We start from the raw sequence: 70659 nt of genomic DNA, 5'->3' as shown, positions 1-70659 counted from the left end.
GTAAACTTGTGCAGCAGTTCTTCCTCTTCAGAGCAATGAAAGAATCTTCAAGAATGAATAAAAGAAACACAATGGGGCAAAATATATGGTGGATGCATCTGCACATCAACTCTCCTAAAACAATAAATACAATGCAACCACAAGTTATTTGCACAGAGGGGCTCTACTGTAAACTTTAAGCAAAGGAAACTGTCAAAATAAAGCTTCGGTTTAGCTTCAGGTTTATTAAAAATAATTTCCTATAGACTAGTACCTTTTCTCTTGTCGAGTATCGCAAGACTACTTCAAAAGAGGGGGTCAGTTTAATGCTGGTAAACATAATCTACCCCCCCCCCAAAAGAATTCAATACTTTTCTCTTTCTTTCTGTGTAGTAATTCAAGATCAAGGAGTTTCTTCCATGTCCTTGTGAAGTTGTTCAAGTTGTTGACTTTGGGAGGAACCAGAGAGCTCCTTCACATCACGTGCAGCTCCTCCTTGGTCTTATAGGAGACACCAGTCAGTCGGCAGAGTCTGTTGGACGAGGTGGAGGTGTTTGAGAGTAGCGCCACAAGCATCAGGCCTGGCCTCGGTCTCTCACGCCCGACTTGTACTTTGTTGTGCCACTAGTGTCACGTACTGAAGACGGCAATCTACAAGCTCACTCGTGGCATTTAGTGAGCTCGTAGACTGGCATTTCCAACAGGTGATACAACGTATGACAGTGAATAAACGACCCTCCAGTGTCCATGGGTACACAGGGCAGTTTCCGGAGCTGCCGACTCTTTTCCCCTCACCTCCCCGACGTCCTCGCTCGCTTGCTCACTCCTTCTCGTCGTCGGGGAGAGGGAGGTGCAGGGGCGGCCATGTCGGTACCCGTCCAGCCACTTCACCATCTGAGTGACCAGGGGGTGGTTTATGTCGGTACCCACTTCTCCACCATCTGAGTGACCAGAGGGTGGTTTATGTCGGTACCCGTCCAGCAACTTCTCCACCATCTGAGTGACCAGGGGGTGGTTGCGGCGGCGCAAGCTCTTGTGCATGGCGGCCAGCATGCCTCCGTCCATCACGCAGCAGTCCAGCCATTCCCTGAAATATTAGAACACAGCATAAAAAAAAAAAACTTTAATTTAAGATTCTCAAAACAGTACTTTTAGGTTCTGGACTACGTATACAAAGTGAACACCAACCTAAAAGAATGGCTGACCTTAAAATACAACTGAGCATACTTAGTTTAACACCATGATGGTAGAATCCTCTGCCCTCCCAGGCCCTCCTTTCTCTCTAAATATACCATATGATGCTACTGAGTTTGATTCAAGTGACCTTTCTTTGTGCATGTCTACAAAGTCTACAAACTTGAAAATACGCTACTTTTGTCAAGCAATGTACTGTAGCACTCTTTACTCGACATTGGTTGTTTTATAGACATTATAGTAGGATGTTCTGCATGACATGTAGAACCTGCAATGAGATTTCAGATCTGTTCTAGAGCAAATATGGAAATGGTCTGTGTGCGTGTGTGTATGTGCCGTGTGATAGTTGGTATTGGTAACAATAAAGTTGAACCTTGGGACTCAAACAAGACAGGGTACTATTGACACTAACTAGACAACGTTGTTTTTGTTCATGTGGTGTTGGTCACATTTCGAGTAAACAATCATACGGATTCTGAGAAATAGCCAACTTAAAGAGTTGAAAAACAGCAGCAGGGAAAGTTAAGAACATTAGAGTGAAGCATCGCATTGCATTGTGAGCTTGTAGATTTTCATACCATAATTAGTGTGTCCATGAGCGTGGTATATTATATTCTAACATGTATAATAGCCAGTCAGGATCCTAGTGGGCCTCGCTCTTGCCGTTTATCCAAAAGATTAGCGCTGCTGACTGTGATATGAGAGACCCGAGTTCAAAATACACATCTGTGGGTGGATTTGAACCAGGGACAATCGTTTTAAATCACTGCCATATCTTCCGCACCACACAGACACGTGGAAAATATATGTGACAATTATAAGTACTCAGAATTGAGATGCAGAGTTAAAATGGCACAAAAAGTTTATTTGAGCTATGAACTCAGTCTCCAGTCCTGTATCTTACCACTGTGACACAACAATTCTCTTGCACTCTTCAGTGAAACAATAGAGCCAGGTACAAATTGGGGGGAAAAAACCCTGCACATTTAATCTGTGCATTTGTGACAACTAATCGCATTTAGATACAGAGTGAAAATGTTCCAGGGACCTTCTGCTTATAAAACACTGCCATTATTTCCTGGACCACACAGGAATAAGTATACAGGTGTGTATATCGATAGTATTATCACTGTACATTTATATGCTTTGACAATTTCTTCAATGAATCAATAAAGGTTATCCTATCTTATATTTTGCCAAGATTCAAGGTTTTTATTTATGCCATGAACACCTGCTGTTATTTCCTCTTTCACTCAATGCAAAGTATCTCTTGCTTCAGTGCAACCATCACTGCCATCTTCCTGCTTTAATCAGAACAAAGCAACTCAAGCGTATGCTGATATTTCCTAGTTGATTCAGTATAACCATATTCGGCAATAGCTTTTACTTTAACCAATAAGATAGACATGACAGATAATTTCCCTACACCGCTCATGATAAAAGCAGTGAAAACAACTGAGCCATGGATGGGGGTTCCAATTTTTGCCCTAAAACAGTTGCATAGACGTGCACGTGTGACTTCCCATTACACCTTTTGGGGAGCTTAAATATTTTTAATACAAGGAAGTAGTTTGTAAACTCTGCTCTGCTTTATCACTACTGAATAAATTCAAATTCAAAATTTGAACAAATTGACAAATTTTCTCATGAAAAACGGCGTGCCATAGTATTTTTCAAAATTTCTATAGTATGCCGTACGGTATGGGCTATAGCTCACGGTCCAAAATGATGAGAAACGAGGCTAACTTTTTTTTTCAAAATTTCAAAAAACATGGGCTATAACCATCGTTTTTTTATTTTTTCAATTTTGTCAAATCATCAAAAATGATGAAAAACGGCGTGCCATAGTATGCCGTACGGTATGGGCTATAGCCCATGGTCCAAAATGATGAGAAACGAGGATAACCTTTTTTTTCAAAATTTCAAAAAACATGGGCTATAACCCATCGTTTTTTCATTTTGTCACTTTTTTCAAATCCTCAAAAATGATGAAAAACGGCATGCCATAGTATGCCGTACGGTATGGGCTATAGCCCATGGTCCAAAATGATGAGAAACGAGGATAACTTTTTTTTTCAAAATTTCAAAAAACATGGGCTATAACCCATCGTTTTTTCATTTTGTCACTTTTTTCAAATCCTCAAAAATGATGATAAACGGCGTGCCATAGTATGCCGTACGATATGGGCTATAGCCCACGGTCTAAAATGATGAGAAATGAGGCTAACTTTTTTTTTCAAAATTTCAAAAAACATGGACTATAACCCATCGTTTTTTTATTTTTTCAATTTTGTCAAATCATCAAAAATGATTAAAAACGGCGTGCCATAGTATGCCGTACGGTATGGGCTATAGCCCATGGTCCAAAATGATGAGAAACGAGGATAACTTTTTTTTTCAAAATTTCAAAAAACATGGGCTATAACCCATCGTTTTTTCATTTTGTCACTTTTTTCAAATCCTCAAAAATGATGAAAAACGGCGTGCCATAGTATGCCGTACGATATGGGCTATAGCCCACGGTCCAAAATGATGAGAAACGAGGCTAACTTTTTTTTTCAAAATTTCAAAAAACATGGGCTATAACCCATCGTTTTTTTCATATTTTCATTTTTTTCAAATCCTCAAAAATGATGATAAACGGCGTGCCATAGTATGCCGTACGATATGGGCTATAGCCCACGGTCCAAAATGATGAGAAATGAGGCTAACTTTTTTTTTCAAAATTTCAAAAAACATGGGCTATAACCCATCGGTTTTTTATTTTTTCAATTTTGTCAAATCATCAAAAATGATGAAAAACGGCGTGCCATAGTATGCCGTACGGTATGGGCTATAGCCCATGGTCCAAAATGATGAGAAACGAGGATAACTTTTTTTTTCAAAATTTCAAAAAACATGGGCTATAACCCATCGTTTTTTCATTTTGTCACTTTTTTCAAATCCTCAAAAATGATGATAAACGGCGTGCCATAGTATGCCGTACGATATGGGCTATAGCCCACGGTCCAAAATGATGAGAAATGAGGCTAACTTTTTTTTTCAAAATTTCAAGTTTCAGTTTTTTTTATTTATTTATTTTTTCACATGCCTCCACAAACATCACACAACGGTGATGTGGACTGGCATTATACACACACAAATTAAGTGAAACTATACATGGCGCGAAAGACAACCTACGGTATGGTAGCATGTAGCCCACTTAAACAAGCAGCAGGAATCAGACGGTTAACTAACCTTCACTGTACTGCTAACAGCACCCAGCAGTGGCAACAGCATAGAGTTCACCCAGCAGTGGCAACAGCATAGAGTTCACCCACCAGTGGCACCAACATAGAGTTCATTCACACCTCCAGTCAGCATCACTTTCTGAAATGGCAGGGGAAAAGAAAATTAGTTGTCGGCCTACAGGATGACATTTTGGAAGTCATAACAGTCATTGACAGAGCTGTGTCACCATTATTACACACATTCTAGGGCTATAATCTGCCTTGTGCAACCATTTTTTATGAAGCCTAAAAGCAAAAAAGAAATTAAAACTTCGTATTCATATGTTCAACAGCAAACACAATTACAAGTGTTAATCGCAATCCTTTGTATGACAATGAATGGTCAACTTAACATGTTGTAATGGTGACACAGCCCTAGTTTCTACTACAGCCACATACCGTGGGGGGGCTTCCGTCGCTCGGTTGAAGATAGCCGGGTAGGTTGTATGGCACAATACGTCCCGAGCACCATACGCCTCGTAATCTCAGGGAGCGTTCGTTGACACCGTTATAAGTTTCAGCCCAGCCGAGTAGACACTCTATTACCAATACCAGCTATCTCCTGATGACTGCAGCCAAGGTCACTGCATGACACCAAGGTCACATGATCAACCTGTAAGACACAAACATACGCCAACATTACTCTTTATCCAGACTTTATACATTGTAGAAAAAACATCTTTTAGGAAATTCTTGCATTTTTTTTTTGCAACCAGCAACATGTTTGGGAGACAAAAAAACACTTTCCTGGGGTTTTTATGCATTTAGATATTTTAGTATTTCAAAGAGTCCATGATGTCATGAACACTGGGCTCACTTCCTTCCTGGACTAAATGTTGTCTCAGTAAGACAGCCCTCCCCCTATCCACAAGGAGGAGCAGTGCACCAAAGCATTGTGGGAATTGTAGTCCAGGAAGGAAGTTAGCCCGGTGTCCATGACATCATGGAGTCCATGGACACTTTGAAATACAAAAATATCTAAAAACACAAAAACCCCAGGAAAGTGTTTCTCAAAAATCATTAAAATAAGATCTGGTTGCAAAAGGGGTGAAGTGGCCCTTTAAAGTTGAAATAAAGTTGCTCTGTATGCTCTGTATGGGCATGTAGATCTGCTACTTTTGTATGCATGTACGTTTGTACATTTGAGTTTTCCATCCAGCAGAGAGACATTTAGTTTAGCTTAATCTTATGAATGTGTCTGAGCCACAGTTACAACTTATGTTACCTTTATGTACTAAAGTAAAAGGGTATGGCATCAAAATGCACTTAAAAAATGACCAAATGTACTCATTACGCAGAAATGTCCCATTTCAAATGTTTGAAAGAAAAATAAATCTGAAAATAGCAGATCTACAATCTCACAATGCATTGCATCACAATGCATTGAGAGATTGTAGATCAGCTACTAATGGCCAAAATGTGTTTGTAGCCCAGTGGCAAATTGCAATGTAGCCAAAAGGATACATTTAAAATAATCCAAATCTACAAAACTAGTAAAGTGTCCAAATAATAGAATATTAAAGTACAATATATTGTCCACAGTACTTCAGTAGATGTAATTATTTACTTTCCACCTGTTTTAGTTTATTTGTTTGTGTCTCAAAAAGTACCAACACATTCCTCATATTGTTGTCCTTTTAATAGAGTCACAATAAACAACCAACAGTCCTTCTAACAACACTAATGTTTAAACAATAACACAGAGTTAATGTTGGCTAACAACCATGCGGTTCTCAAACAAACCTTACCTTATTGCAGCTACGCCCCAAACACTGCTATGCACCACGTGTAAGCAACCCCGGCTGATAAAAGGATGAGCTCTCGAACTGATGATTTAGAAAGTTTAATTCCAGAAACACCGTAAGAACTATAGGTGGAAAAACACACAAAAAGTACACAAAGTTACAAAAACGAAAACAATTGACAAACCAAGGTAGCAAAGCTGAATACTGTAATTATACGAAAATCATAAAAGCATTAAACTGTTTTTATATCAAAAAGACAATCCTTTGAGTGCAACACATGAATTACTGAATCATGAATTATCTTAATGACAAAACCATTTTATCCTTTTGAACCATAATGTAATGTTTGTTACTGTATCTGTACTGTATCATTATAACAATAACAAGCAAGGCTAATATTATTTGTATAACACATTTCCTTTGGCAAACATGAAATGTACCTTAAGGCTAATATTATTTGTATAACACATTTTCCTTTGGCAAACATGAAATGTACCTTTTAAACTATCAACTGTAAATATGAATTACGTGTCTAAACCAAAGTATCCTGCTACCCTAATAGACAGGGGTACATAAGCACAGTGGCCGTTTATCCAACAGCTTTCTCCGACCGAACCACACTTTCACCACACATCTCTATATGCAAATTAAATTCGGCACACTCCCAGAATACATATAGGCTACATTTAATTGAAAGAAATGTCTTAATTACTCTATAAATATTGTTTTACATCAACACACGATCCCATGGGACAACTTTCTGTGACGTCAAAATCGTCATGTTTGCCACACTCTCCACCAGCACAGAGCCTCCTCCCCCTTTCACTGCTCTGGTGTGCTGTGTGTGACCTACTCTCTGACTGCACTGTACTACTAAACGGACTCGCGGCACGCCACTCGCCCACTCTACAAACAAAGTGAACAACAAACAAGACTCATGCTTGCCACCGCCAACAACTGGAGTACATCATGCCACGAAGAAAACGCTCCGCACTTTCTCAATACACGCCAAACGCCAAACGTTTGCGAGCCAGTCACGCAAAAGAAACCAAAACAGGTAATCACAGCACATTGTGGTGTGTGTGTGTGTGTGTGTGTGTGTGTGTGTGTGTGTGGCGCGCGTCGGCCTCCAGCTTCAACCCAAACTCACGCACTATCCATGCACATTATTATTACTCGCCTCTATTTATTAATTACTACATCGCCCTGTGTGTGTGTGTCGCCATCCAGCCGCAATTATTATTCGCCTATATTTACTACACACACGTGCACTTTATTAATCGCCTATATTTATTATTTACTACATCGCCCTGTGTGTGTGTGTCGCGTCGCCATCCAGCCGCAATTATTAGGAACGGAAGGCATACATTCTCCCTTCTCCAGTAAAACATTTTTCTTAAATGAGCAATCCTACCACACAGCCTTATCAAAACGAGGCACGGATGCAGTGTTAATTCTGCTGCATTATTATTATCTGTGGACTGTGGGTCTGCTGCCGAGTGCCGACGTTATGAAACTTTTTAGCTGGCTAGCGCCTGCGCTCCGCTGTTATGCTCAAATTAGTGACCCTAAAGAATTCTGAGGCAACATGGCTGGAGACGAGGCAGCCAATCAGAACTGCGCTGCGCTGCGCTGTATAGTCTGTGTTTAGGAAATGTGCGATTTATTCTTCAATGTATGCCGTTGTCGGCGTGTCGCGTGGCAAATATAACTAATCTACAAGCTCACAAGTCACAACGCTTACCCATGGCACCGAAAACTAATAATAATAATAAATAAAAAAATATTTTTTATTATTATTTTTAATTCGAACCTTAATTTTATATATTCGGTTATTAATTATTTCTTTTGATTCGAATCTATATTCGGATATAGAATATTCGTTGGCAGCACTACAGCCCATTGCATTGCTCGGTGTGTGCGTGTGACACACACAGTGACACCTCCCCCCTGCTGTGTGTGTGTGTGTGTGTGTGTGTGTGTGTGTGCCCCTCCCCACCCCCCCACCCATGGCGCTGGGTGCCAGTGGAATGTAAAAAGAAACAGTCCTCTTTGAACCTCATGACGCCCATTTACACAAAGCACGCCTGTTCAGTTACTCAATTAACACATCTGTTCTCAACTTTTTTAACATTCACCTCAATTCACCTCAACTACACTCTATGAAATAATTGGTGCAGCCTACACAGATCTATTCAGGCCCATTCAATTAATCCATCACTATATTAGTTGCCAATCACTCGGCAACTCCATTACGACTAATCAATTAATTGGAGCAGATAAACACTCCAGATTACCTTCAGCTTTCTCAATGTATGCTTTCTCATTCCTATACAGCCCATTGCATTGCTCGGTGTGTGCGTGTGACACACACAGTGACACCTCCCCCCTGCTGTGTGTGTGTGTGTGTGTGTGTGTGTGTGTGTGTGTGTGTGTGTGTGTGTGTGTGTGTGTGTGTGTGTGTGTGTGTGTGTGTGTGTGTGTGTGTGTGCGCGCTAGAGAGTGAGTGCATGCGCAAACACACATCTATATTACATTATGTATGTACTACCGACATTCTGCTGTTATAGTAAACCACACAACCCAGACCACTAACACAGCCTTCTCACTTCTCAGCTGTGCAGAGCCGCCGTGCCCAAGATCGCCAGAGGCACACTCAGACCAGGTCCATGGAGCAGCCTCTGGACACAGGTACCTACAGTATGCATGTTATCTGATAATCACCCCTACAGCATTGTGTCCATGACACAGACTGGACTTCCATGCCTCAATACAAATTTCACTTTGCCACACAAACAACTACCCACACTCAAACACATTGTACACCACTATCTGCACACAATACAATGCCTACCATAAACCTAAATCACACCAATCTCCACTTCTCAGCTGCACGCCTGGAGGACATGCGGCACAGAATGAGAATAACCCGGTCAACGCTCACTTCTCCAGCCACATGTAACTACTCTTCTTCTACCAGTCATATTGTATCTACTACAATACAGCAATAACAGCAATAACACATTAACTTTGGACCACATATGCAACAACTGGATGCATTTCTGACAAACAGTACAGTTTATCATTACTTCTCATAACCCAATATCAAAATTTTGACTCTACCATCTCAGCACAGCAGCATGACGACAGGCACCAAACACGGACACATACCTGTTCATTGGAAACGCCTCTGGCCACAGGTAACCACACACTAATATCATTACCCACATGGTAGTACCAACTTCACAAATATTTCAATTGACTGCATTAATGCAACGGCAGCATTATTACATAACTATTGCACCACAGCTGTTAACATTAGCTCTCATAACAACATACAATTTACGTTTCTCCCCTACCATTTCAGCTCCCAGCCATGAGGACAGGACAACTACCACATCACCCCCAGAAACACACATCAGACCACGAAGAAAACGCACATCGCTTTCAGCAGATACACGCGACGCCACACGGAAGCGTTCCACTCGCGCAACAGCACCAGAAACAGGTAATCACACGTTCATAACATGTTGCATGTGTGTGCTTCTGACAACTTCTGTCTGTGTTTAATAGTTTTCATGCCAGTGCATTGTTGTCTTTCTGTGCTTGCATGCACTTTCCTATTCTCCATTTTATCAACATACGTGTGTGTGTGTGTGTGTGTGTGTGTGTGTGTGTGTGTGTGTGTGTGTGTGTGTGTGTGTGTGTGTGCGTGTGTGTGTGTGTGTGTCACTTGCACTTTAATGCAACACCATCATTAAATAACACTTCTTCCATTGATGACCTACACTTGCAGTTTATCATTACTTCTAACAACACAATATTTACATTTCACCACTACCTTCACAGCACAGCACCATGAGGCCAGCCACCACACAAGGACACACACCCGCTCATTGGAAACGCCTCTGGCCACAGGTAACTAACTACTCATCTTCTCCCATTATCCCTGTACTGCACTTTTGCTGTTAACCATTCACTCCATGACCACACACATGTCCTAACATGCACACATTTCACAACTCCCGTCACTTCTAATAACTCAATAATGCTCTCCTATCTACCTTCACAGAACCACAATCACGCATGACCAGACAAAAGACAACACACTTCAGAAAAGCCTGGACATCTCCTCAACTACTTACACACAGCAATCCATTACAGACACCTAGGATGGACTCGGTCTGCATTTCATGCCATGCTCTCATGTTCCCCTGGGAGACGTCAAAAGGTCCTGTTGGGAAAAAAACCTTCAGTGCCTGTTGCCGTTATGGCCAAATTCAACTAAAACCATTCATGGACCCACCTCCTGCACTAACATCTCTGTTTGCCAGAACATCACCACAGTCAAGGGAGTTCTTTGACAACATCAGACAGTACAATGGCTTGGTTTCTATGGCTTCTAAGTCTGTGTCTGGCACGAAAATGAACTTCAGAGGACGTGGCCCACAACCATTCAAGATGAGTGGCCAGATGTACCACCTCACTCCCTCAGCAGTCTTTCCTGACAACACACACAAACCCAAATACTCACAAATCTTTGTCTATGACCAAGACAATGAAATTAAGAACCGCCTTCATCACGCAAGGGGAGATGGAGTTAGGGAAGACACTTTGACCTTGATTCAGGATGCCCTGAAAACAGTTAATCCTTTAGTCAAGTCCTTTAAGAGCGGAGCGGAAATGTTCAACCTCAACCCAAGTGAGGACTTCACTATTGTGTTCAAGGCCAAAAGCTCACAGGGAGCACACAAACGTCATCTTAATCCAGATGTGACTAATGTGGTTATTCTGGCACCGGGGGAACAAACAAAGCCGAGGGATGTTGTACTCTACAGAACTGCAGCTAATGCACCTCATCAGAGACAAACAACACAAATCAATGCACTCCATCCTATGTATGATCCAACCGCCTATCCCATAATCTTGCCACATGGAGATGCCGGCTACAGCATTGATAATCACATTATGAAAGTTCATGCAACTTCAACCACACAAAAAGTCAGCCTTCAAGAATTCTTCAGATTCCACATACATCCCAGAACTACCTCCTTCAACACTCTACTGAGGTCGGGGAGACTTGGCCAAGAGTACTTTTGCGATCAGTACAGCAAGATAGAAAGCTGCAGGATGATCTTCTACAGGAGGAAGGAACTGCAAGACAAATACAGGGTACATCAGTATTCAGGTCTGTCTGACATCCTGGCTACTCAGCAAACCCAGCCAGGACAGACTGAGGCTGCCCACATTGGTCAACGCATCATTCTTCCAGCTAGCCACACTGGGAGCCCCAGATACCTGTACAAGCACTATCTTGATGCCCTTGCAATAGCAGCCAGATACAAGAATTTTGACTTATTCATCACCATGACTGCAAACCCACGGAGTGACGGTGTTCTGCAAAACCTCTTTCCAGGACAGCAGCCCAATGACAGACCAGACATTGTTAACAAAGTTTTCAAATGGTTCTTGGATAACCTCCTCAAAGACATTAAGTTGGGTGTCTTTGGGAACATGAAGGCTAGAGTACACACCATTGAGGGACAGTTGAGAGGACTGAAACACGCTCACATCCTCCTACTACTACATGAGACCTTGAGTGTTGATGACATCGATCACATCATTAGGGCAGACATACCCAACCCACAGACAGAGCCACAGCTGTATGAGCTGGTGTCTCAAACAATGCTGCATGGACCCTGTGGAACAGTCAACCCCAACAGCCCCTGCATGGTCAATGGCATCTGTACCAAGAAATTCCCTAAAGCATACTGTGATGAAACTCGCCTACCTCACAATGGCCATGGCTACCCAGAGTACAGAAGACCCATCAACGGTCACACTGCTAGCAAGCACGGCTTTACCTTCGACAGCAGATGGGTCGTGCCTTACAACCCCTGGGTCCTTCTGAAGTACAAGTGCCACATTAATGTTGAATTTGTCGGCTCCTTTCACACCATCAAGTACCTCTACAAGTACATCCATAAGGGAGTTGATGTTGGCACTGTCACCATTGAAGATAAGGATGAGATTTCCAGATTCATCAATGCCAGGACAATTGATGCTCATGACGCACACTGGAGAACAATGGAGTACAAAATCCAGGACAGAGTCCCTGCTGTCTTCAGTCTCGCTATCCACACAGAAGGCCAGCAAAATGTCATCTTCACAGAAGGCCATGCACAGGAGGCCCTGACAGCAGCCAAACCCACTACATTACTGGCCTTCTTCCAGCTAAATGTCAGTGACCATCACGCAAGGCAACATCTGTACATGGACATCCCAGAACACTACACTTGGAATTCAAACAGCCACATGTGGAAGGAAAGATCTCCAACATCCACGCACACGCACACTCCAACGACAATAGGAAGGATGTCCAATGTATCAGTACTCCAGGGAGAAAGATTCTACTTAAAAATGCTCCTGGCTCATATCAGGGGACCAACAAGCTATGACGACCTTAAAGTGTATGAGGGCAACCACTACACAACTTTCAAAGACACAGCACGAGCCATGGGCTTGCTGGAGGACGATGGAGAATGGATCACTGCCATGCATGAAGTCTCAAGTTATGCATCCTCAAGAAAACTCAGAGAAACCTTTGCTATCATCCTCCAATACTGTCACCCATCACAGCCCAAACACCTCTTTGAAGAATTCTTCGAAAAGCTCAGTGATGACTTCCTCCATGCAGAAGCCACTGCACAGATGTGCCCTACAGATGCAGTAGACAAGGCATTTATCCACAACCAGGTACTACTTGCACTGGATGATGAGCTCTCACAAATGGGAAATCGTCTATCCAACTACACGGACATGCCACAGCCAACACCACTAACTGAGCAGGAAAAGCTGACACAAATTTTCACATCAGAAAGATTCAACAACACAGAACAAGAACAAATTGTACAGCTGCTTAGTCCTCTACTGAATGTGGAACAGATGGCACTCTGCCAGGCGGTTTATCAGGCAGTGAATGCACCAAAAGAGGACACCATCACAAGACAATTCATTCTCAACTCCCCAGCAGGCTATGGCAAAACCTTTACATTTAAGGTCATTGCAGCCAACATTAGAGCACAGAATGGCATTGTGCTGTGTGTTGGCAGCACAGGCTTAGCTGCTCAGAACCTTGAGGGTGGCAGGACAGCTCATTCAAGATTTAAAATACCAATCCCTATCTTTGAAGACTCCGTCTGTGCCATAAAAGCTGAGTCCTCCCTGGCTAAGCTAATCAAAGAAAGCAGCATAATCATTTGGGACGAGATCTTCAGTGTTAACCGCTTCAATGTAGAGTGCGTGGAAAGAACACTGAGGGACCTGATGCATTCTGACCAACCTTGGGGTGGCAAAACTGTCCTGTTAGGTGGAGACCCTAGGCAGACACTCCCCGTTATCAAGAGAGCAAGCAGAGCCCAAATTGTTAGAGCTTGCATCCAAATGTCTCCACTCTATCCTCTCATGAAAGAACACAAACTACACTTCAACATGAGGACTGACATAGCTGAGAGGGAGTTTGCCAACTACCTCCTGGACTTGGGGGAAGACAAAATCACACATGGAGATACTGCCATTCAAGTCCACATTCCACCACAGCACTTGGTAAAGGATATGGATACTCTCATTTCAAACACCTTTCCTGACCTGCACAATGGCTGTGTCCACAAAGACAACCTTCTTAAAGGCACTGTATACACTCCATTAAACAAGGACATACGCGAAATCAACAACAGGTGCTTAGCTGAGTTCCCTGGACAAGAGAAAATCTACTTTTCAGCTGACTCAGTTAAAGAGGACAACTACAAGGATTCTCTGCCTATAGAATTCCTCAACTCACTAACACCCTCTGGAATCCCTGACCATAACCTGAAGCTCAAACTAGGAGCTCCTGTCATGCTGCTAAGAAACTTGCAATCAGGTCGCGACCGCACTCTCAAGAACGGCACCAGAATGGTGCTGGTGCAGATGATGGACAAAGTACTTGAGTGTGAAATTGCACTAGGGACAAACAGAGGTGAAAGAATCTTCCTTCCAAGGATCCCGCACTATGACAGAGGTGAGGAGTTTCCCTTTACCTTCATCAGACGACAATTCCCTGTCAGGTTAGCTTTCGCCGTTACCATCAATAAAGGTCAGGGCCAGGAAAATGACAGAGTTGGCATCTACTTGCCTCAGCCTGTGTTCGCACATGGCCAACTGTACACAGCCTTCTCTAGGGGAAAGAAAGCCAGTGCTGTCAAAGTTTTAATAGACAATAATGATGAGGGCAAAACTGACAACATTGTTTACACTGAACTCCTTTAATTGTCTATAAATCACACTTCAGACTCTGCAATGGCACCAAACTGTTTTTCCTGAGAACCCTCAACAACAAACTGCTGCTGTGCAAAATTGCAGCCACACAAAAGGAAGTCCTGATCCCTAGAATCAAGTTCATTTCTGATACTCAACATTCCTACTTTGAGTGGGCCAGACGGCAGTTTCCAGTCCGCACCGCTTTTGCCACCACCATCAACAAATCCCAAGGACAGACACTTACAAGAGTGGGGGTCTGGCTTTCGTCCCCTGTCTTCACTCACGGACAGCTTTATGTTGCCAGCTCAAGGACGGGTAACCCAGAAGCTCTCACCTATGCCATAAAGCAAAAAGAAGGACAGCCAGAACATCATACTACCAATGTGGTTTTTCAAGCCTTGCTTCGCGCTGTGCTTCCTGGCCCTACAATCCCCATTGAGGTAAGGCTGTTGCATTGCTACATATGTCATTTCTACACATAATATAAAACTGCTGCTAACCTGAAGATCATTATGATCAAACAAATCACTATCCTTTGTTTCACGTCTGCCCTGGTGGACATGTTTCTCCCATTATGCAGGCTCTACTGACCAAAACTTTTCTGTGTCTCCTTTTCTACAGGCTCAACCATGACAATCTCTGGAACCAGAAACACCCCTTCCACATCACCCCACTCCTCCACGCCCTCCTCTGGATCAGCTGCCCAATATAATTGTTCCTTTACTAAGTTGGCCTTTCCACAACAACTGTGTTCACTGTTGTGAGGGGAGGAGGGTCCAGGTGTTGCAAGGCCAGGGCTCTAAGGGTGTTTTACACTTTGAACTATTGTAGTAGTGTATCTAACATGTTAAAAATGACATAGTGCACTTGATTGTCAAATGTAAAATATTTTGGTTAGTAGAACAGTTTCGTTAATTAACCTCAGGTATACATTTGATGAATATAGTGCACTTAATTGTACAATTTAACATGTTGATTACAAACTGCTGCTATGCAAAATTGCAGCCACACAAAAGGAAGTCCTGATCCCTAGAATCAAGTTCATTGCTGATCCTCAACATTAACATTCCTACTTTGTGTGGGCCAGACGGCAGTTTCCAGTCCGCACCGCTTTTGCCACCACCATCAACAAATCCCAAGGACACACACTTACAAGAGTGGGGGTCTGGCTTTCGTCCCCTGTCTTCACTCACGGACAGCTTTATGTTGCCAGCTCAAGGACGGGTAACCCAGAAACTCTCACGTATGCCATAAAGCAGAAAGAAGGACAGCCAGAACATCATACTACCAATGTGGTTTTTCAAGCCTTGCTTCGCGCTGTGCTTCCTGGCCCTACAATCCCCATTGAGGTAAGGCTGTTGCATTGCTACATATGTCATTTCTACACATGTCATTTCTGAATAATATAAAACTGCTGCTAACCTGAAGATCATTAGGATCAAACAAATCACTATCCTTTGTTTCACGTCTGCCCTGGTGGACATGTTTCTCCCATTATGCAGGCTCTACTGACCAAAACTGCAGCTTCTTTTACTATTCACTGTTAACATTAACACTCACATTTTGTGCTTGAGTCATCCCTTAACTGTGTCTCCTTTTCTACAGGCTCAACCATGACAATCTCTGGAACCAGAAACACCCCTTCCACATCACCCCACTCCTCCACGCCCTCCTCTGGATCAGCTGGCCAATATAAGTGCTCCTTTACTAAGTTGGCCTTTCCACAACAACTGCGTTCACTGTTAACATTAACATTCTTTCCTACAAATACACTCAGACTCCATTAAAAATACACTGAGACCAACATTTTACATGTTTTGACTTTGTCAACCTTTGCTCCCACAGAAGCTCTCACCTATGCCATAAAGCAGAAAGAAAGACAGCCGGAACATCATACTACCAATGTGGTTTTTCAAGCCTTGCTTCGCGCTGTGCTTCCTGGCCCTACAATCCCCATTCACGTAAGACTGTTGCATTGCTACATATGTCATTTCTACACGTCATTTCTGAATAATATAAAACTGATGCTAACCTGAACATGATTATGATCAAACAAATCACTATCCTTTGTTTCACGTCTGCCCTGGTGGACATGTTTCTCCCATTATGCAGGCTCTACTGACAAACTTTTCTGTCTCCTTTTCTACAAGCTCAACCATGACAATCTCTGGAACCAGAAACACCCCTTCCACATCACCCCACTCCTCCACGCCCTCCTCTGGATCAGCTGCCCAATATAATTGTTCCTTTACTAAGTTGGCCTTTCCACAACAACTGTGTTCACTGTTGGGGGGGGAGGAGGGTCCAGGTGTTGCAAGGCCAAGGCTCTAAGGGTGTTTTACACTTTGAAGTATTGTAGTAGTGTATCTAACATGTTAAAAATGATATAGTGCACTTCATTGTAAAATGTAAAATCTTTTGATTAGTGGGACATTTTCGTTAATTAACCTTAGGTATACATTTGATGAATATAGTGCACTTAATTGTAAAATGTAACATGTTAATTAATTTGATGTATAGTAAATGTATGTAGGATAAATGGACAGTCATGGTTCCTATTGGGACCACGACTTTAAGGGGGGGGGGGGGGGGTGTGATACCCCACACACATACTGAGTAGTGGATGTGCCTGCCTATTGCCTAACTTTCATCCTGTAGGTGAGCCTGGGTAGGGCATTGGCCCCATGGCTGATGGGAGAGCACCTGGGCCCGGTGTCTCCCAGAGGCCATAAATACCACACTCATCCCAGTTGAGAAGAGAGATCCAGAGGAGCCAGACCTGCTGCCTCCACTCCCTTCATTAGCCTCCATGCCTCCATTCCTTTGTTTGATTGTTCTTTCCATCCACACATGCACCACACCATGTATCACACATCCATACACTACACCTACACCACTCACTCACTGACTACACATTCCATATAATTTGTTATGTTAAGTACTGCAGTTCATTTTAGTTCCTTATATAGGCCTATTATTTAATAAATCATATATTGTTCATCTTTCGCACGTCTCCTGCTCCGCATGTTTGTCAACGCAAGAACCAGCCATGACAATTATTTCCTACAAATACACTCAGACTCCATAAAAAATACACTGAGACCAACATTTTAAATGTTGTGACTTTGTCTACCTCCCACAATTTCCTTCCTCCAATTTGCGCTGCGCGCCGCTAGGATGAGCGGGCCGAAGGCCCGCGAAATTCTAGTTTATATAATTATTTATCAACGTTACTGAGGCATCACACAAGCGGTCCAAAATAGAGTGGCAGAATCACGTCTTCAAAGTTACTATTAACATAACACAAATGTACAGAAGCAACGTAAAAGAGATTGCATACAAAACAACAAAATAATAACAGTACCTTGTTGCCCTCAGCCAGGTGCTTAAACTAAATGAACCTTTCGTTCTGAACACTGAAGTGTTCTCTTGCTGTTGTTTACATTCATGACTTTGTTGTAAAGAATGACCGCGCTAAACTCTACCTACTTCCTTCCTGTTTCTCACAGTTTCAAAGTAAAAGCTATACAAACAGACTATAATAAAACGAACTCAAATAGACTTCTTTCAAGCAAAACACACTGAAGAAGTTGGTAGAGACATAAAAAATAATACACTATATAACCATGAAAACCGTTTATATGATTCAAATAAAGAGAAACTATATAAACATACAGTAGGCAGCCAAAGTCCAGTCTGAAGTAACTTTGAAAGTCCCCTGTTCAACTCGTTTTGTGGGCAACAGCGCCGCCGTCTGGACAGGGGGAGAATCTCTTTAGCCTTTAGGGGAAACAATACTTCTTGCTCAAAGTAGTGATTAAATGGTTCGTTACACCACGTGCGGCTCCATTTTATATCATAAGCCCCGCCTACCTTATCCGGGTCTAGACCGTCCGTCATTGGTCCGTCAGATTGAATGGATTACAGCTGTGTGGATTTACAAATTGCACGCATGCGCGCGCGCACACGCCCGCACGCACGCACGCACACACGACAGACAGACAGACAGACAGTTGATGGACAGTTCAACATAATGAATCGGTTCACATTGCTGTCGGTCGGAGGAGGAGGAGGTGGGGGTGGGGGTGGGGGTGGTGGAGGTGGGAGTGGGGCTGAGATATGTGCTCATATTCTAGTCTCAGCCCTAACAACAGAGGAGAGAGAGAGAGAGAGAGAGAGAAAGAGAGAGAGAGAGAGAGAGAGAGAGAGAGAGAGAGAGAGAGAGAGAGAGAGAGAGAGGGGGAGGGGGTCCCCGTTAGCAACAAGCTAACAGCATACCGGTACGTTCTTCTATGATCCATAAAACGACAGATCCACAACGCGATCTGCCGTTTAAGGAACCAACGTTCGTTGCATGAAGGGCAGATCTGCGGGCGCGCAATGCTGTGTGTGTGTTCGTCTTTTTTCTGTAGAAAGCTCTGCATTGCAGCTGTAGAAAGCCCTGTGTTGCAGCTGTAGAAAGCCTTGCGTTGCAGCTGTAGAAAGCCCTGCGTTGCAGCTGTAGAAAGCCCTGCGTTGCAGGCAGCTGTAGAAAGCCCTGTGTTGCAGCTGTAGAAAGCCCTGCGTTGCAGCTGTAGAAAGCCCTGCGTTGCAGGCAGCTGTAGAAAGCCCTGTGTTGCAGGCAGCTGTAGAAAGCCCTGCGTTGCAGGCAGCTGTAGAAAGCCCTGTGTTGCAGCTGTAGAAAGCCCTGTGTTGCAGCTGTAGAAAGCCCTGCGTTGCAGCTGTAGAAAGCCCTGCGTTGCAGCTGTAGAAAGCCCTGCGTTGCAGGCAGCTGTAGAAAGCCCTGCGTTGCAGGCAGCTGTAGAAAGCCCTGCGTTGCAGGCAGCTGTAGAAAGCCCTGTGTTGCAGCTGTAGAAAGCCCTGCGTTGCAGGCAGCTGTAGAAAGCCCTGTGTTGCAGCTGTAGAAAGCCTTGCGTTGCAGCTGTAGAAAGCCCTGCGTTGCAGGCAGCTGTAGAAAGCCCTGTGTTGCAACTGTAGAAAACCCTGCGTGCTGCGTTGTGTTGCAGCTGTGGAAAGCCTAGCCCTGAAACATGACTGTCATGATTAGTACGAGCGTCATGTGAACCATATGGCTATAGAAAGCCCTGCGTTGCAGCTGTAGAAAGCCCTCTTCAAGGCAAGATACCATTCTGCACCAGCAACGCTGTGGGCAGTGGGCTGCTATTTACAATCAGTAGCCAGAAATCGTATCCAGAAATCTCAATATGCTGGGAAACAAATTGCATCTGCACAACTGTGAGTTTCCTTCAAAATGGTTCCAAAATAAATCAAGGGGATACAAAAAATATATAGCCTAGGCTATTTATTATTTTAATTGGCATTTTTTTACGCAGTCCTTTGACAGACTTGTGTGAATGTTACAGTATTACAAAGGCGGGCAAGGTAGAATTGCCTGCATGTATGCAAATATAATTTGTTTCGTTTGTGTAATTGACAGAAATTTAATTTAGATAGCATATTGACTGGCCGGGACCGCCGGTTCCATTTGTAGACCTGATATCCTGGGCTAGTGTGTGTTTAATGTAGAGATGATCGATGTTTTGATATTATATACTTACTAGATGTTTTGATACTGTTTAGTGTTTAGATAGATGTAGTTTGACCATAGAGTTTGACAACTTTCTTCAGTGACGTTACACCTCCAGCAGATGGCAGAAGAAGCCAACAGTCGTCCACCAAACGAGCCCTGGGTTCTTCTTTATTGCCCATGCGCGAAACACGTTGACCCGGAACTGTGTCGTGGTGTTGTCATTCTGCTGGAGGATCACTTCTCCAGTGTCAAACACAAATGTCTCATAAACGAGTTAAAATGTGTCAAATCGAGTCCGTCAGGTTCAGGGTAAACGAGCAATTGACTTCGGTGGGAGAGCAGATCTTAGAGCAGATATTGTGCGTGTTGGAAAAACAAAGCTGCGATTATAATGTTGTCAGAGTGTTTGTGTTGGAGCGCCTCACTGCGGTCGCTGAGCGCATCTGCGGCCTGTTCCAGAGAGAGATGGAAGAACTACACACACACCTGAACAAACTACACACTGCAGGTTTGGTTCAACACACACTATAGAAGAACCCCCCCCCACACACACACACACACACACACACACACACACACACACACACACACACACACACACACACACACACACACACACACAGCACAAGTACAGTACAAGTACAGTACAGCACCACTCACAGGTCTTTTTTTATCACATTCACTGTCACTCAGAGCTGGTATGTATCTGTGCAAGGTTACATGACAATTTAATAGGTTTTAAATTGTCATTAACATTTGATTATCTCCATCTACTGTCCTAGAAATAACGGCATAAAAGCCCAACCATTTTTGATTATCTCTTAGGGCACCTTATTGCTGACCATTCTCTGTACGTTTCATAAAAACAAACTGACCAGCAAGCACTTCATGTGTTGTTTTGTCAGCAGTTTCAATGTACAAAGAGATGATGTATGAATAAAATAAAGTAGGAGTATCAATCTTTTTTGAACTGGAGAACACTTTTAGTTGGTCTGTGCTGATGTTAACTCCTCTTGCAGATGATGTCCCTCTGCTCCCTGTGTGTAAGGAGCAGGTTTCCCCTGAACATCAGGAGAGGAGCCCCAGTCTAATGGTCCAGGAGGAACAGCAGGATGGAAGATATCAAGGTACAGTATAAGGCAATAGGTTTGGCAGGTTCAGGTGGCAGGTTCAGCCCTGATGAAGACCGTATAGGTCGAAACATGTCGGTTCAATATCTCCGCTTTGTTCTATATAGATGTGTTATCCCGTTTTGTTATTACATTTTTTATACCTGCACACCTCCTGAGCACCTGCTTGCTTCCTTGCCTCAGGTTTGGCAGGTTGTCGACTTGATTTCTCTAAGCATTAGATTTATTAGATTTCTATTAGGAAGAAAACCTGGAGTGGATCCGTGGATCAGGATCCAGATTTTCAAATAGTAAAAACAAAAACAAACAAAAAAACTAACAAAGTACTGGGTTTAGTGAAGCTCTATATTGTCTGAATCAACTTTGTTTGTTCATTTATGTGCTAAAAGAGTGACTTTGAGAGCTGTCTCAGCGTACAATTAAGTCAACGAAGAGCATATTTTTAATTGTCAATTTCCAATCACTGGAGCAATTATTTTTTATTTATTGTCCACATTTAGAGTTACATAATGGCAAGGTAACTATACAATTCAAACGTCAAAAAAGTGGTCTTGCCTTTTAAAAGGGAGCTGTTGTTAAATGTATCATTTTAATATTTCACCTTTATCATTGGATAAAACCAGGGGGACAGATATTTTGGGAAGCCACTAAGGAAATCGGGACTTCCTGAAAGTTCATATAATGTTCTGTTGTGGCGCTGCTCCATAGAGCTCCATGTATTTGGGCCCAACTTCACATAGACTGTATTACCTTAATAAACATGGTCATGAATACTTTCTGCTTCCAGTCACTAGTTTAAAGTCTCATTTCTCACGTCACAATATTCTTTTTGGAAAATGATGGTCCCATTTATTTAAAAAATGACCATAAAGTCGCGTATGTTCTGAGGGGCGTGGCTACCGTTAAAGTCTATGATCTGGAGCCAACCCCCGTTCGAGTCAAAATAAAAACCAACGAAGAAGAAGGGGGAAGTCCCGCCTCGTTGTCTGGGCCAGCCAATGGCCAGCTGGGCCCAAACGGATCTACAAAGATGGCGATTTACAATTCAAGGACTGACTGGCTTCATCTTACGTCCATATCAGACCCGGAGAACGCTTTGTCCATATTTATTTTACAGTCTATGGATAAAACCCATTATATTCCAAGGTTGGTTTTTTTTAAAGGACCACTTCACCCATTCTTTACCCATCTTCATATACTTGGTCCTCACGCAAGCTAAATATGAATAAACTGACTGTGTCTCAGATGAGGGCTGTGGACAGTTCAGAAATCTGCCTACCAGTGACATAATCGGTATCATATTTTTGTATTAATGTTAGAGCAATGGCTTCTATTATCCTATAGGGTATGCACATGCATAAAGTGAATGGAAATTCGAGTGGCAAAGTGAGTTTAACGTCGTCTAATGCAATCAGATTTTTCTTTATCGAATGTATGGGCTGTCGAGGCCAGAAAGTCGTTTTTTGGCCAGGGTTCCCCAATTCATTTTCCTCAAGGGCCATATTTTGACTAGGGTACCAGGCTGGGGGCTGCACGCGCGAGGTCGAGGTCTTGCCCTGAAAATTCATTTTCAGGGCAAGACCCCATTTGAAAAGGATGCCCAGTTTGACATACATAGGCCCCCATTTATATCTGTAAAGTGTTTGTTTCATAAAAATCCACCGTAGACATTTTATGAGCTACTTCCTGTCAAGAAATTCCTTGGAGTATTTTGTGTGCTGGAGTTTGGAAGTGCTCGTTGACCATCACTCAACAGCCCATGCATACCACCTGTTTTGAATGTGCACATAATGCAGGAGGCAGCAGGAGGAGCTTTACTGATAACGAGCGCTTCCATACTCTGATACTTAGAAAATAATCATCTGCGAGGAATTTCTTGACAGGAAGTAGCTCATAAAATGTCTACGGTGGATTTTTATAAAACACAAACTTTACAGATTGAAAGAGGATAATTCTGAATATGGAGAATTGGCTTCGATTCACTCTGGTAGGCAGGTTTCTGAACTGTCCACACCCTTCCTCTGAGACAGTCAACAAGAATACATACAGTATATTATAAAAGAGCTTTAGTTAGGACCAATTTCATGAAGATAGGTTGACAATGAGTGAAGTTGTCGTTTAACACTGAAGCCAGTTGTCCAATGCTCACACAGAGTTCTACCCTTGTAAATAATTGTCTTTTATTAATCAGATCGGGGATAGATTATGTATGTTCTTTAGTTGTCTATCTACAACGACTAGTTTAAAACTTACATTTTTGCTACATCCATACAGAAGTTAGTTTCTGTCTGTAATGGCAATCCTTCACTTCAAACTTTGTTGCACAATGCACATTACTTCACAGGTGGTGGAAGTGATCGTAAGCAGCAGTGCACACAGAAACATGACAGATGGATGTCCAGTCGTAGAGCTCAGTTTGACTGTATTTATTGACAGAGTTGTACCAGTGATAATATATAGCGATTATCCTGATCTTTTGTCTGCTTCTCCCACCATACCCTGTGTCTAACCTGGATCACTGCACCTGAGTGCCCTTTAAATACACACCCAGTGCTGTCAAATCTAAAGCCCGCCACCAAGTGTTCAAAAATAGTATGCCAACCTAACAAATAATAAGTCACCATCCTAATGGCTCCTACACTAAAGACTACATTGGGGAGAAAAACTTGTAACATTGTATCTCAGTAAACTGACCAATCGTGTTATTTTTCTCCTCCTAGACTTCCACTACCTTTGTGAAGAGCTTTCTGCTGAACAGCAGGAGAGGAGCCCCAGTCTGGTCCTGGAGGAACCAGAGTCTCCACAGATCAAAGTGGAACAGGTGGAGCTTCTTCTCAGACCAGAGGAGGCTTTTGGGACAGCGTTGACATCCCCAACGATGAAAAGTGAAGATGATGAAAATAAAGAGGAAGACCCACCAGCCGGCACCTCAGCTGAGCACATGAAAACACAAGCTTATATAAAGTACTGGGGAGCATCACAACCAACTGGAGATGATGAAGACAGTGATGATGAGTGGGATGAGACTAGGGAGGCTCAGTCAGTCGGCCAGGACCTGGAGGCACCCAAACAAACACCACCCAAGACTCATTCGGGGGAAAAACCCTTTAGTTGTGAGATTTGTGGCAAAGGCTGTAATTACCGGTGCGAGCTGAAAAAACACATGAGCACTCATACAGGGGAAAAACCCTTTAATTGCACTATTTGTGGCAAAGGTTGTAATTACATGTGTGATTTGAAAAAACACATGAGGACTCACACAGGGGAAAAAGCCTTTATCTGTACAGTTTGTGGCAAAGGCTGTAGTTACATGTGTGACCTGAAAAATCACATGAGGACTCATACAGGGGAAAAACCATTTAGTTGTACAGTTTGTGGCAATAGCTTTAGTGTAAAAACTAATCTGAGCCAGCATATGAGGATTCATACAGGTGAAAAAACCTTCTCTTGTTCAATTTGTTCCAAAGTTTTTGTTCAAATGTCTAATCTGAAAAGACACATGAGGACTCATACAGGTGAAAAAGCATTTAGTTGTGCAGACCCGTTAGTTTACAGTTTATGGCAACAGCTTTAGTGTACAAAACAAATCTGAGTCACCATATCGTCACTGTCGGGTGGAAACAGATGTCCAAAACAGTTTCATTTTAAGAAATGGAAAAAGCAATCCTGTGTCCAATGGATGCAATAATTTCATTTAGTCAGTTATTGATAATGATAATACCTTTCATTGGTTCAATATTGATAAATGACAGATTTTCAACATAGCGACCCCACTTACTTTGGGTATGTTAAACATTATCTTTTAAATGGCAGAAACAGCTAAATTAGCATAGCTCCATTGTAGCTTGTAGAAAGCTATATTTGTTACTCCTGCACGAACCTTCCCTGTGTTTCTTCACTAGTCCGATCCAAAAGAACAGTTTGCCGGCCACTGCTACAGAGCTGACAATGAGGTTACATCTTCCCTTCTTGCCTCAAAGCAGACCAGAGGTAGAGAACTGTTGTTCCCTGATGTCATCGCTAGGGACACATTCATCAGTAAGCAGGAACTGGGGATAGTAATGAAGGACCGGAAAGTCTGGCGTGGCATTGTGAAATCCATGATCTCGACCGCGGTCGAAAAATGATTAATTTATGAAAAAGCATGAAATAGAAAATGCAAGGTCTTCTGCCCATCTGCGACTATGAGGATTCATGCAGATAAAAAAATTGTTCAGTTTGTCAGTTTATCACGTTTTGTTAAAATTCAAGGTCTGAAAAATCACACGAACATTATTTATAATGCAGTATGACAATGACAAGATAAAGATCTATATTAAAGCAGTGAAATCTCAAAATGTGACCAGTTCAACAATAGTACGAGTTTGCTAGTACCCAATTTAAAACACAGCCTCAGTCGCTTAGTATTCAGTCACTTTTTGGTGTGATCAAGTATGAGATTATATTCAACACGAGAAGGTCCTCACCAGGCATTATAGTTTTAGAATATTCATTATTAATTTTTATTTGGTTTCTGACTGTTTCAGTTCTGTTAGATTTCTGTGTGCATCAGTAGTTTTAGTTTAAGGAATTGAGTGATTTGAGCTTAGTTTTTATTTCATTTTAGTCTTAGTTTTAGTTCTTCAGGTATTATTAGGTAAAGCTGACAAGCATAGGATGAATATGCATGGCATCAGTTATGTTGTGGAAAAAACTAAAACAAAAAATTGGATTTTACCTCCAAATTCAGTTTCAATGTATTCTGCATTGTTAGTTTTCATTTAGTTTATTTTATGTATTTGTTACTTTAGATTTAATTTAATTTCAAATATTATTTAGTTTTCCTTAAGTATAATAAGCCTGCCACAATCGGATGTTGATCATGTTCACCTTTATTCTTACCCACTGGGAATTGATCTACTTCCCTGTTGTCCCCGTTTTTGGTTTTTCTGAGAGAATGGGAACTTTGACATTTCTTCTGCCAATGTTTTTTGCATGACTGTACTCACAATAAAGGGTTCAAAATTATTAGTAGTATTTATCTGCTATTATATTATTGTGTGATTTTCACTGATTGTATTCACAGTTTGTAGAATGGGTACAGTTAAAACGAAAGTACAGGTCAATACAAAAACTTCTACGGATAAGGTCGCATTCTCACCTAATACTTTACGCTATACGGTAGACTCGAATGCGTATGGGAGGAGAAATGGGATTCTTGCATATTTAATTGGCTACGGTTTGCCTTCACACTGTCATGATCCGCAGCAATTGGAAACGCAGCAGGGGGGACCTTTATCAATGTGTTCCATTCTTAAACTAGCCTACACAGTGAAATGATAAATCTATGGTGATAAAATTATACTCATAACGTGCATATGTGTCGTGCCGTCTGGGACTGCCCCCCCTCTCGCTCTCTCACTATAAGCACGCAGCCACGCACTGTTCTTTTGGGCATGGAGCATAGAGTATTAAAAGGCATGGAGGCACAGCGCTGAGCCGCACTGATATAACACAGACAGCAGCGCAAAATGTTTACAAGTTTATCGAGATGCAGTGACAGCACAGACAGACAGAATATTCTGTAGGCTATAATACTATTACACTGCACTGCAGTGTTTGTGTTTTCTTAAGCAATTGATTAATGTACTCCTCCTCATTTCGATCAGGGCTTCAGTCTTCACTCTCCTCATTCGACCACGTCTATCCACGGTAACGGGACATCTTTGCGCTGCGTAAAATATGCCTTCTCCGTCTCCAACTGTGTTCAGCTCCTCACCACTGCGGATTGCATTCACACCTGCACCGAATCGTAATCAAGTGCGATTGGAAGCGAAGCGAAACCCCCGTTTTTGCTCGGAGTAAAATGCGGTTCTTTGCTGCGCATTAGGATTCGAATGAGCCTTCACACCTGCCAAACGAAGCGCACTTTCTGACAATGCGCAGCAGGATGCGTTTTAATCGCAGCAAAGCTCTCTGGTGAGAATGTGACCTAAAACCAGAAAAAGCACTAAATGACAAATGTGGTTGCACACTGGACGCGTTTTTCGGAAAACCGACAGATCATTAGACCATTCCACCATCAGTCAGACACACAGTGAACATCTCCTGGTAATTGTGTGTGTTAGCCCTCAGTTAGTCAAGTTGAAACACTCCAGCATTAAGCTATAGGAGAACAGGGATTTGAACATGTAGAGGTGTAAGTCTCATATCTCCCCTGAGCCATAGGCAGTTGCTTTGGCGTAGTGGTAGCAGGGGACCTGTCACCTGTGTTCGATTCCTGTGTGTTACACTTACATACAAAACAACTCTTGAACTGCACTCAATTCTATGTTCAACTTTACTAACTGAAGGCTAACAAAAGATCGCTTCAACAGTACGAAGAGGCAGTTGTTACTGAGTGATGGTGTAGTAAGGGTTGATCAGCACAGAGAGTTCATGTTCAAATCCCACTCTTCCTGAAGTTTAATGCTAGTTATTGAGTTTCATTTACTGCTATTCTATCAGTGGCTCACAGCCTCAGCCTGACAACCTCAAAACTCTAATTGTCTTTTGTCTAATTGTCGGCTTTCCACGTGGGAGACCAGGGTTCGATTCCCGGCTGTTACACTAACATACAAATGTTCTGTCCCACAGGGGCTGTCTTACTTTACTTACACTGTGCCTAATAGCTACATTAGACTTAAAGACACAAACTTGTAACTTCTTACACAAAATAAGTACTTCTGCACATTGGGTGTTCAACCCCACCGGACATTTTACCAACATTACTCACCCGATCCACGGATATATTGGATATTCTGGTGCGAGGGACGGCGTTCTTCGCCAGTGCCGTGCGTTGGACTAGGAGGCAACGGGGAAGAGGAGGTTGCCTGGTTCGTCTACGGCGGAGAGGATCGCGTCCACCGCTCCCAGGTATCCACCGCTCCTTGGAAACGTGAACTCTCTACCCAATAAAATGGATGAGCTCCGGTTGTTGGTCTCAAGGAATAATGACTTTCACTCCACGGCTGTCTTCGCGTTAGTGGAGACCCATCTAACGCCGGCAGTTCCAGACGAGGCTGTTCAGCTGGAGGGCTTTTCCGCGTTTCGAGCTGACAAAGACTTCGAGGCGGTTGGCAAGTCGCGTGGAGGCGGATTAAATGTTTTTTGTGAACAATCGCTGGTGCTCTGACGTGACAGTGCTTCATCAACACTGTTCTACTGCACTTGAATCCCTCTTCATCCTCTGTCATCCATTCTATTCCCCACGTGAGTTTAATGCGTTCATCCTCGTGTGTGTTTACATTCCTCCGGATGCTGACGTCACAGCAGCAGTAGACACACTGGCAGAACAGCTGTCGGGGGCGGAGCGTAACTACCCGGACAGTTTTGCTGTAATTTTGGGGGACTTCAACCAGGCTCATTTGAGTCGGGCTCTCCCAAAATATTGGCAGCAGGTCACGTGCCCAACTAGGGTTGTGAACACTCTGGATCACTGCTACTGTTGTACCATAAAGCAAGCATACCACTCTGTCCCCCGTGCTGCGCTGGGCAAAGGTGATCACCATCTCATCTAGCCCTAGAACGGCTCTTGTTGTTACATACAGTAAGTACAGTATTTCACGTACAGAGCCATAGAACACCCAGGTTAATTTCTGTTCGGGTTCAAAATGGGCGGCCTAAATGTGATAAATGCTCCGTTTGTACTCACCCATTAAATAATTCCAAAGACGTGGTGTGAAAAATGGTCCTCTAGTTTTATATCCATGTGAAAGTTCTGGCACAAAACGCGTATTTAGTGAATTATCTCCACTTTTTGCGATAGGTGCTGGGTAATTAATCACACCACCTGTCAATTGTGTGACTGCAAACTTTTGTGTTTCCCTGGTCAATTGGTGATGACATCTGCGGTAAACAGGACGTATTTGTAAATTCAGTTCATCGATCTTTCCGGGCCCCCCTCGCCGGAGAGAAAGGCGTCCGTGTGCATCTCTTGAAAAAGTGGAGATAATTCACTAAATACACGTTTAACCTCGAGAAAACATAATTTCATTTATATTAAAAAATGTAGATCTAAAAGATACAGTAGGGTCTATGATATGTTTCATTATATTTGATAAACATTTTGTACAAAATCTATATACACACATATATATAACTATATGTTTTCTCGAGGTTAAACATATTTTCTTGTGTGTGTGTGTGTGTGTGTGTGTGTGTGTGTGTGTGTGTGTGTGTGTGTGTGTGTGTGTGTGAGAGTCATTAAGGGTTTTGGCACTCATTACATCCTACCATCATAGTGTCTTTCTTGGCTCAGGGCCTTTTTCTCTCTCCCTAGCTGCTTCATCCTCCTTCCTCCTCATCAGTTCCGCTTCACTGGCACAAAACAGTAAGCAGCTCTTCCTCCCTGGAGCTTACATGCTCTCACACTGTACAGTAGGCTATCACATGAAGCGACACATGCTGGCTGTCTATCTCTCTCCCAGTCTCCCTGGTTCTCCTAGTAGACTGCAGTAACTCTCCCTGGCTCTCTCTCTCTCACACTGCACACGTTTGTATTTACTAATACATCATTTTAGAAAAATAGCCGATGGCAGACCAGCAATTTTTCGGTGTTCAGCACTGCATGCAACTACATAGAAATAAGCATAACTCCAACCACGCACCCCAACAGCTAAACCTGACCTGTAAATGCCCATTCCCAATTTGAATCTTCTCTTAATTTTAAATCAAACTCTAAAACATTTCTAAAACAACCATTTCTAGGAAAGTGGTCCTCACAAGATTTGTTTCTGAAATTCTACTATACTTACATATATTGTACTATACACACACACACACACACACACACACCCTGCTCAACTCAAGAAAAATGACATTGCCATTGTCGCCCAGTATGCAAATACACAGACTATTCTGTCAGATGATGGGCCAAAATGCATTGCTATTTTATTTTTAAACGTTTGACCTAATTCTTATCTGTAAAATGTTAGGTGGACAGGGTTCTTTCAAACATAACCCCCAACTGTTACTTTTCAGGAAACAGGGGGAGAGAGCACCGTCTCCCGATGGTCCGCTCCAGCACCTTGATGACATGGGACTTGAACCTGGCAACTGTCTGTAGCAGAGGCAACCGATCAAGCGCACCACACCATTGAGCCAAGGCACCTTAGGCTTAGGGCATTCAGCAGATGTCTCCTGGTGCTTTTAAGTTTTTATTCAAGCCTTGAAAAGTTAAAAGTACTCGAGCAGTGTGCTATATAGGAGCAATGGGACTTGAACATCTCCTGGTAATTGTGTGTGTGTGTGTGTGTGTGTTAGCCCTCAGTTAGTCAAGTTGAAACACTCCAGCATTAAGCTATAGGAGAACAGGGATTTGAACATGTAGAAGTGTATTAACAAACTCTAAAACATTTCTAAAACGACCATTTCTAGGAAAGTGGTCCTTACAAGATTTGTTTCTGAAATTCTACTATACTTACATATATTGTACCATATACACACACTCTCACACACACACACACACACACACACACAACCTGCTCAACTCTATAGTTTACAGTACACATTTGACACCATTTCCATAATCCACAATCCCTGTAATCTCCAATGCTGCTTGGAGGGCTTCCTCAATCCCTTCTCAAAGCAAAATAGGACGGACCACTTTCATGCAATGTGTTTTTATTAAGAATGTGCTTCGGAAGCATACAATAATTCAGTGTGCCTAGTGCCAAGTTGTCCTCATATGAATTTGACTTCATACATCAAGGTTAATCCACAACATGCCAATATCCAGAGATTATAGTAGACCACGGGTATCACAGTTACTGGCAGGCTAATTCTGTTAGTTAGTCTATGTTACTTAGAATAGCTACTTACTGCTAACTCATCAGCTATGGAATTGACAATATATACGTTTATATATCTGCAGGATACACCAACAGTTGATTACAATGGACTTTAAACATCCAAATGCTAACAGAGGAAAAATCTGAAAAATCTTTCATATTAGTCAATACAGAAAATGTATTGTAGGTACTGTATGTAATATAGATCATTGAGGACTTTTAAGACGTGGCATATATCTAAACATGTCTCAAAAACCAGGAAACATGAAGGAATCATGTATAAAATTTGCATTCGCATCCGGCCAACCACAATGTTTTGAATCACAGTGAGAATAGGTAGGTAAATACTGATCAAAACATTTGACTAGGACTCATGCCATGGGGCATATTATAATATTAGATCATTAGAAATTCAGTCATCTTTGCGGTGTGGCTTTAAACCTTGAGTGGTTACTGTGTTTGCAACAAACCATTTCTGGGCCAAACATAGTGTCTCACAAATAATTCATCAACAGACACTCACTTGCACATGCTCTCACTCACTCTCACTCACACACCACACACACCCACCCACACACACACAACTGTGGCTCAGTAGTTCAATAGTATCACTAGTAGTATTATGAAATTACTGCGGTCAAAATCTTTTTTTTTTCTCCTTTTTTTAACAAACATTATCAAAAGGTTGGCTATAACTTGTAGTATAATTTCAATGATTAAAAGCAACGTAGCTTTATGGAAAACTCACGGTGAATGTTTTTCGAGTAACTCATGGTTTTCAAAGATATCTCGTCCTCCTGGCTCCCCTTCTGCAATTTATAAAAGCATTTAGCGGTGTAAAGCAGATGTCAACATAGGTCAAATTACAGGTATTTGATGTTCCCCCTTTACAAACTATTTTGTGACTTTGCCAAGAGCACAGGTTCACAAAGCAGAAACTTTTCCTCTTATAAAAAAGTTTGGCACATAGATTTACTTTGCAGTGATGACTTTGCCTTCTGCCCCAAATCTTTTATAATCTCCTCCATATTAACACCCATATCCAACCCTTGGCAAAAATAAATGGACATAAAAGGACTCTTAGGGCCGATTCATACTCCTATTTTAACACTGTTTCGGCGCTGTAGTGCCGAAATGATTTCGGCTCGTCAGAAATTTTCAGTAGCACGGAAGAGGCGACTTTAGGACGGTACCCTCACCCCCGAACCTCAAATGACGTCACATTGTAGGCTCTACAGAGCCGAACAGACTTTTATTCAGCTCTAAAATAGGAGCATGAATTGGCCCTTAAAAGTTAGAATGACAGGAAACTTACAAAAAAATAAAAAATAACGCATTGAGGAATGGAAAGGGACTCTTCTAGCTGCACATCTTTCCAATGCAACACATATCCCAAAGCCTCTCTGTGTATCCAAAGGGAGCAAGCTGTATTTCTGATGCATTCTGTCGTCAGTGCAATGAAGGATGGATGTGCCAATTTTTGTCACATCATCACAAGGCGATCCTTCCCGTTTCTTTCACATCGATCACGCAGTTCCAGCAATCTCCAGTGTCATCCAGTGTGTTTTTCTCTGCCCCACCTTGTCTCGATCAATTTTGGAATCAACCTTGAGGAGCGATGTCTTTCTCAAGGACATTTCTTGTGCTGACCAGAATACAAAAGGGACAAATTTGTCCAAATGGCTACTCTCTTTCTCCAGCCATCATCACATGGTCAATACTCTGACTCAGAGCAGCATTGTCTTGCAGAATTCTTCTTCCATTAGCAAAAGGATTTATATGGATTATGGAGGAATAAGTAAGCGCTGCATATGGTGTACATTTGTCACAAATTCAGGTAATGACTATAGGTGGTTAAAGAGACAGAGGTGCAGGTATGGGCCAAGTGATCAGTCGTCCTATCCAGTTTCATCCTGGGATGAAACTCACTTCACATTGACTAAAAAAAAGAAAAGAGGAAGCATATTAGTTCAGCAGCATTATATTTTATAACTCAATAATAAATATACAGTTACAGACCACAGAGAACACTTATGTAATAAGAGGAAAAGGAAGCGTCATCCAGCCCATGAGCCCTTTAACTTTCAACATTATATGTACAATTTCTGCCTATGCACAAGCTAATTAGGACATCGCTTGGCTTAATAAGTCAATTTGTCCATACAAACACTGCCAAAGTACCAATAGGTAACTGAACTGCAGTGACCAAGGCTTGAAACATTTAACTGAGCGACCTTCTCATGTATGTCACTCTAATAATCACCAACAGTGATATTAGATCTGCCTGTAGCTACAGATCCTTTGTGGTCAGATTACTGTTTACAATTAAAAAAAACAATATGAGCTCAGGGAAACCTATCTCACCTAGCATTACTAAATGTAGGGTAAAGAAGGAAGACAGGGTTTCAGAGGTCGTGGCTAGTAGGGGACTCACTGGCCAAGTTGACAATGCAGGCAATGATAATGAGTGTCCCTCCCACCAGGGACACCATAGAGAGCATCTTGGACACACGTCCCAGACGCAAAGCACCGTCAATGTTCCCTTGTTCCAGACTGTTCTTGGACTATAGGAGATCAAACAAAGTCTGTTAGCCTGTGTTTTTAGCACACAAAAAAAGAGAAGACCGTTTTAAGCCGAAACGTGCTTTGTGATATGATGGCACAAATACAGCTTCATGGCAATCTGATGCAGAATTCTGGAAGAGAGATCAAGTTGCAGACCGGAAAGAAAACTAACACAGCACCCTTGAACTCAAAGTGAAGCTTAAAGCAGCACTGCAAATTTTGCAAAACGGACCCTGAGCTGTGAGCTGTAAAGAAACATTACACGTCCACCTACCATGATGGAGTAAACAAATCCTACAATGTTTATGGGCCAGACGGGGCAGAAGCAAGCCAACACTGCCAGGAGGAGGTAGTCTTTCGCCTTGGTCCGGTCCAAGGGTGGTTCGGTGGCAATGCTGGAACAGCGGGAAATTGACGGTCTGGGGGAGAAGGCAGTGTAGCCGATGGAGCTCGCCCTGCTTCCCTTCCGCGTCTTGCTGTGATGCGGGTGATGAGAGTAGGAGATGGACTGTTGTCTCCGGGGAGGAGTAGCAATAGATGAAGAGGTTGGTTCTTCACAAGATGAATGAATTCCATTACCTAACGTACACATGAGAGGAAAATGAGGAACAGAAGGTGAAGGCTTGTTGTGTAAATGAAATATTTAAAGTTAATTAATTTGACGGGTGCCTGTTCTCATAGCACTTTTATGAAATACTGGACAATACAACAGTATGACAAGTTACATGGAATCTGACTAGTCTGTAGTAAACTGACCAAGCAAGAGTATGACATGCAAGCATATCCCAGATCCATCCCCGCTCACTGATGTAACCTTGCTGAATTGAATACAAAGGACCACAATGGAAACAAGCCCTTAGGGCTTTTTGTGTTTTCCTTTTAGCACAATTGTACGGTATAAGTATTCAAACAAACAAACTACAGTAATACACTTACCGTTTTCCAGTTTCTCGTTGATCACGATGACAAGCTCTCCTTTGGACTTGCTGCGGACGGGCCGCGAGCCCACATGACCATGGAGGAGTTGCACGTGTCCATCAACCGGGCATGGTACAGAGACTTGGCTTGACAGGGAGACATCTTCGTCCATTAGTGAAGGGTGTTCATCTCCATCCCAAATGGTAGCGTCTGGCATTGTGTTAGCAGCCATACTTGCGGAAAGCGCTGTCTCCGCCTGTAGTCCTTATCCTGTAGGTCTACACCCGGAGGTCATTTAGTGGTATAACAATAACTGTAAACAAAATGCTGAACTACCCACACACACACACACACACACACAGCCATTGCTTAATACAGTTGTTCTCAAACTCATCTCATTTTCATATGATAGATCTGATATGTTTGTATATCCAAAGTATAAAATAGGTTTGAAGTGGTCAAAGTGATTGTGATGCCATAGTAGCCTAACAGTTCACCCACTGAAACCCAACTTTGAGAACTGGCTTAATCCTCTGTGACTTCAATTTATCCTAAATGATGATTAAAGAGCATGATCATACCAATAGGTAATAAAATGGATGACAGTTGACAAGTGAGCACAAACACATAGTTGACAAATTATGAAACCTCACAAGATAAAGCAATCTGCAATAAATATGAGCTTTATTAAATAAACAACTACTGCTTGGCCTTATTATCATGCTTATAATGAACGGGGCAGGCCCTTTTTAAATTATGCTTGTATTGGCAAAGGTCTGTGCAGGTGTGCATATACCGTCCATGTGCCATTTCATCATGGGTACACACGCACCGTCTTTGCACAAAGGGGCATATGGTCGCGGTGACAATGGGAAGGGAAAACATGAAGCAGAAGGCTATGGGTTGAGGACAAAGCCAAAAGCGGAAAAAATAGGGAGGACAAAAGGCGAATGACCGTGAAGGATGCTCTTATAATCAAGGCTGGTCCAACAAGGCTGTTTCACGAATGCCAATGACAATCAATAGATTAAAAAACAACATGCAAAATAGCTTTTGCATTGAGGGCACACGGCGGAATTGCAATGCAAGCCAATAATTATTAACATGGCATTGCATTTCATGATATAGGCCTAGGCTACGTGTAAATTCGAATAAAAGCTCAATAAAGACATACCCGTTTTTAATCTAGGCTGCGTTTCAATGTAACGTCGATAACCTTGGCACCATAGTGTTTTCAGCTAGATCGGAGGACTGGAGCCAAAAATCTCTTTACACACACTGAATTGTGCAATTGTAGGCAAACGTTCTCTGTAGTAGATCCGTGCGATCCCCTCAGTTAAATACATGAAAAGGTGTCATTCACCATGATGTCGCGTCTTCTGGAAGCCCTTGCGCTGGGATACTAGGGAAATCCCCGATGGCTCAGTGGATTTTCTAAGCGTAGGCTACCGTGAAATGAATAGTTAAATGAACGTGTTGTGTGGAGGGAGGGATGCAAGTGCAACCTTCGACGAGAACCTGCAGAAGAACCTCCACTCTCTATATGACAGATCACATCAGGTGGTGTCTGAAATACAACCCTAGCTATGCAATTACAAATTTCGCTTTCCCCCTCCCTTTTTTTAAGGCACCCGGTCTGCACTTAAATTACATCATGATTTTGTAATTAGCCATGACTGTGATATAATACATGCTATTGGATTCATAGATCTTAAGGGACTTTACAAACATTATAAAATGCCACATCATTTTCAATGTTAGTAATATTTTAACCATCACATAATGGGCCTATGCAAAGATGAATACACGTTGTCGATTGTGTGATATGCTTTTATTAGAAGGCAAAATTGCGCCAACAAGTGGAATATGATGCCATCTACAAAAACACAGCTCCATTAAAAAAAATAAAAAATATATGATGTTAAAACAGAGGGAAAAATGTTTTAAAAGGAGGGAAAGGGGAGACAGAAAAGTCTATCCCTCTAAAAATACAAAATAAAGGCGAAAGCCACAAAAGAAAAGTACAATAATACAAAAGGATGTCATTGCATGGCTGTATATAAAATACGATTACTTCCCCATGGCACTCAGGATGTTTGCCTGAAAAGAGAACAATTACCAACCATTATTCATTCAATAATATAATTGCAAACATATCAAAGGACAGCTCAGCAAACACAAATTTACCAGTCCAAATCACCTTGCTTATTAATATACATTCTTTGTCAAAGGAAATCCTTTAATCTTCCTAAAAATATCTAAACTGGATTATTAAACATTTGATTGTGTGACCTCATTTTTTCACATGGGCATACCTTCATGAAGGAAGAAAATCTTTTTTCAGATAAGCCTTCGATGTTGGTCAGATCCTCCACCTTTACGAAGACAATAATTTAGATATTGTCAGATGTTCTTATCCAGTGACTTAAAAAGAGTAATAAATCAGGTAAATAAATCATGGTATTGAGCAAATAGAGTGCAACGAAAAACATTTTAGTGCTAGAAAGAAATTAGGATACCAGGTAAATATCAAACCTAGTACTAGCATGTCTTATCTAAATAAAATACAAATGTTAACTGGGCTCAATACAGGCACATTTGATCTTGTATGTTTATAGAATAGTTTGAAGTCATTTTAATCTATAATAAGACTAAAATAGCCGCTCTACAAGCTCACAACACGTCACATTGCAGCACATTGTGAACTTGGAGGAAAATGTGAATTTCTGAAACATGAAGATCTTGTATTGGGTTGAGTGGCACTATATTTTCAGATGGGGGTCGTGGCCAAATACATTCATTTGGAGAGCTTTGACATGAAAAAGATTGAGAACCACTGTTTTTATGTGGACCAACCTTGGCAAATTGGCCATTGAGCTCCCTCCATCCCAGGATGAGCTTGGCCTTTTTGTCGCCTATCCCCTGCAGGCCTTTAAGGTCCTTGAGTGAACCTGTATTGAGAATGAGCAAGATCTTCCCTCTGGATTGCTCTAGTATAGTTGCATCAATTTGGCCCTCCCAGCATGTTCGATTCTCCTTATCCTCAGACTTCTAGGAATGAAAACACAGGTTCAACATGCACTTATCAATTAACCAAATGGCACCATCTTGGCAAAAGGTATCGTTTGAGCTAAATACAAACAAGGGCATCCAACTACACCAACTCAGTTCAACTAGGTTACACATAGTAGTGACATGAACCATCCTGCACAGACATCCCAAATGCCTATAGTAAATCAGGATGAGAAAATTTGTATTTAGTGAAACTTCCATTAATTAGGTCTGGATATCTTGCAGGGTGCATCATCATGTCTGAGCAACAAGGCTAATCTATTCCACTATGTCAGCTTGTATCGTACACCCACAACAAATTGTCACGCTAAGCAGCGAGAGGGCTTGACTGCTGACCTCAGACTTGTCTGAAGCACTTTTTCCTTTCTTCTTGACGCAGACAGACTGTTTGACATTTCCAATAACCTGAAGAGGCTGGACTGGCTGGGAAACTGTTGGGGAAGTCATAAAGAAATATTTAAAAATAAATATATACATCAAGATACACCACTTCTACAGCATAGTCCTTTACAAAAGAAAATGTATAGCGTATGTATAGTTAGTATATGCAATACAAGTATCAAAGATAGATAGAACCATAGTGACTCAATACGAGGTGTCATAGATTCAGAACATCAAGGTGGCCGAATTTCCCAGAATGGACATCTCTGGAGCTAAAGTCGTGCAGGGATCAGTCGCTTCCAGCTATTCTTAGCGCACCGCTTAGCCCTCTCCCTGGTCAGTCCCGTTGCTTCCAACCACCTTTTTGTTCCATCAACACAAGACATGACCTTTCAGAATTGGCATGGGAAAGGTATCAAATGGTTTAAATACCTATTTATAGAGGGGAGTTTTGCATCCTTTGATCAAATTTCTACCTAGACCACACTTCTACAGAATTTTGCAGGCCCGACATTATCTGAGCTCTACATTACCTGGCTTTCCTGATAAGCCTAATGCTAACCCTAATTTCTGTCTTTTGATCCGGCGATTAAGGGCACCATTTCAATATTATACGATATAATTTCAAATTTGAGACTACACTTGACCACTGAAGGCTTTTTTCTAAGAATCTGTGACTTGATGACATTCATACTTGCTCCTGGGCTTCTGTTATAAAACCTAAATAAAAAGATTTTGAAAAGAAAACATCAAGGTGGTGGTGACTGACAGTGAGTGTTACACTGACTGTACAGGGAAGGGGAGGGGGACAAAAAGAACATTTGACAATTTCCTTTCCTGGAATATCATAAGGAGTCATATTTCCTAAATTAAGCTGGTACCAAAGTAAGAAAATTGCATCCATACTGTAAAAATCCATTTGTAAAAATAGGTGATGCCCATTGGGAACGCAAGCCTCCGCTTGTTGCACCTGTTGTCAGAATAACATGCAGGACCCATTATCAGTATCCATTATCATAGCTGCCAGAGATCTCCATTAGTGACCGATTAATTGGGCCCCATGTCTGGCATTTTTTGATAATTGCCACATGCGTGTGCTCATGAGGCCAATTAAATGATTATTTTGAATTCTGCCGACACATTTCTCTTTGCCAGGATAAAAGATAAACAAGTGAGAAAGTGATGAAACACTAAATTAGATCTACATACATTTGAAGCTGATAAATGGGTTCTCTCTCCGGATTGATGTTTGGGGTGAGCCCTACATCCGAGGTGGGATAATTGAAGCGGCGAAGAATCTTACACTCAGCTAGTTCAGGGTCAGACTCCTAATACTATATTTTGTTCATCATCTTGAACCCATTTTTACTTTGTAAATGGCGGGATACCACACATTTCGGTGGTCTGTCCCCTGCATTGATGCTGGAAAATAGAACCCAACTCTGAAAGACGGGTCAGCAGGTTTTGACACATCCAGTTTGAACAATGAGTAGAATTCTTGAAATGGGTTGATTTGGTTCCAACTGTACACAAGAATGAAATTAACAACACTAAGGATTTTACTGTACAACTGACCCTGTAATGGCTGAACTACAGCTTGCTGTTTCTCAGGTTTTACTGCAGTGGACTTCTTCTGTAGAGGGTTCATTGTGAAGAGAGGTTGCTTGTCTGAATTGAATGGCTCCCTTGTCAAGCCTTTGTCAGCAAGGCGTTGTTGCAGCTTGACCTTGTTCTCCCACTCCTTCTGCTTGTCCTTCAGTGCCTGCAAAGGTATCAGTTGATCTCCACATTAACACCAAGGATTTGACAAAGTACAATTATAAGAGATGATAAAACAAATTTCAGACTAGTTTAAATGTATAAACCCAGCAGACACTGGATTCATACAGAAGCAGGTTCAAGTCGTCACCTCAATGTCCTTGCGGTATTTGGCCTCATGTTGAAGCAGGTTGAGCCTCTCCTTCTCTTGGCAGTCCTTTAACTGCTTCTCCAGAGCCGCCAGTCTGTCAAGCACGTCTGATGGACTGAGACAGTGGAAGGGTGGTGGGGATGGAAACATGGGTTAGCAGGGTGATAGTACAGTCAGTGGGGGAGAATATGGACCTCCTTGCCGGCATTGTACTTCAATGTAGGGCTGAACAATGAATTGACAATATAAAATCGCAATATGAACTACTACAATTTTCAAATAGCAAAAGAAAGATTTCTACACCAGGTAGTGTAGTGTCTAAAAATGCAATAGAACACCAGTGTGGTCCTTTAAATATCAATTTATGTTGACGCCATCTAATGTGGTTAAATAAGGTTGCGAATGGGATCGCAATGTTAGGCTGACAATTGCAAGGATAGTTTCTCCCAATCAATCGTTCTGCCCTACTTCACCGTGGCAAAACGCTGACAGAAGAATCTGTGTCAAAACACTAGAGCAGCAGCTGAGCTGCTGCCCATTGCAGCAGGCAAACACACGTATAAACACATTACTCATTTCTCAGTGAGTTCCCAAATTGGCACGAGAGCAGCAGCCAATGGGTGTGTTGCAATGAGACTCATTCTAAGCATCTGCTATAATCATGGCCTACTGTGCTGTGTCCACGAACTGCTAAACCGCCATCACATAGATCAAACAGATTAGAATTAGAATTATTTTGGATAAAAAAAATAAAAATTGCGGGAGTTGACTCCACATGTAGTAACAGATGGGTTATTAGTTATTATTATAGCACAATTACATTAGCACCCCTGGCTAGTTACAGTAGCTGACCACTTAAGCACCCTGACCACACACAGCACAATGACATTAGCACCCCTGGCTAGTTACAGTAGCTGCCCACTTAAGCACCCTGACCACTGCAACAATGACATTAGCACCTCTCCCCACCCCAAGGATGGCCTATAGGTGAGGAATGTTGTTTTTCCAGTTCTAGATGGGAGATCATTAAGATGCATCCTTACTTCCTTTCAAGCAATGGAATTTAAATGAATGCCTGGAAATGTACCATTGTTTTGTCTGTAACCATATACCCCCTTTGCCCCCCGTGGCGCCGGGCCTGCAAATCCAAAAGTAGTGTGACTATTTCCACAGCCTAATTACTAAAGGATAAACTATCAGTCTTCTCCGAAATCTGTCAATCTTTGTCAACTCAGCAGGTGTTGACAATGCATTGTAAAAGTAGTGTGAATATTTCCACAGCCTAATTACTAAAGGATTGTGACTGTGGGACAGACATACAGTCTGACATACAATAGGCTACACGTGTGCACAGTTAATAAACAATGACCTATATGTCCAGAGTTCACTCCCCGTGTGAGTGTGTGAGTGTAGTGTGTAAGACGGTGTTGTGGGCGTTGCAGTAGCAACGTAGCTGTTCGTGGCTTTGGGTTCCTTGCCATGTGTTGGGTACAACTTCTCAAATGTATAATAGATGCTTAATCACCATATTTTTCTGCTGCAATGGCAAAGCCGCTACTGTGTGTGTACATTGAACCTCCATTTATGTCATCCCACCCTTGCACAAGGGAGAGATCAGTGACCTTACAGTCAACAAAAATGTAAATGCATTAACTGCCTTCTCTATGAACACAAACATGAGTCATGAAGCTCAATTGGGAATATTTATTTGTCGACTGGTGATTTATCTTTGACTGTCGGGTCTGACCGATGTGCTGGCATGCCGAGGCGTTATGTACAGTAGGTCTAGCAAAACAAATTAAAATAGACAATGCCAGTGTAGTGATAAATATGGCTACAGCAGACAGTCTCAACCATCGGGAATTTACCGGTAATAATCCATTGTCTGAAAGTAGCATTTTACATTGGTTTGCTGGTTGACCAGAGGGGCTGTGCTAAAATGATTTTCAATGAGGTTATGTAGGAAATTGGACTACTTCAAAAGTGTTCGACAATGCGTGTGTAGCATTAAGTGCCTAACAAAGTATTAAAATGTAAATATGCGTGTGTAGCATTAAGTGCCTAACAAAGTATTAAAATGTAAATATATGCCACATCTGAAATCAGTGTGTGTTGGCCAAATACTATGACAAAAAGTAACCACCTCGCACAAAGTTGCATTTTGACGAATGCTACCTCGATGAGTTTGCAAAGCCTAATTTAATGGCATCATTAAAATGTTTTGTCCTGCATGCATTGTACACACTACAGTTACAGTGTAGTGACTACACCAACAAAGGGTGTCCCATCTCCAATCCCATAGTGTGTGTGTGTGTGTGTGTGTGCTCTACTCTAAATGGTAATATTAAAATGTTCCGTCCTGCATGCATTGGCTGTGTGTAGTACACCAACAAAGAAGGGAGTCCCACAGAGCGTGCATGTGTGTGCATGGGGGGTTCCAACCTGTGTGGAGGTACTGTTGGGGGTGAGGGAGCCCCTTGCCCAGTCTTCTTACTTCCTTTTTTTGGCTTCTTTATCTGGGGCTCACTAGAAGCTCCAGCCTCATGGTCGTCTCTGGCTCGCTTCACTGGAGTGCGGAAGCAGAGGGGGAAAACAACAACATTGGCATTCTGCGCCTTTAGGCACTTCAGCACTCTCTGTGGAGCTTAGAGCCATCCAAATGAAACAGTCTGGCAGTCTCAGTAATGGCAATTTCAGTGCTTACACAAATATACCACATATACAGTAAATAACTACAGTATCATGAATTCAGCAAGAATGTCACACAAAGTCGGTAGGTGTGTATAAAAACCTTGACTTTAACATTTAAATGTCAAAAGCTTCTTTAAACTGTATCCTAGCACACACCCAGACACCTGGTTTCCCTTGCTCACCTTGCGGTACAGGGACAGTCACGGTTTCGCGCACAAACGGCTTGTTGACGATGAGCTTGGACTTGGAGGCGAAGTTGAGGGCGGTGAAAGTGTCAAAGTAATAATGGTACTCTGGTGCAATGTTAGTGATCATGACTGAGTGAGCTGAACCACCGAGCGAGTCCTGGAGCAGCCGGGTTAGCTTGCTGTCCCGGTAGGGAACGCGGACACCAGCGCCAGTGTTGAGGGCATCCACGACCTTGCTGAGGGTAAAGAGAGATAAATTGATGGCACCGCTCTCCTTCAGGCGGATGCCCTGGTTGCCCGTGCGGCGGTTGTCTTCGGAGCCTGCCAGGTCCACCAGGTACAGCTTTCCCGTTTGCTGGCAGTAAGGAGGTGAGCGCTGGGTCCGCACCACCTAATGACAAAGGGCAGAAGAGACAGAAGTTTGGTATGGAGAGCAAAGAACTGGACATCAATGAATCATGTAAATAACAAAAAATTCTAATCATGTTCTTGTTGTGTTTTTGTTGTTTTGTTTATGTTTTATATACTGCAATCATGTTTTCTGGATATTCTATATCTCATGTACAATGTTTCATTATAATTTATATGCGTAGAGGCCTCGTATGCGTAGAGGCCTTACCCTTCTCATATTTATATGTTCACTGTGTTGTTTTTATACTGTGCTGAATAAATAAATACAAATACAATACATCAACTAATGCAGTCCTCTGAAGCCCTCAGTCTACCATGAGAACAGTCTAGCAACTTGGAAAATAAGCTCAATTTAGTCAATCATCATGTCTGAGAGAGATATATAATTACACACACTTTCATATATTCTAGATTAATTGTGCACAAAGTCAAACTGAAACATTTAAAACCTTTATGAGACCACTAAAAACAAACATTTATAATACAGAAATGCCGACCATCTGAAAACTGGGGCATGGCATAGAGGTGATAAGCACTGTTGAGGCGTTATGGAAGCCCAGATTTCTTTGATGGCAGCTTTAAACTCATTTGTATTGTTGAATCTAGTGTCTCACACCTTCCTCTTGACAATAAAACTGATTCTGTGGGGTTCAGGTCAGACCAGTTGGCTGGTCAGTAAGCACAGTAATACCATGGTCAGTACACCAATTACTAGTCATTTTAGGAAATCACATATCAGTATATCCATAAAGCTGTCAACATACAGGAGCATACAGTGCTGTAAAATACAGTGTTAGTCCACTGGCAGTGAAAACCTCACACTGGAGTCAACACAGCCATCAACCAAGCACTTTGTGCTTCAGTATGTTGACAAGCTTTATGGAGATGCTGGTTTTTCCTTTCCAGCTCGATTTGGCACCTGCACACAGTGCCAAAACTACTAGTATTGGTGTACCGACCATGGAATTACTGTGCTTAACTGACCAGCCAACTGGTCTGACCTGAACCCACAGAGCATCTATGTTTTGTCAAGAGGAAGGTGTGAGACACTAGATTCAACAATACAAATGATTTTAAAGCGGTTATCAAAGCAAATGTAGGCTTCCATAACACGTGATTCTATTCTACGTCCGAGCATAGACTAGTCATGCTACTGTACACCTCACCTGACTCTGATTGAACTACCGACACTGCCGGCCTTACCAGACTTTCCTCCACTGGATAGTCTGATGCGAGGTTACTCTGTGGTGGGAAATAATACGCGTACGGTATACAAGAGAATGACAGCTTGTTGACGCTCCAGAATGCAGTCTTGTAACTTGTATTTTTGTAGAAGAGTTAAACTAATCGTTTGATGGAATAATTGATTGAACACATACGCCGTAATATGATTTGATTTGTGTGTTCTAAATAAAGTGTTTGTGTTGATTATTGTGATTTCCCTTGATCTTTATCCTTTTTAGTATACCATTAGTTTACTATAATTAGATGAATACACGATCAACACCAACACTTTATTTAGAACAAACCCAAATCAAATCATAGTAACAATAATGTATGTGTTTAATTATTCAATCAAAGCAAACGGCATAAACAATATTAGTTTGCCTTTCTGACGTACGTGCCAAGCTGTAATTCTCTTGAATTATTTACCACCACGGAGTAACCTCGTGTCTCGGAGGACAGTCAAGACGGGCAGTGTCGGTAGGCCAATCAGAGGCAGGCGGGGCGTTACCATGTCTATGCTCGGACGTAGAATAGATTCACGCTTCCATAACATCTAAACAGTGTCACCTCCATGCCACTCCCGTTGATGAAATAATTTGTTTAAAAAGTAGCCCAGACCACGTATTTAGTACACAAGTAACAAGTTTCTGTATTATAAATGTTTAGTAGTCTCATAAATATATATCATAAAATATTCTTATTTCATGAGATGTATGATAATAATCATCTAGATTAAAACAAAGGTTTCACTTTTGAATTATATTATGGAAGAAAATGAACTTTTCCACAATATTCTATTTTTTTTAGAAGATTCTCAGACCTCTGCCTCAGTCTACACCATCAGTTGGGGCCAGAACAGAAATTACGTTAACCTTGATAAGGAGGACAGCGTGGCTCCGGCTGGACCGCTGGTTGAGCTTGGTGGAGGCTGTGGTACGGTTGAGGTTGGCTGGGACAAAGAGACTGTCAAACTCCTGATAAGATGACAGTGGTGTGTGAGTAAGGCCAGGGATGAGAATGTTCCTGTCCTTGTCTTCTCGGATGGGCAAGTCTTGTGTGCCGGGTGACAGAAGGTCCAATACCTTAACGTGAAGAAAGCGAGAGCGATTTCAGTCAAGTAGACAGGTTATATCCTTTATATATTTGAGGGTCAATTTCTAGTAGTAAAGTGCAATACAGAAGAGAACAGTTTTATTTTCACATTTCTACAATTGTACAGACAGATTACATGTAGCTATTTGTGAAGTGAACATGACATGCCAGTCCGTTCAGAATACCTGATATATTGCAGTTAATCATTAAAATAAAATAATTGTACTGCGTTCAGACGTGGTAGTGTGGAGCTGCACTGGGAATGGAATTTGGAGACTGAGGTGGGTATGTGGAGGAGTGTCCCGAGTCCGACTATGGCCGTCAATGTCTGGGGTTGCCACATTATGCTAATCAATGTATTATGAAAAGCATGGAGAAAATATTACTAAATCGGTTCATTACGAGGTGGACTGCCAGGGTTTAGTTAATACATGGGAAATGCTGGGAGATGAACAAAGAAGTGTTGTTAGTTGTTACAGTATGTCAAACCCTCTAACCAGGGCATGCCAAACTCAAAATGCCCAACAAAGAAATCTCCCCTTGGCTAGGAGGCTTATACACAGAACCATGTGTCAGTGCAGTAAAGAGTTACTATATGGCAGTATAACAAACAGCAGTATGAAAAGTAAATGAAATATAAATTAATAATTTCACATTAGCTAAGTAATATTAGCATCCAATATTTCTCACAAGGTCAAGAGGAGTGGACACAGCACAGGCCAGAATGGGATTGGAGGTATACCACAGTCATACCTTCTCATTGTATATCTCCAGGTAAGACATGCCAATACTGTAGTTCCAACCATCTTCCTCCTTAGCCTTCACATTTTTGAAGACACTACGGACAGCCCGAGGGATGACACCTGGCTGCTCTCGACTGCCCAACATGGTATGGGTCTTACCTATGAGTTAGGACATCAACTTAGTATAGGAAGCTGAACAGCAGCGCGTGTACAAAAGACCAAACATATTGCACAGAGAATATGGCCAATAGGTTCAAAACTAATCCTAAAAATGTGTTGAATGATTTACGGCTTTAGTACGGATTTACTTGACACATCGCCTTTGCATCGACTACTTGCTGATTGAGTAAAACATTTAATAAGAAAGTTCCTACCAGCCCCTGTGGGTCCATAGGCAAAGATGCTGGCATTCTGTCCATTTAACACGTGTGGTAGTACAGGCTTCACTGATGAAAGGTAAACCTCTTGCTGTGTCGACTCCTCACCATGGAAGACATCAAAACTGAAGTAATAAGAACACATACAAATTAACCACAGCATTATGATTATATGAAATGTGAAGTTATATGTTGAACACCAGTTCTCAACAGGAACTCGATCCGAGGGGTCCTCGAGGGCGTTCTGTTCTGCAGATAAATCAATTGGAACCAAATGGACCCTTACAATGTCTGTAACTCCGACCAGGTACAAATGGAACTAAAGTGACCCTAACAGTGCGTTTTAACAGCAGGCGACAGTCCTACGAATTTTCCGGAAGCGCATTATTTGTTATGGGACCCGGCGAACGGCCGATAGTGGAAAAGTGGGCAGAGGAACGTCACCCAAAAAGATAAAAACAATTCATCTTTTCACCCAATAGTGGCCGATTAGGCGATGGGTCACCCGATGCTCACCCACTGTTAAAACGCACTGTTATGGGTCCATATGTACACTCCAGGTCAAAAATGAACACTGGATCCTTGAGAACCAATGGTGTAGAAATTGGACATGGTATGGTACTGACTGGTATTTGACCGTCTCTGTGGCGTTCCTCCAGTTTATGATCTCCAAGTTCTGAGTGTCCAGACCTCGAACACACGGCCCCTCTGCCTTCTCGTCTTGTGCGTCCATATAGGGTCGTAGGCGAACAGTGACGCGAATCCTGGACGTCTTCTTGGTGCCACTGTCTTTTAGGACGACACGTTGAGCCATGTCTGTATCTGTAAGGTCAATTCAAAACGGGCCAGGCCAGGTCTCTAGACAAAAAAGAAAGCTCATGTTAACAGTGATCGTCCAAACATGAGTAAATGTTACAAGGAGTTAATTAAATTATCTCATTGTGAAAATGAGTCTCCTGGTGCCATATATTTAGCTGCATCAGAATAGATACAAATTAAAAAATAAAAGATGTAAACATTTAGTTAATTTATTTGTATAATGCCCAGTTCTGAAAAAGGGTAGACGTCGCACAAGCATCAGTACCCTTTCATTGATAATGTATACCAGAAATATAGCCAAATATGATTGTATTATTTGTAAGGTTTTATAAACACTTTGCCCACATCTCACAGCGGGTTTTAGAGGACCAGTGATGTTAGAAACCGTGTCGATTACTCGTTGAACCATGTCTGTGTATGGGAGATAAACAAAAGCCTTCTCTAGTGTAGACAACAAGAGGAAGCTAGCATTAGCAATAGCAAAGATAATGCGACATTAGCGTCGGTGTTCTTGGACAAACAAACTGAAATGGGAACCTTTACGCCCAAGCGACAATGTTATGCAGTACAAAATAATCAACAGTCCCGCAGACAGTCATAAAACACTGGACAGTATTATTGTATGGTATCGCTAATGCTATAAACAACATCAAGGGTAAAAAATACCTTTAAAGTCCACAGGGCCTGTGGTCTGGGGAGGGCCTATCTTGCTCTTTCTTCTGGACGGTTCCAACTTCCAAGAAAAACTTTCAAATGAGCAGCGGTGAAGCTGCATTATGAAACTCAGCCAATCACAGTGCCGCGTAGTCAGACCTCCATCTCGATCATGATTGGCTGAATGTCTGATTACGAGAGACTAGCCAATCAGGTTTAGGTCAAACGGTCGTTCGTCTTGGGGTCGGTTCGCTTTCCACTGCTGAACCGGTCTGAGCGGATACGGAAACGGTGCCTGCATGCATGTGTGTGCTGAAAATACCGGATACAGTATAGGCGGGCTGTAGACCGGATCGGAGCACGGAACAGTAAATAGAAACTGGCTTTCCACTTTACTATCTATGCTTTACACAGGCACCGCACTACAACTACTACGCGTGCGGAAAACCTGGTGTTGACGCAAGATTATTTGAACGCTGAAGGACAATGTTGATAGTTAAAAGCGTAAACCTTATTTACACGTAAATGCAAATGTATTGTACATTTACAGGTTTTTTTGCTCGTTCTCCGCTCTGATTTGCATACTGCGCATGCGCAGGAAGAACACAGATTTCCATCTACTGTGAACTGGCTGTGGCCACTCATTTGTTTCGACGCTCGACCGTCCTTGTGTTTAACAATCCGTGGAAATGAACGTCGTCGTAATCCAGTCACAACACCAGGCGGTTCTTCTTCAATCCAAAATGGCGCTATGTTTACGTCTCTGTATAATGTTCTTTTAGCATTTATAACTAGTCTTATGGGGAACATTGGTGGTTTTATTCAGAGCAAAATAATAATCTATCAATAGATTTGCAGCAGCATTGATCCGCGACAGCAAACTGGACATTAGGTAAAGTCAAGATCACCGTAGACAATAGCCCAACATTTTAGATTCTCGTAGAGGTTTTTTTCGATTCTAAAACCTCTATGAGAATCAAAAAAATTGGGCTACGTAGACAACAATGTTTGGGTCAATGTGTTGTATGCAAACAACCATGGCCTTAAATGTTTCTGCTATGTAGTTAGCTTAATGCTGCAAAATACTAAACTAACACACATTACCCTGTACTGATGTCAGTAACACATCATATATTTAGCGTTTTTTCACGAATATCTATTATCTCCGTGTTGCCATATTAATATGCTTTTCCAATATTTTGTATTTTTAACAGACTTGTGGCGAGGAGAGATGCAGGCTGAGGCTACAGACGCCTCATTAAGGGAGGACATAGAGGCTCTTGGTTTGAGGGACACAGACAAGATGACAGGAAGACAAGAGGACAACACAGGGGACACCGAAACGGTAGCTGAAACACAAGAGGAGACCGTATCTAAAGGGAAAGGTAACAAGTACAACAACCTTACTTGTATGTATTCGGGTTTATGTCAGTCATTCTTAAAGTTAATGCTTATGCATTTATCTGAATAAAAACAGAGCTGAATATTATTTTCTTTTATCAGATGAGGACAGAAATGCGGTGGAGGGAGAGGCACGTGAGGAGAAGAAACAAGCAGACACACAAGTAGTTGAAGGGAAGCAGGTCGATGTTGAGGACGGTGACTGGGAGCTTGCTTACAGTGATGAGGAAATGGAGGATCCCACAAATTGGATGCCACCTCCTGCTGAGATTAAAAGACTGTATGATCTCCTTGCTAAAGGGGAAGTGCTGGAATTGAACTTTGTGCCCCTTCCCAGGAGGCCTCCCACTCCAGAGCGCACTCCCTCACCAGAAAGAGATGAAGGGGAAGAGGCAGCGAAAGAACGGGACAGGGAGGAGGAACGAAAGTGAGAATTATTTACATTTGTTCTGCTGAAGACCTCCAAGCTGTATTTCAAACGGAAGCCATATAATGGATCAAAAGGAATTAGTATGAATATTGAAAAAATATATTTTTTCTTTCAGGCCCCTGGCTCCCACAGAGTTTGACTTTAGTGGGGAGCAAACCACTCCGAAGAATGCTTTCATCAACAGACGTAGAACGCCAGGTACGACAAGAAATCATCTGTACAAATGTAAAATACATTGCAATAATTGATTTGACATGTATAAGAACATTAAATAACTGATGAGCATTTCAGTTAATAGTCTGTGGTAACTGATGAGCATTTCAGTTAATAGTTCTATCAAATATTTACAGTGCAATCCATATTGACATCAATGTCGCTTTCTCTGTTACAATTGCCATAATGCATTTTCTGAGCAAGCCATAATTATTACCTAGGTTAGTAGGATTGAAGCTCTGATTCTCCTCAGATTTTACTCCAGTGATGTCACATTAGAGACATGCATAAGACTGCTCAGTTGTATGGCTAATGAAGATGGATCATTACCATAAATGCATAAGATACTGTGGAAAATTGCAATAAATGCATGAACTAGCCCTCTAATCGTGTGAATAATAATGGTGTTATTGTTGGTGGTAAACTATTTATTTCCTCTTCAGGATCTTCAGCTCGATCCTCAGTGAAACGGGAAGCTTGTCTGGACAAGGTGCTGTCGGACATGAAGCGCCACCGAAAGATGGAGCAGCACATTCTGCGTACAGGGCGAGATCTCTTCAAGAGTGACAAAAGGCTGGAAGAAGCCCTGTCTCCCAACAGCCAGAAAGAGCGCGAGAAGGAAAGGGAGCGAGACAGCAACCCCAATACCATCTTCTCTCCAAGGCAAAGGAGATACTGAAGGCTTGTAAGACACTGTTTCTGTAACCCTGTGTAACGACCTAATGGGGGTGCGTTGTGGCTCAGTCAGCAAATGCACTGACTTTGTGCGTCACAAGGACCAGAGGAAGAATCCAACTTCTGTCATGTCTCCCCTAAGTTTCTTGTCCCCTTTACAGTATTTCTCATTCTAAACGCTTAAAAATGCCCCAAAAACTATCTTAAAAGAAAAGGACTTCAGCCAGAAGGAATTAAGGCCAAGAGAGCTTTCCCAGGCTCCCGCTAAAACTTGAATTTTATATTTGATGGACTTATCTTTTTTATGTTTTATAAGATGTTAATAAACATTTTACTCTGAATGTGATTTACTGGTTTTCCCACATGTGAAAATGTTACTCAGTGATTGAAACTCACTCCCACTATCAAAAGTGGCCAGTAAATCAAATTCTCATTGAATACTTTTCTTCCAGATGTACCAGTATACCTAGTTTGTGCTTGATTGTGGCTTGTTGCTCCCTCTGGTGGTTCATGTTGCTTTGACATTAATTGCAGAAACTACAGTACTCAGTATATAAACACAATCTGGGAACCCATCATCAAAAAGTGCTGAACCTGTTTGAATTGTTTAGCATAAAAATGGAGGTTAGAGCCAACTTCAACTTCAGGACAGAGTATATTTTGGCTGAATTTGAGTGACACTACAGCCTTCATGAGGATCAGAAGCATATAGTAGAATATGTATGCATAAATATGCATTCAAAACCACAAATAAACCAAATAAATAAATAAATACAAATAAATAAGCATTTTGTGGAATATACAGTACATCAGTTGAAATACTTTAGTATTGGCAAGAAGCAATAACCTACTTTCATGGTGGAACAGAAAGTAGATTAAATTCATGAACATGCCCGTTGTTGCCCATTGTTGGGCATGCCCATCTTGGGGACTTTGATTTTCATAACATTTCCAGATAAGTGTAGCTGCTTAAACACTTATGCCCCATTTTCATATTATTGAGAATTGGAGGTGGGAGAAGAAGCTTTGACAATTAAATAATAGGGCTTAATTAAATAAGAGCCAGGTCGCCCAACTAGTTTAGGTTACATTTAACCATTGGCTCAGGGTGTGGTACAATCCGAACAATTTAAATGGCTCAATGGTTGATACAACTCATACACACAACAGTAATTAGAAAAAGACAAACATTTTAAAGAAACACACGGCAAGCACACACAAACACGCACTCACACAAAATAAGTTGCCCTGGACAGGTGACCCCCAAAGTCAACCTCAAGTGAATGCTGCCAATGCCATACAAGTACTGTTCAGTATTTCCCTTCCAATTGCAACACCAACTACCTCTTGATTCATGCAGCTGCATGACCGCCAAAAAAATAAGAGAAAAATAAACTACATGTCCCTTGTTGTGCTTAAAATACTCAAACCTCATGGACCCCTTACTGAACTGTTCAAGCCAAGTGGATAGCTATTTAGAGGTAACAGTGACACCAACACAGAACCTACAATACACAGAAGTTCGTTTTAAAGTGACATTGCTATCTTTCATTACATTTTATGCAAAATGCTAAACACCTGTCATTGCAATCACTATTGTGACACCAGTACATGGAATAAAGTCATGTCTATATTGTATCAAACACTACAGCTGGGGGGTGGTTTGTGTACATTAGGCTGAGTTATGACTGTAAAACCCTGTCATTAAATGACAAACGGCTATAATTCTTGTTCTACAGTGGAAAATGGAATACAAAAATTCTAGATGCAGAAATTCTTGACCCGATAAAAATAAACATTAAACTCATACTGACAAGGAAATGGTGACAGCAATTTTACATCGACTATCTACACGTCACATTGTCTGTCCAAGGAAAGCTTTCTTCTCTCACATTGAGAAATGAATGAAAATAAATGGCAAATAATTGAGAAAAGGGATAAGGCAGCATAATACAGTCTTATGACATCACCTCCCTTCTAAAGATGAGTCAGTCTGCGGGTTGGTTACATTTTGTTAGAGTGACAGTGACAACATAGAGGATACAGGTAATAACACTAACAATTCAAAATACTGTTTAGCTGGGATGTTGTTGCTTTCTTCTTGTTACTAAGCTGAATTAGGCCATCTATCTACAGCAAATGTACTAACATAAACACACAATATAATACATTCCTATTTCCTGTGCTGCCCTAGTGTTGAGGCAGACCGGATTGAATTTGATCTATATAAGGAAAATTGATGCCTTTCACTTGCTATACTCCCAGGCAAATTGCTCTCAATTCAGTGCATGTTTTCTATCTATCACAGTGCCCGATGACATCCATGTGTGCTTGAATGTGCTAAATGTTCCATTTGTTTCCAAGACACAGCAAAAGCTGAAGCCAGATAATGCCATTCCCCAAATCCTTTGGCTGTTGGGGTTTGGCTTATGGCCACAGTGACTTCCAACACAATTTGAGGCATATTCTCATATCTTTGTACTGCTTATTGTGTCCAGTCTCACCATTCTTTTGTACCTTCCATTCCTTTACAAGCTCATGGGTACATTCTCCCTCCCTCTTCCTTTCTCACTCTCTTGTTCCGTTCCACAAGCGACCCTCCTCTCCCTTTCACACACCTCAGTGAGTGGCCGACCCAGGCTCTGTGGAACGACTGCTGTAGCCGTTAACAGGCTGTGGCAGTGCATGGCCGCCTGTCTGGTCCTCTTTTGCAGCTGCCGATGTTACTGGCGGTCGCCGTGAGCGAGAGGTGCCCCTAAAGAGCCTCACGGCGCCCCTGAAGATGAGGGAGAACCAATAGACCTGGGGGGCCATAAGCAGAGCAGCGCCGAGGTTAACCGGCCAGGGCACGGACAGTGGAACCATGTGAAACGGAATTGAGGCGTACCTGTACGGAAATAAACATGTACAACAGACTTGTGATCTATTTAGGTAAAAATATAACTGCTAAATAGTCATGAGGGATTACAATTAAAATATTAAAACATATCTTCTGAATTTCAGTAGCCCGAATCATTGTGTATCTCACCCAAGCTCAGCAAGAAAACGGAGTGTGGGAGAAACAGAGATAGACAGAAAGACATACCTGCCATAGGCGTAGTAGAGGTAAGGGAAGAGAAGTACTCGACAGATGAAAAAAGTGATCAGCATAAGAGCCCCATTCACTTTGTGCAGGAGAGTGTGTTGCCGTTTATACTGAGAGGAAGGGAAAAAGAGGAGAGGTCGAGATAGATGAAGAGAAGAAAAACAAAAAAAAAGCAAGCGGTAACAGGTTGGCGAAAGCTAAAAGTGTTAATCCAGCACCGAAGTTGCATGAACAATACAAGTGGATATAAGACGGCCATCATGGCCATGTATGTCATGCTTCTCTCTGGATTCTGGCCACTTTGGTTGAAATCTACGCAAGGCTGCAGAGAGGGCGACAATGGACCAATTGCTTTAGGCATTCTTCTAATTTGTTTAAACCAGCTCACACTACACTGTTATCTGGGACAGCCAGCTTGCCTCAATGAGATAACACTGAGTGGATGCTTGCATAGGTTCACACAGAGGTTTTCCGCTCACCCATTTACCCACAATGTACCCCACCAACAAATAACCCCCTTGTTTTACTCTTTGAGGTCACAGCTTCAAGACAAGTGCTGATTATCAAATGGCCACATGCATAGAAGTGAGGGAGGGGAAGAGAAGAGGAGCAGGGATACAGGCTGAGGGAGGAGGGGAGAGGATATAGGCCGTTATTGTATCCCTGTTAAAGCCAGTGTAAATACTGGTGGCTATATTCAGAGGCCAACAGCTGTGAGAGCCTCAGATTGGGGGCATAGAAAGCACTCAAAGCATATCAACTGCTTTTAAACACATATGGAGTACAGCAGCTCATACGTGTATTCAAGCAAACTGCGATGTACCGTAGACGAGGAAATGCATCACGCCGTTTTGTTCATGTGAGGGATACACGACACGCAGTCAGCATGAGCCAGTGCAAGTGACAAGCTGCATGCGAGGAATGGCCATAAATGTATTCAGTTAAACAAAATGGAAAAGGAGTAAAGAATGCAAGAGAGATTTAATATGACAAAGACACACACACACACACACACAACAAAATGTCCTTTGAGGCACAACAAAGACAGTTACCTGGATAAGTATTTTTCCCAAGCAGACAGACGGAGTGCTGAGTTCAGCCATAAACAAAACACCTTGGAAATAGTCACCCTTTCCCTGCCGCCAGAACTAGTGAAAGACAAAGGGAAAAACTGTCATTGTACTAGTCCTGTTTGCATCCATCTAATACATTACGTAGCAAAATCCCCAGTGTAAATTTAGATCTGAGTGCAAATGTAACCAAATGGACCCATATAATTCTAGTCCATTAGATAAGTCCAATATTATATGCAATAATAAGCAATATTATTAAAAAAATCATACCAAATCAAATCTCTACCCATGAGTGCTCACTGCTGGGCTAGCTATTGGTGATAGTTACCACGGAGACGGGGAAGCATACAGCAACCATGACAACGTGGTGCAGCACCATAAGGAATTCACGGCGCAAGTAGCTGGTAAGTGCAGAGCTCATGTGCTGGGGGGCTGCTGTAGCTTCTTCATGTCCCTTGACCCGCAGCTTGTACCAGTAGCACATGAACATGGCATAGGTGTCATATATGAAGTAGGGAACAGCAAACAGGATGTAGGCGCTGGTCAACCAATGCCTGGGTAGCGAGAAAAACAGTACAATGCCTGATTTATACTTTACTGTACAGTGGTTGTTGCAAGCTTGTAGATCAACAAGTTGAGCTTGTGACATCACTGTACGATGGACTATAAATTAAGTAGGTGTCTGAGTATTCAAACTGAATCAATAACAATGCATATGCATTTTTCGACTTACTGGTCCTCAATGATGTCATCGCAGGAAGAAGCAATGACGTAACCAGCCGAAGAAGCCATGACTGCCTGAACTGAAGACACCAACCTAAGAAAAGACAAGTTAAATCACAACAGTGTTTTTCTCAGTACATGATGATGCATTTAAGTGATGAGATATTAGCCTATGTTGTGACAGGGAATGTCTCACCTGGCAGATACAATGACCGCATCGCCCTCGCTCCACCTCAGCGCAGGGATGTATTTCAGACATTGTTTCGACAGCAGGAAAAGGCCTGGAAAGAACACAGACCCAGCAGCTAGGATGGTCAACATGGTCCCTAGCTATCTGTCTGGGAGGTACGTTCAGGAGACAATCTGGTCCTTGAGGTCTGGTGCTCTTTCCGCCCTCTGAAAAATACAAAGCATCCACAAGTGAGATCACACTTCACACAACTTCAGCTCAATCATTTGTGAATCTGACCTGCATTCATTCCAATCTACAAAGTAAATGAATTGCAATTTCCCCTTAAGTAAATTCCAGAGCCATCTCTAGACACAAGATGAAGTAAGTCAGGACACCCAATTGCTCCCGATGAGCAGGTTGGTGCCTAGCCCTGGTCCAGTGCTTACAGCGAGTCTGACTTGCTGTAAGCACTGGACTAGGGCTAGTTGCCTGGTGCCTTGCATGGTTTCTTCTGCCATCGGTGTATGAATATGTGAATGGGTAAATGTAGTGCACAATCATGTAATGCACAATCATTGTAAAGGGCCTTGTGCTGTGTAAATACACCTTTTACCATTAAAAAGAGGGCATTTGTTAGGCTTGCAATGCCAATAGTGGTGGTCAGGCGAAGTGTGCCTGCGATCCCGAGGCTGGGGTTATTAAAATGACATTTTAGCAGCTTTCCTCAACCTTTACTGGATAAGACTGTCACCCTGCAGTGCTAGGTCATAATGACATCCATATGTATTCCTATTATGGATTAAGAAGTTCCATATAACGCCACCAATAAGGGTCAATTAAGGGTCAAGACGGAGAAAAGTTTTAACATTTTCTCTGGACAGAACACACACAGAGAAAGAGAGAAATCCCAACAAAGGGAAAGACAACTAAATTATATGTTCAACTGTACTGCTTTTTGTTGTTGTAATGACAATACATTGTTGTTAAAATGATCCATTGTCTGTAAATGGACAGAACACAATCCATGTGTTAAGTATAGTTAACCCATTAACGGGCTAAAGTAGCCCAGCAGCTAGAGAGAGTTTGTCAAATTGTGGCGAGAGAGAGAGTAGCTGATCTAGTCCGGTGTTGCGTGACCATTAGGTTTGTTTTCGTTTCTCTTCCCCACACACCGTACGTATTATTATGTGTGCGACCGTTAGCCGCTAAGCTAACTAGCCGGTTGCCGCTAGTTAGCTTCCTAGCTGGCTAGGCTAACTGGTAGCGCACACACACACACAGCAAAAGGTTAAAGTGAATGAAACGTATCCGGCAACATTTACATATTGGTGCTGCAGTGTCCAGTCCAGTCAGCGGCCCGTTGAAGCCCGTGTCCTGCAGAGAGCGATCAGCAGCGTTAAAGACGTCCCGGGGGTCTTCGTCTTCGCCTCGATGATCGGCATGTTTGTGTGGCTGCCACCACACAAACCTCCAGTAACAGCAAGCTAAGCTAACGCCAAGCTAAACTAGCTTGCTTGCAACAACTTGGATCGAAGTGTGTAGCGAGAGTGCACCGATCGAGGAGGACACCTCCGCCGCTATCCGTTTATGATTTTACCTCCACTGTTTCGGCATTTAGCCTGCGGGTCAGCTCGGTATACCAATGTAACTGGCGCCAGTGACACTGACAGTCTCTCACACCATCCGAAACGCTAACAAAACCACTAGACTAGTTTCCATCCAGATGTTGATACACTCGTTATATCATAACATGTCAGGACATGACATGACAGCCTCAGCCTCCCTCTGCCAGGGAGGATGCAACGACGTTATTGTAGTGAGTGACAGAGTGACCAGTGACACATATGGGGCTGCTGCTGCTGCCTACTAGGTCCTACACATGAATATGACAACTGACTGGGCCATTAATACGTGTAACGTTATTGTACTGACCACAGGCCAGGGCTGATGAACACACACTGGACTGGCTCATTAACATGTTATTGTACTACTATAGTATTAGTACCATGGCCCCATGTTTATGCATTGTAAAGTGCATGTGTATATTTTTGTTTAGCCCTGAAAACATGACTCTCGTAATCATCATGGCAGTCATGTTTTCAGGGCTAATTTTTGTTATGCAGCAAAATACAGGCAATGCACATAGTTTAGCCTACTGCGTGCAAAGTAACATAAAGGAACGGCACCTGCAATTTTAATTTAGGCATGATCCAAAATGCATTGAGTTAAAAGGATTGGGCTGGATTGTTCATCCAAAAATATTTTTTACATTCAATGAATAATGATAGTAATTTATTGCTTGCATTATAGACATTAAACTCGACCAGCCACTTGTTGTCAATATTGAGTAACTAGCGTGCGCACGTGATATTGTTGGAATATGGAGCCAAGCTTCGTATCAGGTTGCCAATTTGACCTTTATATGGGTCAGTAACAGATGAAGTATGAAACATTCACATTACAGATCATATTCCCCGCGGGCGTGTATGCTGTCCTGCCAATCAGAAACCTGCTCCTATATCTGAGTCTTCCTTTGTGCTCATTTCGTTTGAAAACACCTCATACGTGTTTAAAACAACATTAAATGAATTGTCCCTTTTTGTCAGATTTGCATTTATTATTATTATTATTATTATTATTATTATTATGCTACTTCTACATTTCCCTTTTGGTTTACCGTCATGATCGAGTCAGGTATAAATCCGTTGTGTAATTTAGTGACCTTGATTTGACAGACAGGGTCTTCAATTCATACAGGCCAGACTAGGCTATTTCTTGTAGTGATGGATTTTGAAGACGTTTTCTTTTAGGAGTAGGCTATAGTGAGCAAGTACACACTATCACAGTACAGTCTTTTCACAGAAGGCCCATGGGATATATGCATGTCCCCTTGGTTTATACAATGGTTTTATGATCGGATTTTCATTTATTGACATTATATTATCTTTGGACAGATCTGTTGTAACATAACATCTCAAATATAGCCCATAATGAAATTCTTATTAACTTTGAGCTGCAGCTCAAAGTTAATAAGAATTCCATTATGGAGATTATCTAGTTAGCCTGCCTACATGCATATCTTTATAACAGAAATAAACATGAAATACTAAAATAATAGATGTGCAAGTAGCTTTGTTGCAGAAGAACATTAGTAGAATTACTCACTATACTAATTAAGAGACAGAAGCACAGCCTACACTTGGCTAAAACATGAATGAAATATAGGCTACCGATTATGGTGGCTGAGGGTTTGTTTCACACACATTTTTAAAGATAATTTTCTAGCCAATGTCCTAATGTTGCATTATTGGTCTGTGGGACACCTTCAATACCATGGACAGCACCTATTCTTTCAGAGCTATTGTCTTCTTTGCAACTTTAACACAATGCTAAACACTGGAATCACAGCAATAAGCAAGTGTGTACCTATTATTATCCTGTGTTACGTGGCACTGACACTTGATTGCTGGGTGAGCTTGTAGATAATTTCTTGTGAAAATACATGGTGTAGAATATTCTGTAGAAGGAAACAAGATCAGACCAAGTGCAGGGCAAATGGTTAACATCACACCAAGGAAAACCCAACAATGTAATTATTAAATATTTGCACATTTACATTTACCATGTGAATACCTGTGAATATTGTGCCCCAAGAATATAAGGTAGGGTATACTGTTGCATTAATTAATAACTTCATTTAAGAATTATTCAAAGCTTTTCAGAAAACAGCAGATCTACAACCTCACAACACATCACTACGTGTTGTAAGCCTTTAGATAGGGTGAAAGTGGTGTGGTTAAACTGATTTGAATGTTATATTACCTCAGAAACCTCCTCAAGGATCCCTGGAGGTACTCTGGTGAACAACTGAACACGCAACACCCTGCCCGTTTCCTCATTTTACTTTTAATTGTCAAAATTACAAAATAATAACATGATCTCTACTTCATCTACAAAATAATAACAATGTAGTAAGCATCATTGACTTTTTTTGCTCTAACAATTGTTTATAGACATGCATACTGTTGAGAAATATAAAAATATAAATATAAATACATCCCATTAATATTCTTAATGAATCCATGACTAAGATTTAAAATATTTTAGAATAAAATAATTAAAATGCAGTTGAGTACAATAAGGCATTAAGATGTATCGCAAGAGCTGTACAGGATCCTAGAGTAGAGGTATTACTTTCTTTTAGTGTAATGCAGAAACCTAAAAATACTTATTCACTACTTTTCTCAACAGGTAGATCTACAAAAAAAAAAAAAAAGAAGAAACAAAAGGAAAAAGTTCTACAAATTTTAAGATAACATACTGTACCAACACTTAAGAAAAGAAAAAGAAAAAAAATCATTTGAAAAATTAAGCACTCCAGTACAGAACCAGGATTTGTTTAGAGCATTTCAGGCGATGTCAGACATTGGAACCTCCTGGATATCATTCTCAACCTGACCTATGACTTTATAAGCCCTTTTCTGACATCACACATCAATTACAATATAATAGAAAAAAAAAGAAAAAGAAAAAAACAACAATCAAAGATACCAAGGACAAGTGATCGTTCCTCTCATGATTCATGGGGAGCGACATGACCTGCGTTTAAAACGCTATACATAGTACAGTATGCGCTGGAAAATCCTGAGTGTTCCTTTAACTCTTAATATGTACAACTGTTGGTTACAGTTATACACACACTCAGAGTTAAATTAACACACTCAGGATTTAACAGTGTATCGTTAACAATAACATGACTAAATCTAACTTATGAGCATCACACATGGTACTGGTACATAGAAGAAAACAAATGACTATGGCAATGACAGATAGTTAAATGAATGGCCAAATATGATACATTTCTTTTTGTATAAATCAATACTTGACTCTCTTGAATATTTTTGTTTACGACCAACTAACTTAATGGGACTGCTAAAACCTTCTTTTGTCATGACAGCTCCCTAATTATAAGTATGACTTACTTAGCTTACTTTCATGCAAAAAGGTAGTTTTCAGGCGCAAGAAGAATTTGCTGGATCAGAAGCCAAGCTGTTGTATAGCATAATGATTTGTTGTCGTTTGTGTTAACCATGGCTGGATTCCGGGAGGAAGACGAGCTGTAAGACAATCTAAGAACCCACAAATCAATTTTGACTTCCATCTTGAACTCCAAATCTTTTTGACCTTCACTGAATCAAATATAATATGTTAAGTTGCCTCATACTCCTTAACATTTCTCTATTTCCTTTTTTGTGTCTTGCACCTTTAAGAAACAAATCCACATGTAAGTCCCACAATTGTTTCTTCAAACCACAATGTTGAATATGGTATTTTGCCAATTTAGAAACAGCCCTCCAGAGACTCATCACAATGTAGTATTACAGTTCAAATGTGATTACTTTAGTCAACAAATAAAAACTAGCAGGCTAACATGCTAGAACAGACCTGACTGCATATGTGGTGTGCACACATCAATCTATATTTTCCTGTCCTATGGTTTGTCTTATTAATTATATTTTCCTTTGTTCCTTTGTTATTTTTTTGTTATGTTTTGTTTTGTTTTTTAAAACACAAGCCATAAGTATGCTGTAAAAATGGGGGTAAGATGAGAGCTGGTGTGAAATATACAGTACTTGGTGCATTTGCAGAGAGTAGCCAGTGCCAGGATTGACAAGAAAGAGTAAGGAGATAAAGAACAAAGAGTGGGGGGAGAAATACAGTAGATGCTCACAATACCACAGTCCCGAAAACATCAGAGCACTCAGGAATATTTGGATGACAAACCTTACTTGTCGCTGTTACGGTCTATGAACCTGTCGTGGTCATCATATTTCCTTGTCTTTACTTGAATGTCACATTAAAACACAGTGCCTTCACTGCTCAAATAAACATAACTCTACCCCTTTACTCCTCCCTTGTACTGACACCTGCTAGTCATTCTCTTGGGGTAACACTGCCCTTGAGCGTTGAGTAGTGATTATCTCACTCAACCAAAATCCTATTCCTAACCGTCCCCATTTTGCAGGGAAATAACAAAACTGAACCCAGACCAGCATCTAAAACCAAACTTAAACCCTTAACTGTGCCCACCCCCTCCCACCCCTCCCTGTTTATGGGACTGAGGTTTATTATTGCTGAGCTTTCTACTGCTAACTCTGGGTCTGTGGAGCAGCAATGCTAGAGCAGTCTGTGACTAGCAGGTCCACCACTGTATTACCAGTGACATAGACGGTGGGCGCTGTCACCATGCTGCTCAGCGAGATGGAGCTGCTGGGCCCTGTGCTGGAGGTGATGGAGCTGGTGCTGTGGGTGCCCATGTGGCCCTGGAGCTGGGTGGGTGTCTTGCAGTGAACACCACACAGGTGGCACACGAGGACGCCGCCAGAGGCTGTGCCGCCGAAGCCACCCACACTATCCTTCCACTCTTGGCCATGGTGCTTCTGGGCGTGGACACGAAGGTACGTCAGGGTGGTGAAGCCTGGTGGAGGAGAGGTGGTGTTGAGTGTGGAATTGAGAACATACAGAAGGTACACTCGCTTTGCAATAAGGTTCATACTGCTCCTCCCCTTCTATAGCAATTGTTGAAAACAAACAATACCACAACATCATAGCTGTACAACATCTCTTCACTGTACCAGAAAAAGAACCCCCTAAATAAATACATACACTGTAAATAATTAAACAAACAAGCACAAATGTGCTAACAGCTAGCCTATCAATATACAAACTTTAGCTCTGAGCTGGTCAAATGGACAAAATAAATCTGCTTAAATGTGACTATAGCCTTCTCACACCAGACCAAGGTGTCACTAAAGCGAAGGGGCAAACTGATATTTGGAGCACAGAGTGAGCCAGCCTGCCAACGAGTGTTATCACACCTGAGCCCATACACAGTACATACTGTACACTGATGGGCTATGAGGCGCGGTGGAAGTGTGGTGTGGTGCGATAGACAATGTTGAATACACAAAGCTTGGAGGAAGGTTGGCAGGCAGGCTGCATCAGCCTCCATCTGGACCCAGACAGGGGCCAAATCGTTGTCATACGTTGGAAGCGAGTATGCCAAAGCCATCAAGTTACCTGCCCAATAGTATAAATGGAAATTTGATAAAGCCATAGCACCAACTGATCTCAGACTTTGTAAAAATTCCTGAAGAATACGAGGACGTTTCTTATTCCAAATAAAGTCAAAGATAATGTTATTGAGATGTGTTTAGGGCAAAGTGTTCATATTAGAATTATTCTGCCTGCTAATGAGAATCAAAGACCATTTGTTAAAAGTCACTTCGGTGACTACCCTAGGTAATGTACATGGAGATCGACATAGACATCTGCTGCCTAAATGATACAGTGGTCAGTGACAAAAGTGAAAACATCATACTGTCTAAGCACCTAAACAAATGAACAAATAATAACATTCACAGCTACAATGAGTTAATTGAACTGTTTAATATACTTAATATACTTATTGCGAACGCAGTGATTGCGAACGCAGTGAGCACTTACTATGAGACCTAGCAGATCATGTCTGTGTGTCTGTCTGTCCCGCTTTTGTGCCCATATATGGAGCTGAGTGATTTGTTTGTGATTGATGCAAGTGTCTGTCCCGCTGTTACGTCACCATTACTCAGCATAAGCTTTTGTGCCCATATATGGAGCTGAGTGATTTGTTTGTGATTGATGCAAGTGTCTGTCCCGCTGTTACATCACCATGACTCAGCCATAACCATATAAGGAGTCCCCAAAGCAGCTATACGTCCAAAACCCAAATATGTACGAGCTGCGTTCGCTTCCCGCGTTTGCGCGTCTTACTGGTACAAAGTAGATGCATCTACATTCATCAGGGAGTACCAACAGCAACCAACAGAGACATACGTTTAGCAGGCTTCTCTGTCTATCTACATAGAACCTGCAACTAGCTGGACTACATTGACCGTTTCAATCTGTTCTGGAGACACCTCTTCAAAGCGGATGGCCACCATCCAAGTTCATAGTAAGTGCTCACTGCATTCGCAACAAATGGGAAATATTTTATTTGTCCTCTATCACCTCTGATACTCCCCAGTCCCCACAGTCCCAGTCCAATCTGTGAAATAGCATTCTTTACCCCACAAGGACATAATAGCACAACAAGGACCCAGAATCAACCATGATAAAACCTGCTACTTATGAAAAGATTTGGGGTAGGCTCTTTGAGGTTCTACCTTCAATATCCCCTCTTGGTTGATTTCACTATCTACATAAGTTGCTGTTGTCAAAGGGTGTTTGACAATATTGAGTAGCTGTGTTGTTTACCTTTCTGGAAAAGGGGTAGGAAGTTGGGGGGGGGGGTCCTGTATTTTTCTTGTGTGGCTTGTATTTTTCAATTTAATTTTGTCTTGTTTTTTCCTTGTTCAATTTTGGGGCACCGTACCCTCTCCTACGCACCTGTCGTTTGTAGGTGTGCAAAAGCTTTGCTTTTCAGTCTTGTTTAAAAAGAAGAATCAACCATGATGCCACGTGGCAGAGGTGAATGGAATTACCTACTACAGACACACCCTCTCGGTCCTAGACTCGCCATTATTCTTGTTTTTCCTCCCTCTCCCCAACCCTCATTTGGAGTTCACTGATAGGAGGGAACAACTAGAAAAGACTTGCATTAAACCTATTCCCCGAGAAACTCCCTCGTCCCCTGTCCAACACAGCCCAGAAGCCCCATTATGCTTAAAACGGCCAATGACTTTCCCCCTCCTCTGTAACTCCACAGAAAAACACCACGACCTACCCCCCACAAAGGCACCATGATTTCTGATGGCACTGCTAAAGAAACTGATATTTTCAGGGTCCCTGCTGTGGGTACTTTTATCATTATCATCCACAATAAACTCGGACCGAGGACAAATCCAGCTAGCTTGTGCCTACAACCCTTCACATTGTTGTGAATATAACAGAGTTAGTGTCGAAGTGTCCTTGAGCAAGACGCTAAACCCCTAATTGCTCCCGATGTGCAGGGTGGTGCCTTGTATGGTTTGCTCCGCCATCGGTGTGTGAATGGATGAATGGATGTAATGCACAATCTATGTAAAGTGCCTTGGATATTAAAGGTTCTATATGAAGTGCACCATTTACCATTTATTGTATTTAAGGATGAATTAAATATGCATCACTTTTTTATAGAGACTCCCCATGATGACACTAAATATCATTTGTACTTACTGCGGTTACAGAGATGACAGGCATGGTGCTGGGACTGGTTGTGTACCCTCATATGATCTGTGATGTAAGCAGCAGAGAGGAGCTTGCCACAGATGTGACAGGGGACCTTCTCCTCATGGCGAATCATGTGGGCACGCAGGCGGTCCTTTGTAGCAAAGCTAGAGTCACAAGTCTAAATGAGAACGTGATAAATGGCAGATTATTATTAAATGCAGAACAGTTAGACCTTGAAATATGTATTGGATTCAATAAAGTAACAAAGGAAAAATGCTTGTTTGGCATAAAGTCATATTCTGCATTTAACTATATATTTTTGTTGAAATGCTTCAAATAAAATATGCCTAAAGGCTAATTGCAACAATTGCAAACAAGTAATAACGGTAAGTTTTATTCTATCCATCCCTACAAGACCCATTGAGAGCTTGGAAACTTGGATTATCAAATGTAATTTTATCCTCAGAAACACCCTGCATATGTTTATGTTGCTTTAGTATTCAGTAGGCCTATTCATGGCAGGCAAAATTTACGACAAATTAAAATAACCTGAATAAACGGTTATCCTGATTATGAAAAAGCTAAAAGGCATAATGAATGTTAATATTCATATTCTGAAGATTAATTAGTTGATATATAAAGGGAATTAACCTAAATACATTAGCCATAGCCACAATATCAACTTCTATCAGGGATACTGTGTACATGTTAGTACAGGCGTTGCTAATCTTATTGGGGCAAATAACAAATTTGCTAAATGAGTATTATTACTGTTATCATTATCAGGTAACTAAGTAAAGTACCGGACACTTGAAGGGACGCTCAGAAGAGTGCACCTGTCTTACATGACTGTTGAGATGATCAGGCCTGAGGGAAAGAGGACACACAATCTGTTAGATAAAAGTTGCAAAAGTCAAAGAGCTTTCATCTGCAATGGATAAACAAGGGCAGGCTATTTTGAAACGGGCCAATAATGCTAAAGCCATTCTATGTCACGCAATAAGGCTTTGTTCAGACTGCAGTCAAAGCCGGATTGTTTCTCAAACATGATCTTCAGGACTGACCACGCTGTTATTTGCAAGTGATCAGACAGATTCTCTTTTTAGACATTATCAACATATCTGCATTGGTCGCTGCTGTAACAATGTAACAGCATAGGCATGAATAATGCTTAATTGACACTCACAGCAAATAGCCAATCTACATGCAATGCATTGTCAGTCAGGCTTCAGTGTCAAGAGACTCCCGACTGAGACATCTTTAGAAATCAGATTTGAGTCACATTTCAAACCACCTAGGAAAGTGGTTCAAATCGTTCAACAAATATCTGTTTCCATTTGTTTTTCTGCTGTTCATAAAGCCAACCTAATTGTAATCTGGATAGGCATAAATCAAATTTGGGCTGCCAGTATGAATATGAAGCCTTAAATACAGACTCAGGCCCTGCAGAAATTGTAATGAACGAGAGAAACGTTCCCAGTCTGTTTCATAGCATCACCTGGAGAACGCCTTGGCACAGTGGGGGCAGACATAGGGTTTTTCCACCCCTCCCTGGTGGGAGCGTACATGGTGACTCATACGGTCCTTCCTCTTGAAACGCTGCTGGCAGATCGGACAGGAGAAGGGCTTCTCATCCGAATGTGACAGACGGTGGCGGTTGAGGTGGTAAACATCACGGAAGGCCTTCCCGCACGTCTCACAGGCATGGTTCTTCCTCACTGGGTTAGGATTGGGATTTGATGGTCGCTGAGGCAGACAAAAACAGGCAAAGGGAGAGTCACGCTACATGGTTTTGATAGGTAGGGACTATAATCTAGTACAGTGGTTCCCAAACGGCGTGCCATGAGGGAAGCCCAGGCTATTTCACATGGATGTAAGGTATGCCTTGAGATTTTAACTTGCATTGTGGTGTGCCTTGGTCACCAACAGTTTGAAAACCACTGCTCTCGTAGAGTACATTCATTCTTATATTTCTTATCTCCTATTGAAACCATGCAAATCCACAATGATAATTTTCCTGATCTTTAAGTGTAATTGTTTCCTGAAATATGGTGCTCTAGTGTAAGATATTTCCAACAATTGTTTCTTTTTCATGTCATGGGAAACACTTTCCAATAGATGCAAGTCTTTTTCTATCTCTTGAGTGAGAGCATGCAGGGGAGTTTGATGGGCTTCTAGCACAGTGCTTCTCAAACTCAGGACCTGGGGACTGATGATAGACCTTAATGACAGGCCCTTGAACTGAGTAAACTTATTTGTACATAAAAATGGTTAGTTTCAATTAAAGTGATCAAGTTCCGGGGCCAAAAAACGAAACAAAAAAACAATCTGGTTCCCCGAGAGTCCAAGCGGTTTGTGACACAGTGTGCTAGAGGTTTGCTCTTACGTTGGGGCCGGACGACAGCCATCTCCACAAGGCCCTGACCCACCTGTACTGTCGCCCCAGTAGTGGCCATGACGACAGCAGCAGGAGGCGGAACAAGGGGGTTAACACTAGCCACTATGCCCGCCATGGCAACCCCTTGGCCATCCTGACTACCCATGGGAGGAGGCTGCTGGACCCCCGCCAGCACGCCGGGAGGGGCTAGAGGGGGAGGTAAGGAGAGGTGGAGAAGAGAGAGGGGAATCGTGTGCCTCTCCATCCTCCCTCCTGCCCCAACCGTCATCACCGATGGGGCTGCCGCCGCCGCCACCACCACCTGTCCATCTGCTCCCTCCTTTGCCCCCTCCGCCTGCTCTCTGGCCCTGTCCTTCATTCGTACCCCTGTGTGAACCGACTGGTGGCGACGCAGGTTGTAGTTGTTCTTGAACTGCTTGTTGCAGATGGCACAGATGTGGGGGACACGTGCCGGCCGAGACACTGGCTTCACTGCACAGGAGGGGAAGAACGGAAAGAAGTGAGAGAGGGAGAGATGGAGAGGGAGAAACAGAGAGAGAGAGATGGGAACAAAAATAATTGTAAATTTGAGTCTTAGAGGTAATTTTACAACCGTGTCAAATCTGACATACTAGACCAGTGGTTCTCAAAGTGAGGTCCATGGACCCTCTGGGTTCTTTGAGGGGGGTTCCAAGTGGAGTGTGTAACAAATGGACCCGCAAGACAATTTTGTACACACTCAAAAGAGTTATGGGGAGGGTTGTTGAAAATTAAAAGGTTTGAGAACCACTCTACTACAGTAGCTAGACAACAAGACATGTTCACAAAAGGAATTATTATTTTACACCCAAATCCACATTGTTGTGTGGCTATTCCTCACCAGGTGTAGGATCTTCATTGAGAGCAGCAGTGTCCACCGTTGAGGGAGGCTGTGCTATGTGTTCTGTGGGTGGGGTCTGGGGAGAACTCGTATGCACTGGCATGAGCTCTGATTGGAGGCTCCCCTCCACTTGGTTTTGGGTGGGAGTATTCTGGAGAAGTAAACACAAGGCCATCACCCAAATGTAAATAGAAGTGACTGCCATTGTCTTGAGGTGGTGGCACTTTTCGTTAAACACAAGACGATGCTGAAGGTATAAGGATTGCTGGACAGAGGCGATATAGGCCCCGCCACAGAACTGCGGCCAGAAAATGCGACCATAAACAGATCTACTACTGCAATTGTTTCTTAGGCCTACCTGGAAGAGAAAATTGCTCCAAGCAGCATCCATTTTGCGCCAAAGCGATGGAGATTATAAAAGTCAGCTAGTCCCGATTGAGATAAGCGAGCGAGCCGTTCGCATTCTTTTGATCACCCCACCGACGATTAGTCGCCTATACTGCAGCAAAAAACGACGGGCTTCTGGGGGTTTCTTGAAAAAATAACTTGAGTGAATCTGTTTGCAAAAATATGTTCTCATTGAGGTAGTCTATTCTATCAATTAAAATGCACGCAGCTGTTTGACTGCGCTGCAGTTGACGAGACAGTAGTGGTGCTGGCCCGGGTAACAATAATGAACTATATTTCTCTTTGAAGTTTAATTGATCAAAGATTAATTATACATTAATGCATATATCTATAGCAACAACAAAAATATATTTCAAATCAACAAATAGCACATTATCAGTATTATTGTTTAGCTGTAAACGTAATACATTCTACGTGAAATAAAATGCATTTTACGCACAAGTATAAGTATCACAAGAGCTTAAATAACACGCATCTGATAAGAATAAGCAGCTCATGCTTGTTTTAATGTATGAATCTATTTTCTCCCGATTCCCCCCCAATAGGCCAATCGGGTGTTTGTCGAAGCCTCGCTGTTGGATTCAAGCCGTGACCCGGGCAAAGAGCGCTCTCGCCGGGCCGCAGCCTTTCGCTCCACCTCGGCGGTTGGATTGCGAGGATGTCATCTTTCTTTTTTTATCGCTCGCTCTCCCTCCTCCCTCCCTGTCTGTTTCTTCCTTTTCTTTTTTAATTCCTCTTTCTTCTCTCCCCCTCCTCTCCTTTTTCTCCTCGCACCGCTATGTCCCACTTGCTCTTAAAGGGATAGGGTTTCTGGGACAACCCCCCCCTCTCTCATTTCCGTCTCCCTCAATGGAGCGGATCCGAGCCTCTTCCTTCCCTGGGATTGTTTTGGCCGACGGAAAATGCAGCAGCGCCAGCCAGCAGGCAGCGTTGGTAGAGATAAATAGAACATAACACTGGCGACTCAAAGAGGGGTCCGTCCAGAGACCCCCAGGGGTCCTTGGAGCAGGGAGGAGGGGGACTACATTAGCTACAACATTACAATCAGTTGAGTTTAACCCCTTGGCTTGCTTTTATCCTTATTTTATACTTTAGTGGGCTATTAAAATAAATCTATGTGCTTTGAGCTTTTATTTCTCTCCCCCCGGCCCCACAAGTTGAGAAAAATCTCTTATTAAAATAAATTTAGCCTATGGCGTGTAGCCAAAACAATAAGGGGCGAATACATATACGCCAATAAGGGGATGCATGCGAAATGCTTCAAGAACATTTTTGAGAATGAGAACTTGAGAAGAACCACTGAAATAGATCAGTAGGCTAGAGTGACTACTATAGAGCATAGAGCAGCATGCCACGCAGCAGCATTCCTATGCTGCCACCGTCACCGTAGGGAACATGGTCGGCATGGGAAACGACGACATACCATACCTACCATAATAACATTCCATTAGCGACGCATCTTAAAGGGTAGTGCGTGCGCACAGGCAAAGAGCCTTATTAATAATGATGACGTCAGAGACAGATAAGCGCAGTCAGTGAGAGCACAAGAAAGACACTGTTAATTTAAAGAAAGCCCCATATTGTTCTACATGATATTTTTTGCAATAGATGACAACATACACTGGATAATGATAATCTACTTCTAGGGCTAAGTTATAGGCTATTAACAATAACCAATTTATACACATGGTTAAATATGTATTACTACATGCATTCAAATTATAAAGACACAGTCACGTGTGTTAATATCAATTTATTATCATTTTTAATTACTTTAAATTACCCTTCTTTTATTCCTCAATACGTCTTTAAAGACTATCATTTCCACTTCTCCTCAAGCTCGGAATTGCTTGATTTGAATATGTAATACGATTAAAGAGTTGTTTTTTAACCCAAAATGTCCCCTCTGCAAAACACAAACATTTTGTCCACACAGATGAGTCAGCGTCATTACTTATCCTTCATCCATTTCAACATTGGACAACTGGGATTTCCCTGCTCTAACTACGTCCACAGTCCCCCTTTTTGAATC

General features: G+C 42.0%; 6 protein-coding genes and 2 long non-coding RNA genes across 8 annotated transcripts in view; 3 read left to right on the top strand and 5 right to left on the bottom strand.

The window, feature by feature from the left end:
• LOC308332611 overlaps positions 1-4964 on the bottom strand; it is a 5862-nt gene extending 898 nt beyond the window's left edge. Inside the window, exons 1-3 of the long non-coding RNA XR_013965727.1 lie at positions 4842-4964; positions 4411-4542; positions 254-1066 (exon numbers count right to left, since the gene is read on the bottom strand). This is a non-coding gene — a long non-coding RNA (uncharacterized lncRNA). The remainder of the gene's footprint in view (positions 1-253; positions 1067-4410; positions 4543-4841) is intronic.
• Positions 4965-15396: 10432 nt separating this feature from the next.
• On the top strand, positions 15397-17057 carry LOC308332547. The gene is made up of 3 exons (XR_013965722.1): positions 15397-15834; positions 16091-16446; positions 16636-17057. It is a non-coding gene; the product is annotated as an uncharacterized lncRNA (long non-coding RNA).
• A 2545-nt stretch (positions 17058-19602) lies between these two features.
• LOC308332867 (uncharacterized protein) lies at positions 19603-26135 on the top strand. Its single transcript, XM_080788988.1, has 3 exons — positions 19603-20523; positions 21035-21142; positions 23866-26135. Exons 1-3 carry the CDS (start codon positions 20274-20276, stop codon positions 24717-24719), a joined length of 1212 nt encoding a protein of 403 aa, XP_080645114.1. The 5' UTR covers positions 19603-20273; the 3' UTR covers positions 24720-26135.
• Positions 26136-33359: 7224 nt separating this feature from the next.
• Positions 33360-34669, bottom strand: prrt2 (proline-rich transmembrane protein 2; the record flags this gene model as incomplete). The annotated part of the gene is made up of 3 exons (XM_080790084.1): positions 33360-33518; positions 33794-34098; positions 34456-34669. 3 exons carry the CDS (start codon positions 34667-34669, stop codon positions 33360-33362), a joined length of 678 nt encoding a protein of 225 aa, XP_080646210.1.
• A 1588-nt stretch (positions 34670-36257) lies between these two features.
• On the bottom strand, positions 36258-48080 carry kif22 (kinesin family member 22). The gene is made up of 13 exons (XM_080789111.1): positions 48014-48080; positions 47155-47386; positions 46526-46653; positions 46162-46310; positions 45189-45398; positions 42673-43069; positions 42242-42365; positions 39800-39914; positions 39466-39652; positions 37846-37940; positions 37294-37488; positions 36753-36812; positions 36258-36537 (listed from the first exon to the last, which is right to left on the bottom strand). The coding sequence occupies exons 2-13, from the start codon at positions 47340-47342 to the stop codon at positions 36508-36510; spliced, it is 1878 nt and encodes a 625-aa protein (XP_080645237.1). The 5' UTR covers positions 47343-47386; positions 48014-48080; the 3' UTR covers positions 36258-36507.
• A 620-nt stretch (positions 48081-48700) lies between these two features.
• On the top strand, positions 48701-51061 carry pagr1 (PAXIP1 associated glutamate-rich protein 1). The gene is made up of 5 exons (XM_080788502.1): positions 48701-48893; positions 49216-49386; positions 49505-49829; positions 49948-50030; positions 50489-51061. Exons 2-5 carry the CDS (start codon positions 49233-49235, stop codon positions 50722-50724), a joined length of 798 nt encoding a protein of 265 aa, XP_080644628.1. The 5' UTR covers positions 48701-48893; positions 49216-49232; the 3' UTR covers positions 50725-51061.
• A 133-nt stretch (positions 51062-51194) lies between these two features.
• tlcd3bb (TLC domain containing 3Bb) lies at positions 51195-57626 on the bottom strand. Its single transcript, XM_080788501.1, has 7 exons — positions 57096-57626; positions 55798-55997; positions 55612-55695; positions 55207-55432; positions 54858-54953; positions 53806-53915; positions 51195-53607 (listed from the first exon to the last, which is right to left on the bottom strand). The coding sequence occupies exons 2-7, from the start codon at positions 55920-55922 to the stop codon at positions 53340-53342; spliced, it is 909 nt and encodes a 302-aa protein (XP_080644627.1). The 5' UTR covers positions 55923-55997; positions 57096-57626; the 3' UTR covers positions 51195-53339.
• A 2033-nt stretch (positions 57627-59659) lies between these two features.
• mazb (MYC-associated zinc finger protein b (purine-binding transcription factor)) lies at positions 59660-69609 on the bottom strand. The gene is made up of 7 exons (XM_080788606.1): positions 68578-69609; positions 68220-68370; positions 67392-67831; positions 66461-66708; positions 65766-65829; positions 64969-65140; positions 59660-62251 (listed from the first exon to the last, which is right to left on the bottom strand). The coding sequence occupies exons 1-7, from the start codon at positions 68608-68610 to the stop codon at positions 61923-61925; spliced, it is 1437 nt and encodes a 478-aa protein (XP_080644732.1). The 5' UTR covers positions 68611-69609; the 3' UTR covers positions 59660-61922.
• Positions 69610-70659: the final 1050 nt, after the last annotated feature.

Source organism: Protomyctophum bolini (genome assembly GCF_963924005.1).
Source record: "Protomyctophum bolini genome assembly, chromosome: 18".
Classification (NCBI taxonomy): domain Eukaryota; kingdom Metazoa; phylum Chordata; class Actinopteri; order Myctophiformes; family Myctophidae; genus Protomyctophum; species Protomyctophum bolini.
The sequence above is the reverse complement of the archived record's forward strand: the minus strand, read 5'-3'. Positions and strand labels throughout refer to the sequence as shown.

What these genes read in the sequence shown, in the direction of transcription:
- kif22 (XM_080789111.1), bottom strand. Translation starts at nt 47,342, where the DNA reads ATGGCTCAACGTGTCGTCCTAAAAGACAGTGGCACCAAGAAGACGTCC. An exon ending in CCAACAGTACCTCCACACAG is followed by an intron (nt 39,915 to 42,241) that starts GTTGGAACCCCC and finishes CCACTGTCTCAG; the next exon opens with TCCATCAGACGTGCTTGACA. An exon ending in TGTAGTTCAGCCATTACAGG is followed by an intron (nt 37,941 to 39,465) that starts GTCAGTTGTACA and finishes CTTCCCCAACAG; the next exon opens with TTTCCCAGCCAGTCCAGCCT.
- tlcd3bb (XM_080788501.1), bottom strand. Translation starts at nt 55,922, where the DNA reads ATGTTGACCATCCTAGCTGCTGGGTCTGTGTTCTTTCCAGGCCTTTTC. An exon ending in GCGGTCATTGTATCTGCCAG is followed by an intron (nt 55,696 to 55,797) that starts GTGAGACATTCC and finishes GTCTTTTCTTAG; the next exon opens with GTTGGTGTCTTCAGTTCAGG. An exon ending in TGGGAAAAATACTTATCCAG is followed by an intron (nt 53,916 to 54,857) that starts GTAACTGTCTTT and finishes CCTTCCTCTCAG; the next exon opens with TATAAACGGCAACACACTCT.
- pagr1 (XM_080788502.1), top strand. Translation starts at nt 49,233, where the DNA reads ATGCAGGCTGAGGCTACAGACGCCTCATTAAGGGAGGACATAGAGGCT. An exon ending in GACCGTATCTAAAGGGAAAG is followed by an intron (nt 49,387 to 49,504) that starts GTAACAAGTACA and finishes TTCTTTTATCAG; the next exon opens with ATGAGGACAGAAATGCGGTG. An exon ending in GACAGGGAGGAGGAACGAAA is followed by an intron (nt 49,830 to 49,947) that starts GTGAGAATTATT and finishes TTTTTCTTTCAG; the next exon opens with GCCCCTGGCTCCCACAGAGT.
- LOC308332867 (XM_080788988.1), top strand. Translation starts at nt 20,274, where the DNA reads ATGTCTCATAAACGAGTTAAAATGTGTCAAATCGAGTCCGTCAGGTTC. An exon ending in GAACAAACTACACACTGCAG is followed by an intron (nt 20,524 to 21,034) that starts GTTTGGTTCAAC and finishes CTCCTCTTGCAG; the next exon opens with ATGATGTCCCTCTGCTCCCT. An exon ending in GCAGGATGGAAGATATCAAG is followed by an intron (nt 21,143 to 23,865) that starts GTACAGTATAAG and finishes TTCTCCTCCTAG; the next exon opens with ACTTCCACTACCTTTGTGAA.
- mazb (XM_080788606.1), bottom strand. Translation starts at nt 68,610, where the DNA reads ATGGATGCTGCTTGGAGCAATTTTCTCTTCCAG. An exon ending in TGTGCCAAGGCGTTCTCCAG is followed by an intron (nt 65,830 to 66,460) that starts GTGATGCTATGA and finishes TCTTTCCCTCAG; the next exon opens with GCCTGATCATCTCAACAGTC. An exon ending in AGCGTCCCTTCAAGTGTCCG is followed by an intron (nt 65,141 to 65,765) that starts GTACTTTACTTA and finishes GTTCTCATTTAG; the next exon opens with ACTTGTGACTCTAGCTTTGC.